General features: G+C 28.2%; 3 protein-coding genes across 6 annotated transcripts; 1 reads left to right on the top strand and 2 right to left on the bottom strand.

The window, feature by feature from the left end:
* Positions 1–9,344: 9,344 nt before the first annotated feature.
* LOC137806360 (serine/threonine-protein kinase 1) lies at positions 9,345–26,761 on the bottom strand. 4 transcript variants are annotated; one of them, XR_011080334.1, is made up of 19 exons: positions 25,911–26,761; positions 25,670–25,758; positions 25,461–25,568; positions 24,977–25,084; positions 24,695–24,785; positions 22,268–22,320; positions 21,267–21,329; positions 20,179–20,223; positions 19,216–19,251; positions 16,274–16,329; positions 15,342–15,423; positions 12,916–13,044; positions 12,411–12,552; positions 11,134–11,257; positions 10,723–10,936; positions 10,422–10,443; positions 10,243–10,332; positions 10,058–10,143; positions 9,345–9,829 (listed from the first exon to the last, which is right to left on the bottom strand). XR_011080334.1 is itself a non-coding variant. In XM_068606416.1 (18 exons), the coding sequence occupies exons 1-18, from the start codon at positions 26,683–26,685 to the stop codon at positions 9,730–9,732; spliced, it is 2,502 nt and encodes an 833-aa protein (XP_068462517.1). In that variant the 5' UTR covers positions 26,686–26,761; the 3' UTR covers positions 9,345–9,729. The 4 variants fall into 4 exon arrangements, 2 of the variants coding, with proteins under 2 accessions (XP_068462517.1, XP_068462516.1); XR_011080335.1 differs by having other exon boundaries at positions 10,058–10,146; positions 25,911–26,759; XM_068606416.1 differs by having other exon boundaries at positions 10,243–10,443.
* A 12,626-nt stretch (positions 26,762–39,387) lies between these two features.
* Positions 39,388–40,660, top strand: LOC137805772 (uncharacterized). Its single transcript, XM_068605697.1, has 2 exons — positions 39,388–39,565; positions 40,326–40,660. Exons 1-2 carry the CDS (start codon positions 39,431–39,433, stop codon positions 40,470–40,472), a joined length of 282 nt encoding a protein of 93 aa, XP_068461798.1. The 5' UTR covers positions 39,388–39,430; the 3' UTR covers positions 40,473–40,660.
* Positions 40,661–53,226: 12,566 nt separating this feature from the next.
* LOC137806361 (cytochrome P450 78A5) lies at positions 53,227–55,313 on the bottom strand. The gene is made up of 2 exons (XM_068606417.1): positions 54,273–55,313; positions 53,227–54,097 (listed from the first exon to the last, which is right to left on the bottom strand). The coding sequence occupies exons 1-2, from the start codon at positions 55,218–55,220 to the stop codon at positions 53,483–53,485; spliced, it is 1,563 nt and encodes a 520-aa protein (XP_068462518.1). The 5' UTR covers positions 55,221–55,313; the 3' UTR covers positions 53,227–53,482.
* Between the last annotated feature and the right edge of the window lie 16,776 nt (positions 55,314–72,089).

Here is a 72,089-nt window from a genome sequence, read left to right on the forward strand (position 1 = left end):
ACTCGCAATAAATGAGATTCTATTATTATCAAATGAATTGCGTATAATTGCGTAATTTGATAATTATTATTTCCTTAATAATTTTTGTATGAAGAATTCTATTTTATAGTCTCCAATCACCGCTCCACGAAAAAGAAGTGGGAGAACTTATTATTTTCATTTTCTGAGAAATCATCATTTGCATGCATCCATCACTGCATGTTGAAACAAAAAGTTTAAATCATGAGTACACACCAAATGAACTATAATAAAAAATAATAATAAGCATAAAGCTATTTTAAGACATAGGCACCCCTATAAAGGAAGAAAAAAAATCAAAATCACAAATTCAACTCCACTAAAAAATAATAGAATAATTTGAGAAAAATAATTTGAAACATGTATAATCGTTTTAGGAATGATACTAGTTTTGATTAAATATCACTTTTGAAGTTTGGTTTTAAAACATTTAAATATAAGTTCTTATTACCAATATATACTCACAAAATTTCAAAATCATGAATTACGACATAGTCATGTCTTATCGCAGATGCTAAGTGATGGAGGAGGGCCAAGCACAACCTCCCATGAAAGGCTAGACCCCAAGTCAAAAGCGTCTAGACCCAAGCCAAGCATCTAAGACCAAGCTAGGAGCGTCTAAGATCAAGCTAGGAGCGTCTAAAACCAAGCTAGGAACATCCAGGATAAGAAGACTTGAATCAAGCTATGTATGGGAGAATGACATATTGGTACATGTTCCGTGAAGGCCCATCGTATAGCCTAGTTTTAATTGGGGTGTAAATAACATAGCCATGTGGACAAATGTTTATTTTTCTGCACATTAGAATTAAGGAAGCATTAACCTTGATTAGCTAAAGGTTTCTAGAAGCCTTCACTAATCAAGTTCGGCCATGTGAAGGTTGGAGGACCATTGCTCCATATGGCCCATGTGCTTCACATTTACATTACATTTAGCTAGCATTTCATATTCTGTTAGCTTAACATTTACGACCTCCTTAGCCTATAAAAGGGGTTGGCCGAACCTCCCCATGTCCACACTCTTCATGCACCTTCAAGGTCACCACACCTCCTAGGAGGACCTTGTCCATCTCATACATAAGCTTCCGCACCATCTTCACCAAACATTCAAGAAGAGCTCATAGGAAATCCATCACTAAGTATTTGTCCTAAAAAAATTATTTAAAAATAAAATACTTTAATTGTCACAGTTTTGAGGAGTAATAAGAAAACATGATAAAATAAACACTTAATCAGTAGTCTACTCGCAATAAATGGATTCTATCATTATCAAATTAATTGCGTATAATTGCGTACAATAATTACGTATAATTTAATAATCATTATTTTCCTAATAATTTTTATATGAAGGATTCCATTTTATAGCTTCCAATCACCACGAAGAAAAAGTAAGACAACTTATTATTTTCATTTTCTGATCATCTGCATACGTCCACAACTGATGTTGATAACAAAATATTCTCACATACAAGTAGGATTGTAATTTGGCATGAACACAAATGTACGTATAAGAATTAATTCTTCTAAATAAGTGATAAAAAATGACAAAAATAGAAAGATAATAATATTGTCAAAATGTGAAATTAGTATAACAACTCTTAATCAACCATTGTTAGAGAATATAATAGTCTAGAAAACAAAGTTAAAAAAAAAACTAAGTCTGGATGCTTGTGTTTTATAAACTTAGTTGGCATGCATATGAATTAATAATGTGCTAATCAGTTTGATGTTAGAGGAAACATAAATCTAAACTAATTAATATGAATTGGTTTAATTTAGTTTGGATTCAAAACTTTTTCAACTAATCTAACCAAATTAATAATATATTAATGGATTCAGATCACTTAAAATTTAATTAAAAAATATCAATATGTTTTTTAAAAAATTTAATTGAAATTCACTAAATTAGCCTAAGGAACTTGTTTTATGTCAATGAGATTCTGTAAATAAACCAAAATCTTCAACAAAATTAAAAATAAAATAAAAATTAAATATATTTTAATCATTTTAATTTGGTTTAGATTTTCAAATTTTAAAACGGTAAACAAAAGCTTATCAGTTGGTTCGAGTTTGATTCGAACAGAAAAACAAAATCAAACCAATTTAATTAATTTTGTTTGTATCGTAGATCTATGAAAACCTCACATTAATATTCAAAATAAACTGCAAACGTTTAACTTGTTAAATGTAAACTTTTACTATTACTATGATCAATACCTAATAATATTAAAAGCATGGAATATATTATTTATACATGAATTTATTCTAAAGAGAATTTCTTAACTTTAACTTAAGTTCCTAAAATCTAAACAAAATACTTCACACTTTCTCGAACTTCAATAAATAAATAACTAAAAAATATAATTCTAATTTATTTTTTATTTTATTCAATTTTCTTTGTTACTTCCCACGCTTTCTTTTCCTTTATTACTTAAAAAATTATTTTAATAAAATTTACTTTGGCTAATTCTTCCTGCACCCGATCATTTTGAATTGACACCCAATCGCATATAGGAAAAGACTAAACTACCTTTAATGAATTTGAAAATACCTTAAGTGTGATCTGCACCCAATCCTATTATTCTTCTTCTTCGTTTATGCGTGAACCAGTAGCCACAGGTGCAACTATCACCGTCATCCACCTTCGTCTCCGTTCGTTTGCATCACTGTCAGTTACCTTCATCATCGTAGGCAAAGCAGCAGTCACCACGGTCAGGTTCGGAAGTTAGAGAAGGAACCATCGTTGAAGAAGTCAAGGTACACTCACATGGCTTCCGGATGTTTATATTCGTAATTGAGTTGTGTATTCTGGATATTTTTATCCGTAATTGATCATTGCCTTCCAGATATTTTTATCCATAGTTCATTATTGCCTTCCGGATATTTTGATCTGTAATTGATTAATGGCTTCTGGATATTTTTATCCATAATTGATTAATGGCTTCCGTAAGCCAATTTTCAGCTACGGACATGGGCGTCCAGAAGCAACAAACCATACTTCCGAATTTTGACATCCGTAATGCAAAAACCAGACTTTCGGATGCCGATATCCAGGACCAGCTCAGTTCGAACGAAACACCAAAAACGAGTTCAAATGTCTACTTACCTCATTAACTTGACAACCACACCTTACATTAAACGTCCGTGCACAACTCCGTTAAAGCCTCCTCTTTTGCAACTCAAAGCAAAGCTTCACCACAACAATGAACTTCCTCTGTACCTTACCATATACTATTTTTCAAAATGAAAAAAAGAAGGGCACAATGGGAATTTTAAAAATTATACGAATCATAATTGATTGGGGGCAGGAAGTAATTGTCATATACATTTCGCCCATAAGCCCAAGAGTTACACCATCTTCAATTCACGACGAAGTCCATTATCTTCTCCACACTCAGTTACTGATCTCATAAATGCCCAATTCCATTTCCTTTACTCAGTGTCACTCGCAAAATCCAAAAATACGAAACCTAATTTCTATCAGAGTTTTAAATATGAACAAAAAAAAAAACTAAAACTAAAACGGTTACTGCAAATCAGAAAGTTCCACCAATTGCACAATTTCAAATCTTTTTAATTTCTGAACTTTTAAAATACATTAATATTAGGAATTTCTCTTAAAAGTTATAGATTGCTTCAATTATTTTTCAATTGTATTAGAAAAATTATTATTATTTTATTTTACAATTTTAGAATATAAATATTTTATGTTTCTCGAATCTATACTCAAGAAAATTATATTTTAAAAAAACGTAAACTCTACATATATCATAAAAGGAAACTATATGTGTAAATGAATATCAAAATCTGTTGAAAGTTTAAACATATCTTATATTTAATGTAAACAATACTCTAGGTGGAGAATATAAAAATAAAAATTGCTTGAATATTTAATGGAATAAACATTTCGTTTCCTCTTTTATGATGTTTTAAAAAAATATGTTATATGTGAAGGGGATTCTTTAATTATGATCTCAATTTTTTTTCTATTTTATCTTATATTAATATTTAATTTTATTATTGTATTATGGGCATTGTCATTTTCTATTTTTTCTAAAACATATTAAAAATGTTTTGAATGTAGAAATTTTTTTTAATTTAATATTTTAAAATATATCTCCATTTCTTCAATTTCCATTTCTTCAATTTCCACTTACTGTTTTCTAACTTGAATTTCTGGGATTTTATTATTACCGTTTTTTTTCTTTTCGCTCTTTCTTACTTTATCTTTCTTCTTTCTCAAATCTCTTAAAAACGCAATAACATATTTTCATGTTTTCTGTGTCTCTCATTCTCTCTAGCTCTCTCATACATACAAAATACACATAAATCTATATTTCATTTAAATAAATATAAATATACATATAATAATAGTAAAAATAAAAAATGGAAATGCGGATGCATTCTTGTTTGTGTTCCCACTAGTATATATAATTACTTTCTCATTTATTTTTATATTAATATTTTATTTTATTGACGGTTTTCAAGATAAGGCTTTGAACTAAAAAAATTGCTTAATACTAATTTATTTTCAAAATCAGTTTCATACAGAAAGGGTGCGTTTAAATTATGAGACAGAAAAAAAATACGAAATAAATAATGAAAAAATATGAATAAAAGGGGAAATGAGTGATTCCTACTAAAATAAAATTAAAACGGTTACTGCAAATAAAAAATTATTATTATTTTATTTCAAGGAAACAATATAATATATGTAAATATATCAATAACACACTTGTATTTTCTCCATCTCTTCAGTCTTGTTTTGCAAATGCAAATTCCTGATTCACTATGAGTTTTGTTCATGTGATAATGGTATTTTTTTAAAATGTGTTAAAACTGTTGTTATTAGAATTATTGTTATTAGAATTATTAAAAAGTAAACAAATATTTTTTAAATTAAATGACTTATATGTCTTTAAGAATGTCTCTAAAGAGTGTCGGAGCCTCTAGACTACAACTCTTAAAATATAATACATATTTTTAAATTATAAAATTAGACAATATTTTTAAATTATAAAATTAGAAAATTATTCTATTGATTTATTCTTTTAAATTTCATACATATTGGTCGTATATACGTAAAAACACTTCTTTTAATTTAAAATTTATTCTGTTAAATTTCATATATGTGAATCATATATATGGTAGAAACACAACAAAAACATTGCCTCAAAACATTGGTGTCAACACAGTTTTGGGTTTTGGGACAGAGTGTGTTTGCTTGAATCAAAAAAATTCAAAGAGCAGATTCAGAAATTAAAGCAATTAAGAAAGAAATGAGATATTGCAGTGATAAAGGGCCTGAAAGATCACAGAAAAATCAAATTCAGACGAGTGACACTGCATAATTTGATTTCGCAAGTTTATGAAAAACGATTGATTGGACCGTAGGGTTATCAGATCCATTCAAGAAGCTGAACTTGCACTTTAAAATTCTTCAAATTTAAAAAAAAAAAACAAAGCGACCCTAAAAAAGAGAGAGCAATCGTGAACGATGCAGAGATCGAGATGAAACAATTTGGTGGTGTTTATAATTACATAAAACCGTAGGGTTTGTGTTTGCTTATGGGCCTACAGGCCCGTTCAGCCAAACTAAGGCAAATTCCTCCTACACCATAACAATTTCAACATGCACCCTCATTTAAAATGACGAAAATGCTCTTACAAAATGATGAAAATGAACTTAAATGAAATGGGTGTGAAAAAAGAAACTTCTGAAATCTTTGTCTGCATTTGTATTTCTGAAACACCTTTTTGAATTTAAAAAATGCTTTTCCAAAATACATTTTCAGATTTTTGTGTTCCAGATTTTCTTCTGTGGATTTTTTTTTTTTGCATTTTGAATTTTTTTTTCATAATGAAAATTGACTTTTGAATTCCATATTTTTAAATCCAAAATAGTGAGTAATTTTGAAAAGGCAAGTTCTTCCTGCATCATATCAATTTCAACCTGCACCCAACCATCTTTTAAATTTTCCAAAATTACTCTCTATTTTGGATTTGAAAATTCAAAAAATATAATTCAAAAGTCAAAATTTCTTTTCTAAAAAAATTTCAAAATGAAAAAAATACATTACAAAAAAAATAAAATCCAGAACACAAAATCTGTTATAGAAAAAAAAATTCAAAATTCAAAAATATATTCCAAAAATTTAAATCCAAAAATCTATTATGAAAAAGAAATTTCAGAAATATATTTTGATCTACAGCCTTTAAGGTCGAAAGTATTTTTGTCATTTTGAATGGCAAATAGAGTATAGGTTAGAATTACTATGGTGTAGGAAGAATTTGCCTTTTGAAAATTTTGAAAGATGTTCAGACTGTAAGCCCAATTATTATCTTAGTTGAGATTTGATTTCTGCAATATAAAATTGCATATTTCTAGCTTGTTTTACATATTCTAATCTAATAGTAAATATACATTATTTTAAAAAAATTATAATTGAAAAAAAATCATTTCGTATCCACCAATCCGTAATAGAAATTAGGTTTCTAGATTCAGCAATTTAGAAATCAACAATTTATGCAAACTTTGCTTCGAGAACACCCCTTTATCCGAAAAACAACATGATTCATTTCCAGATTAATAAATCCGTAGCATATTCTAAGATCCCGATTTTAAATAAAAGGTGAAGATCAACTTCAAAATTTAAAATATTGTGAAGTGTAAAAACAAAAATGTTGGGGTGCAGGAAGAAACTCCCATCAGGAAGTTATATTATGAATTCTAGCATTCATAATATAAAATTGTATTATGAATTCTATAATTTGAAAGGTTTTTCTAAATTTGACTCTAAATGTAGAATTTGGAAAAGAAAGTTCTATTATGAATTTTACGATTGGAAAGTCATTTTATGATTTTAGAAATTGATACTCATGTAGTGAAAAGCAAAGGTTGGATTACTCATGATCCTTTTAAGAAAGGAAAGGATGACAAAAGGAGATATAACAACCTTATATTTATTTATCTATTATGTTTGATTCCTTACTGTGATACATTATTCAAATCTTTCACTCTTTACATATTTCTCTATTTTATCTATAATATGATATGCAGAAAAATGTACTTTAATTCATCTTAATTAATAAATAAATAAATAATAAAATTATAATTCATTTAATTTTTTTTAATTCAAACTTTGAAAACAATTATTCCTACCTTCTACCTCAAATTTCAACAATTAGTTTTGGTATAAATCAAAGATTGCATGAATGAATAAGACAACATTTATTATCAATCCTAATTTATGGAGCTTATTTGAAGAAATTAATCTGGTTTATGAAAATAATTTATAACTTAGTCTTAAATTTATTTAAGAAGTCTTACACGTTTATAGATAAACTCTTATTTGATATAAATTTATAAAAATGCTTCTTAGAGTTACTCAAATACACCCTTATTAAGAACTATATGTAAACACATTTTTTTACTATTTGTTTCAAATGTACTAATAGTGATTAAAATTTATCACTTCGCATAGTGACTAATGATTAAAATATAAATACAACAGTACCTTAAGCACATTTTTTTATTAGGAGACTTTTTACTCTACTTATTTTCAATTTTCGGAGTAAGATATGAGACAATTCTTAGTTGTGCTATGTATGCATTGCTTACTTTTTCTTTAGTTATATTTATTCGTCAATTTGAATTTTTTATTTTCGAAAATGTTGTAGGAATTACAAACCATAAAAAATTATTAAAAACCTAGATTATTTAATATTATTTTAAAAAATTCACAGTAACAATTTATAGATAATTTTTCTCATCAAATATAATAAGGATAAAATACTTGAAAATAATTATAGATACCAAAATTGAATCAAATAATTTTCTTTTGTATTCGGTGATGAAAATAAAAAATTAATAATAAAATATTTTCTCCCACTAGATTTATTGTCATTATTTAAATTCGTTAAATCAAAATAAGATAAATGATGTACACAATTAGGAGTTTATGAATAGCCTCTTTATTATTTCACTTTTATTAAAACTGAACTTATAAAGAAACTTAGTAAAGAAGACTTCCCTCACATAAACTTAAATTTTGTAAATAAAAAAATTGTAATAATCATGTTGTGCCGGAAAATAATAATAAAAAATATTTTTAAGTTGTTAAAAAAATAAATCAAATTATTTACAAGTTGAATAAATACAAAATGCAGAAATTTTTCTTTATTTACTTTTATTTCCTTAAAATTTAAAATGCGCATACACGGAAAAAATTAAAGTAGGGGATAAATTTTCATTTTTCTTACCATTTTTTCGTTTTCTTAATCCATACAAGAACGTGATGTTTACCATCAAAATAGTGTACTAAATAAGATCATTCCAAAATTAATATATATAATTAATTATTGAAACTTTTCTTTACTTCCCAAATTTTTAAACTATAATTTTTACCCTTTCTCATTTTGTGACATCTCATTTTTATTGTAGTGGTACCTTACTATTTTGCTTTCAGCCTATTTAAACACTTGATTGGATGAGTTTTTTTTTAAAATTTACTTTTATGTTGTATATAAATTAATTTTAATTTATAAAGAAGTTAAATTTTATTTTCTTTTATTCTTAAAAAGTTTTTACTAAAAAACACACGCTATGTAAAATTCAAACAACCATGAGGAGATATATCCTTATAGCAATGTAAGTAACATTATGTAGTAGCTACTTCAGAAAACACAATTTTCAGAATATATATTTCAAAATTATATGATTTTCTTACATAATTTTGAATTACATATTTCGGATTATGCTCCATTCATTGTCTAAAAAATCCAAAACAATCACTCACCCAAGTTGTTCCATAAATAAACCTTTTAAATTCTTCCGGAATTGTATTTATTGCAGAACGTGTAATCCGATGATAAATAATAAATTACAAAAAGTATGTTTGAAACTAAATGAGAATTTTTTTAAAAAAAAAAATAGTAAAACACCTATCTGAAAACACATTGATTATTTCAAGCTTACCATTTTTACAAAAACCAGCTGAAATTGAGAAATCTCTACTGTCCTAAATAATTGTCTTCATAGTCCGACCTTCTGGTTTTTAGATTATATATGGTATACTAATAATTTGAGACCTGTGAATGTTTATTCCAAAAAAATCTTCAAAATTAAAAATGCTTGGTCCCAAATTCCACAACCCAGACCCTCACTTTCTGGGACTCTTGGGGTTTTTTTAACAACAAATCCCTATTCATCTGAAAAATAAAAGGTCCGCACATAAACTTGAACAGAGATCTCTCAATCCTGATTTATGAAACAAATATGTAACCACTGAATGAAACTAATTCATCCATCCATCCAAATTGAAATATGGTACACAAAATTCTTAAATTTCTTTAAAACTCCCACTAGTGACTACAACGTGCACAAATGCAACAATGTTAGTTGAAAGACATGCATACACTATTTACATACAAATATCTGGCAGCTTACAAAACCCTATTCTTCTAGGGTTTACTTAACAAAACTAAGAAAAAGGACGAAAAAGAAACCAGTAAAACTTTGGTGGTACTAGTTACACAATCATACACCTAAAAATATGTATAATAAATAAAAGGCATCTGGTGCTTATGTGCCATCGATTAGTATGAATATATATATTTATATCAATGATTACGACAAAAAGAAGAATGATTTTGTGATCTTTGAGGCCAATAAAAGTAGGGGACAAAAAAATCGCAAGATATGCTACCTACCTACAACCGAAGTATGGTTCGAAGTGTGTCTGAGAGATTTTGAATAGTCCGCTGCTCCTGGGTCGCTTGCAACTCTTGCAATGGCATATCCTCGTAACACCTAACAACAAGCAAAACAATTAGGTAAAAGAATAATCAACATAGGAGGAGCTGAAAGGAATCACTACATTAGATGTCACGAGCCCTAAAATAGTGTGCTTAATTGACACGCTCATAGGTGAAATCTGGTACAGTTCTCCTATTTACGCATTTGCACAAATAAATTAAAATAATTTTGTTCACGTAGAAATGGTAAAAGTTTTGCTGATCAAAAGTTTAAGAGACATACATCTTATGGTAAGCTAAAGCCTGTGCCAAATTCATAAGTGTAGAACTTGATGTCAACCTTTGGTAAATGCTTTGAGGAAGAGGCATCTGCTGCATCAATTGGCATACCAACATAAATGGCCATAACAAGTGTACTGCATGTATACATTACATACATGCACACATTTGCACAACACACAAAGTTACCTCATTTAGTCCTCTACGGCCCTTCTTGGACTGTCCATCACCACTGAAAAGCTCTTGCAATGCTTCCACTGTTCCGGTTCCACCAGTATCCTGTTGCAGACCACCAAGTACATTGTTTGACAAGAGAGCAATAGGTGATATATCTGTTGCCCTTAAGAATGGGATAGGCACAGTATTACCAGCAGCATAAATGGACCAAAGCTGCATTAGCACAGAAATTGAAGTAAAAAGGTAAGTCTGACACTGCAATCACACAAGACATTCATGAAGGACAGAATATACATAATTGATTGGACAATTAATTCAAGAAACGAAAAGGACTAGAAATCTGCCAAACAAAGGACACAGGAAAATATAATTCTAAAAAAGCTAGAGGCAACACCTCTAATAACTAAAAACATCAAATTTTGCTCAGACAGAGTGATATCCCTTACAGAATCCAGTTAGACATCAGATGTACAAATCAAATCACAAAAATACCTTATCTTGTAAAGCAAATGCTTTACGGCTGCCAGTTTCACTCCTGAATATATCACTACCCATTCCAGCTGGTGCTCGATAACTGCCTTTGATTTTGAGGTTCTGCTCAGTTGAATCACTAGCATAAGGTAAAGATGACTGAATAGTATTGGTAGTAGCACTAGATCCTCTAAAAGAGGTGGTGTTCATAAAATCAACTTTCTGATTCTCAATCCTAAAAGATTAACCACAAAGAAAGCAGACTACGTTAAGACAAGGGAAATGAAAAAAAGAGAGGGGACCAACTATAATATGAAAATGAAGAACACAAATTAGCAAAGCTAAGACTGTTTGAAAGTCAGTGCGAGAGAATAAAAGAAAAATGTTTTCATAAAAAATATAGGCAGTGAAGGTAAACAGACAGGTAAGTACCCAGAGTTAGCTAATCTGCTTCCCGTGCCACTGGGTACAGCAGAGTCGGAAACTGCGGAATCTGCATATTGTGTAGTCTTCTGATGTAACTCATCTGCATGGACTATAAAAGTGCCAAAGTTGCCTGGAAATAATCCACATAAATCATAATATTCACCCCTAAATAAAACAAAAACAAGAGCTTCCATTTCATCAAATTTTAAGAATTATATATTTTAGAAAAGAAATAAATTAGAACTCTAATCTTTCGTATGGATTAAAGGAAGAAAATGGTAGTCTAATTTAGAAAGATAAAATTGTGAACTTTTCTTTTTCTACAGTTTTCTTTCTTACCATACCGTACCTTTTCTTTTCATTTTGTCTTTTCAACCAAAGAGAAAATTCAAAACCATTCCCTATTTTCTATCCCAATCAAATATGCCAGGCAATATGAGGCATATGGATGAACAAGGATTAGGGAACTTGAGTACAGGGTTTACCCCAGTAAACCCCAACCCCATTGGTTTGCATATTATATCAACTGGAGTCTGTAACTCATGTGGTGTGGCATAACAAGAAAATTCTTTAAATTTACACACCACCCAGATTATTCAGTAACACTTCAGAAAAATTATAGTACTTGAACAATGAATAATACAATTATTAGAAAATAATAGGGCTTAATACAACCCAAAAGCTAGCTAAAAGGGAAGGGTAGTCCAAGCCTTATGAGTATTTTGCCTATATTATTTGTCAATGCAGGAAATCTTAACAATCAAAACCAAACAATTATAAACCATAGTAAGCACGAGTCACGACATCCAGGGAAACCGTATAAAATTGTTCAGTTGAAGAGGTACAAAAGTAAGATAAACATTCAGACACTGTTAAAGAAACAAATATTATATATAATAGTCGACTTCCAAGAGATTCTAATGCATACACATTATTGAAACCCATGATTTATGTTGCAGTTAATATTTCCTTGTATAGTTTTGATTATATAATTACGAGATTTAATTATACTCCATGATTGGGAGGATTAATAGGCTGACAGTATATTTTATATTTATTATATAGGATCATGGATCCAGAAGTGTAAGAATAGATTAAATCCATCATAAATTAGGATTTTCAGTTATTAAGTCTTTGTATTCTATTTAAGTGCATGCTCCTCTGAATAATATCAGAATGTTTTTTAGACACATACACATGCACCACAAACATTCTAACATTACGCGATAATCAAAATTGAGAAAAAAATTGTCAATCCAAAGAAAAATGCAAGAATCACAGACCTTCACTCATGTCTACATCTTCCACCTTATGTAGCTTCCTCATAGTGCCATGTGATGACAAATCAGCAGCTCCCTCAACACCAATGTTATGAGGTCTGGATGGAACAGTGTCTCCATATTCATCGTTTGGTTTTGAAACTAACTGGAGAAAAAACGACAACAAGAACATGTCAGCTATTTTAGAAAACATTCCATAACAAATTGTATCCCCAAAATCAGGTCAAAGAGATTTACTTGTGCTTTTTTCTCTGATAGAAAACCCACAAGTTATGGGATTTGCCTCTAGCTTCTTTATATATATATATATATATATATATATAACCCATGTATTATCAGAACAAGAATAACATTCCATATTCTTCAACATCTGAGACTAACATGGGCTACTTCAGATTAAGAACTTGTGTTTCACATAGAAATTACTTTCTTTATAGTTTTACAATGTAGAAGGTAGATGGAACAAGCTGCGTAGATGTGCATGAGAGGGAAGGAGTTTTTGCCATACCTGATCTTCTGATGCTGCTGGAGTAAGTGTTTGCACCTGCAAAGCCATTGAGGCCCTGATTTCCCTTGCCTTCTCTAATTTTGGTAACATAGCAGCAGATCCACTTTTCCACTTTTCAAAGAATTTGTGCTGCACAGCAATAGAAAAGAACTTTTATTTATACAAAATACAGCATTGAAAAAAAGTTTAAATATGCCATTACAAACTATATAGGAGCAAATCAAATTGATTTGGAAACAATGGAGGCATGTGTCTGGAATTTTCTAGTCACCTATTATAAGAACCAGCCAAAATAAAGCTCATGCTTGACCAGCCATCGCTCAAAGGATTTAGTAATTCTAGATAACCAGACTGCCTTAGAATTCATTATTATATGTTGTGTTATGCTGAATTTAGAAACACCTTATATAATCATTCACATTTAGATTATTATCATTTTCAAGTCATAACAAGAATCAAGTTTACCACTCTGATTTAATACGCGAAACTAAAAAACATATCATATTGAAAGAAAAAAATTGGGAAGAGAAAAAAAAAAGTTAAGAAAAATATCAGTAACTTTCATCTCAATTAGTGGGTCTTGATCAATCAGATGAGGATTATATGTATAATAAATTTACATATAACTCAAATCACAGGAACTTAAAAACTGCAGGTCTAACATGATACAAAACTCTAATTGTAGTAAGTTTGAGCATAACTAAATAGTAAATTTAATGACAAGGATAAATTAACATCTGTATTTGACAGTTGACAAGAGGTTGAGTCCTAGTGCAAAATTAGATTACAACCCCTGTATGGAGTCAAACACCTCTTCAAAGTCATCTTTCTAACCATTCTTGGGAGGACATTGCTCTTACAGCATGTTATCCGATTAATTGAATGCCACCATTTTTCCATAATGATCAGGTACCACACTTTATCCTTTCTCTCAATCTCCTCCATACGGACTTCCTCTACATAACATCACATCTGGTCGAGATCAACTTTCTCCTTGGTTGCTCAAATGCGTCTTAGTGGGATATCATCATTCTAAAAAAGGGTAATGATGTTTCTCTACTAATCTTCATAGGTATTGTGTCTGCTAATGTCCCCTTTTTTGAGTTCATTTCATACTATACACTTGTTCCTTCTAATGACAACATATGTCACTTTCCCTCCAATGTCAATCTTCCTTCATCTCCACCAGATGACTCTACCATAACTCATGATGTTTCTCCAACACCTCTTTAGGTATATTAACATCGTTCATGGATTGAAATTCCAATACGATACCCATCTTCAATAGATAACAATATGATGGTCATGTTTGATCCTTCCTCACCACTATATCTGGTCTCCTTTGATAACAATTGACCTATTATTATTTGAAGATGTACATGTTCTATTTGTAACCCTCCACATTATATAAACCTCAATTATCATTGGCTTTCCACCATACATTATACTTGTTTTTACTCAATCTTCTATTCCCATTCCTAAGTTTCCAGATGAAGCTTTATCTAACCCAAAGTGGCAACGAGCAATGATTGATGAAATGTGTCTTTCAAAGTAGTGGTACTTGGAAATTGGCTCCTCTTCTAGCTAGCAAATCAATTATTGGGTGCTTATGGTCTTACACACTTAGAAAGGACCTCTAACTTTGATTTCTATAATGCTTGGTTGGTTGCCAAAGGAAACAGAAATCTATGGTGAAGATTATACCGACACTTTATCTCCTATAGCCAAAATGACATCTATTGGACTTTTCTTTTGCCTTGCAACTATTCACCACTGGACTCTATTTTAGCCTGACTTAAAGATTGTATTTATTTCATGGTGATCTTTATGAAGAAGTCTACATGGAGCAACCTCCTCCTTTTTTGAAGAAAAGATGGGGGCTAATTCAAAATCCTTTTTGATCAAGCTTGTGAAAGTTTTCCAGAACAGTCTTCAAAACACTATTCAAACAACCTCAAGAGGCTAATGTTCAATTAGGTTAAAATGGAACCCCAAGACAAGAGGCTAACATTCAATCACAACAAAATAGACAAAATCTATCGAGAGAGTATAATTTTTAAAACAAGTGGGAAAGGTCGTGCAATTTAAGCATCTCCCAAGGGAAAAGAATAAAATTTGCTGTAGAAGTAAATATACATTCAAAGAAGACTTAATACTTTAAATTATATACCAAGCATAATATGCAGCCAAAAAAAAAATCAAATAATAAGCCTCTCCAATCTCAACTATCCATCTTGCCATTTGGAAATCTCTGTCTATCAAGATATTGTTAAATGTCTGAAAATATAGATTGATTTCTTCTCTTCTTTGTCTGTCTCTATTGCTATATTTTTTTCAACCATTTAACATATAAAGATAGCTTAAAAAACTTATGACTCCCAATAATAGTCATTAAACTTCACCCGAAACAATATCGTTAAGCATACCTTCAACATTTCAGATGCAGTAGGGCGGAGCCGAGGTTCTTTGGTTAGACACTTGGCAACAAAATCATGGAAATATAAAGACCTAGAGAGAAATTCAAATTCAAATCATTATCGCATAAAGATATCATTACTAATTAGAGACATTATCTCATACACCACCAGATCATGAAAATAGGATTTTAGAGTCACTCCTAGCTAGCAAATATAATCAGGGTAGTTTATGTTGCATTTTATATCATTAGACAAAGAAAGCACCAACCTAGCTTTATTGTTTCTGGGTTAAGAAAAGAAATCTCATTAAGATCAAGATAGGAAATCATAATGAATTTTTGGTACATGGAGTTGTGCCTCCTTAAAATGCACCAACCTTTGTAATCTTACACTTCAACACAACAATGTATTGCCATTTGAATGGATGTGCCATATTCATGAACTACAAAGTGGGAAGGAACAAAGAATGTACAGAATTTTATTTATGTGGGTTAATAGATGAGTTTCTAGCCTGTACATGACTTCATAGCATGTAGAATAGAAATACAACTAATAAGACATAGCACCTAGCTAAAAATACAATTAAAGATAGAAAGTAAAGCTTTCAATGAAGTATCAATGGCAGAAATTCAATTCAAGATAGAAAGTAATGCTTTCAAATTTACAAGTGGTTTCCATTCATCATCATCTCATTAACATTAAAGTATCAAAGGCAGAAATTGTATAGTAGAAGAATTGCAGCATGCAATTACACACTACTGGCTTTACAAAAATGCAAAATAAGCACAGCATAAAACATAATAAATAGCACATGGAAAAAGATAATTAGGATTATCTAAACTAGATTTCTTTCTAGATCATCAATAGGTGACTCTTCAAGCTCACTTATTAAAAAATTAGTAAAGGTACAGCTTGGGTAACAATAGACTATAGAAACAAACCATTTCTCTTTATCCTCAAGCATCGGAGCTGGTTCAATTGATATCATGAATAAAACCTACAATTATAAAAGAAAAAAAATACATTATTATAAATTGAACCCCCTCAAAGAAAAGAGAGGGTAAAAAGAGCATGCCCTTAGAAATGCCAAATAAAAAATACAATAACTAAATGTTTATTATTAATAAGGAAGGCGTTACATACTCATTCTAAAAAGTGTTACCCTAGTTTCAACAACTAGTTACTAAGCTTGTTTGGGTGATAGCAAGTTTTTCTTTATTGTTCTTTGTTGTAAATAAGGTATTATTAGGATAAAAATATCATAATATCTCCATTAGTAATTAGGAAAAAAATATCTTTAGAATCTTCACATTCATTCTATCAATTTTTAATTCCTTTTTCTAAGAGAATTTGATTGTTACAAATACAGGAAATTTAATTAGCATCATCGTTATTTATAATATTTATTCATCTAATTAATCAAATTGGAAGAAGAGCTCCCAATCTCGGGGGCTTGATATCCGCTAGTATCGTTGTCCTTGAAGACAGTGGTGGGGTAGAAAAGTGTGTTCCAAATAGGTGATCACAACACCGACCATCAAGTCACCAACAGAAACGCCACATGCCACGACAAGCATCAACATGTGTAGCCCACACATCTTGTTTTGACAACTCCTGTTGCCACCACAATAGAAAAGGTTGCAAAGATCCCATGAGCTCATCTCAATGGGATGGTGAGATCCTGTTCATCTCAAATTTGAGTTCACTTTTTTCGGTTTGTTGTTCACATCTTTTCCTCGATGGCTGAGCCGAAATTTACTCCTAGGAGTCCTTATGATCTTCCAAATGTGGTGGGTCCCTATTGATTTGATGGTCTCTAAAATGACCCTAATTTTGAGAGTTAGGATTATGACCTAGATCTGGCATTCTATGGTTCCTGAGATTAGTTGAAATTATAAGTTTTATTTCTCAGCTAAAGAAATTTAGGATGACTTAAATAAAACATTTTCTATAATAAAAGAATTTTGTTGCCGGTTATGACCTTGAGAGTAGGTGTCTAATACTAAAAAGGGTTCTTTCCTTATATCATAATACCACGAAATTTTGAATGGATTTTGGATTAGACTAGACCAATACCAATTTTGAAAATATGCAAAGGAGATGCTGCCACATGCTTAAGTCACTGAAAGACAAAATTTATATATTCCTAGATGATCTCCCAAAGAAAATATGTACTTGTTTTCTTTAAAGAAACATGTAAGCTAAGATGTAGAACCTCAGGAGTGTCTATTGAACAAAATCATAAAATTGGGAGTGAAGAGCTCTCTTATAGAAAAAAAACTCAATATCAAAGACAGTAGGAAAGCTTATTTAATTATTACACACGAGACCAGTCATTGCTCATTATGTAGTTAGTGTGGTAAGTCAATTTAGGCATGATCAAAGAGAAAGACACATGCAAGCAACTGACAAAATTCGTAAGTACTTGAAGTCAAGCCCAAGAAAAGGGTTATTCTTCATGAAAGGAGACACTTTGACTTCCGGATATATATTGATGCAGCCTATGTAGGTTCTTTTATTGACAAAAAATCTACATATGAGAATATGTTTCTTGGAGAAAGTATAGTGGCCTGGAGAAGCAAAAAAAAGAGGATAGAGTATCTTGTTCTAGCGCAGAACATAGGAATTCCACAAACCTTGTTCAAGGTGTGTATCAAGGACTCTGGATGAAATCATACTTGATGACCTTAAAATTAAGGTTACATCCCTGTGCAACTATAATGTGTAACAAGTCGGCCATGTGCATTTTCCATAATCCCAACCAACATGATAGCACCAAACATATTGAAATTGACAGGCACTTCATCAAAGATAATCTTGACAGAGGCTTAGTGGTTACAACATGTTCCTACAGGATTTTAGATGGCATACATTTCCAGTAAAGGCTTCCTCAGGGCAGATCACAGGATCTTGTAGGAAATTTAGAAATGATTGATATTCATTTACCAACTTGAGGGGAAGTGTTGTAAATAGCATATTATTATGATAAAAATATTCTCAATATCTTCATAGTAGGTACGAATAAATATCTTCATATCTATTTCAGCATATTTTTATTTCCTTCTTTTAAAGGTTTTGGTTAATTACAAACAGAAATTATGAGAAAGTAATTTGTGTGATTGATATCGATAAAATAATTCTTTATTTTTCAAGTCATTCAAAATCTATCTTAGTCAAGTTCTTTGGGGCTTTTATGTCACACTTATTGGACTCCTGTTAAGACAATCCATAAATATTTAATCTCATTCTTGAAATGTGTATTCCTTGATATGAGGGATGTGTTGAAGATCTCATACCGACCAGAATTAAGCCAGATTATAATATATAAATGGGGTGCAATCCTCCCCTTACAAGCTAGTTTTGTGAAGTTGAGTTAGGCACAAACTCAGTTACTACATGCAATTATGGCTGGTATAAATTATTTAGTTGCATTCTAATATTTAATATAGCAGCCTCCTTAACTATAGCATTTTAGAGTTCGTCGCTACATGCTGCTATACAAGGACTGTTCAGCCTTGTTCCGAATTCTAATATAAATAAAACCTAGATCCTCTTTCATGACTAATCAATATTCCACATAGTACCTCTCACCATACAGTTATCCAAAATTACAATATCTATGAACTCGCCTATTCAATTCCTCTTCAATTTATCTAAAATTAATCTTATGTTTCTCCTTCCTGATTCACCCATTCAAATATCCAAATTTATCCTAACTAACTCTTAGAAACATAACAGTAGATGAAATGACAAATAATCCAAACATTTTATGAACATCAACATAAATTACAAGTTGAATATTACTTAAGGAGGCAGGGGTAAAAGAGATCATACGTTATTAATAAAACAACAGTCAATACCAAATATGTATGAAGTTACTAACCCTCATTGGATGTACGTCAGATCTTGGAGGAACACCCTGAAAATTGTGGTGACAGACTTTAAGCATCACTAAGCATGACAATATTATTTTTCTAATGAAACATCAGGAGGAAAAATACCTAATATAATTTTTTTATCCAATTGCATTATCTGAAACTGTAAATAATAGCCCAGCCCACAAATAATAACCAACCCATGTAAAGATTGGAAATTTCTTCATAACGTAACTCCTATAAACTTCAACTTCATGGAAGAAAGGAAAAAAGAGGAGGTACCCAGAAGATTGTTTATCCAAAAGAGTGATTGGGCTTAAACTAATATAATTAGTTCCCCACACCACCTGTTGGCAAAGCCACCTTAATTAAAGTCACCCATCACCTGCCTTAGTCGTGACCTCTTTGGAGGTTGCCGTAATTGCAATCTCCAGGCGGTGGTTTAGTCTCACTCTAAAATCATCTAGTGATATGGAAAAAATAGAATATAGAAGTAGGATGCAACCAAAAAATCTAAGATGGTACAAAAAGCCTATCCTAGATCCATTGTTGGGCCACCTACATTTGCTATGTTCAAGGCTTAAAGTCCTGGACATGAAAGGGTCGGTCGGAAAGCCACCTTAATTGCAGTCAGCCCTAGCCCACCTTAGTTGCAGCCACTTTAGGGGTTGCCTAAAATGACAATCTCAAGGGTTGTGGTTTAGTATCATATCTACTAGTGATATGGCTAAAAATATTTAAGTGGAGTGATAACTTCCCCTTACAAGATAGTTTTGTGAGGTTGGGTCAAGATCAAACCCAGAAAATCTAAGACCACCTTATAGGCTTAAAATCACCTCAGAAAGTGTTAAATTGACAATACCTTACACAAGGTGGGAGCATAAAGAGTGAAAGAAAAAGGTAACCTACTTTGGATAAACTAACAATTTACTAGGAAAATGTAGAATTAAAAACACAAGCACTGGATATACCTCAGCCATTTCAATAGCAGACACGCCAAGAGCCCAGACATCTACCTGAAAATCATTTAAATAAATGTAACCAGATCAAAATACAGGTCAGTCCAATAATTTCATCATATATGAAACATTATCATTAGCAATATTCATTTCTCTAGACTCTGATTAACAATGCATTGTGGTAGAAATAAAAGCAAAATATTACTGATTCTAAAATAAAATAAAGGGTTTAAACCATGTACTAGATAAACCACGAAGTCAATTGTACTAAAAGTTTTGATGTTAAATTCTTGATCTTAATCCTCTCCATTAACTTTGTATTCATCTTGGGCGAATAAACAATTCGCATGCCTTGAAGCTTTTCTTTATGGTCATGAAACATTTATTGTTCGGTATGTTTACGAGACGCAAGGTTTGGTATCTCCTTCACTGAATTTTACTCAAGATTACTATGGCTAGTATTGTAATAGTGGTGGTGATAATCGTGACGGTTTCACTAATCACGGTGGCTCTAGTGGTCGAGTCACTAGTCGTGGTGGCGGTTCAGTAAGAGGTTGTGGTGCTAATAAATTTGTTATTTTTCAATGTTAAATCTGTCTTAAGTTTGGTTACACAGCAAATGTCTGTCATTTTAGATATAAGTCTTTATACTTCATCGAATCCAGTTACACAACAATATATTCCTTATTCTGCTACATCTTATAAAACCTCAAATACTTTTGGTTAATCCTAATACTAAGCCTCAAAACACTGCTCATCAGCCAAGAGTGTGGAACGTTAACAAAGTCAAATTCTCAAAAAACTGGAAATGCTTCTTGGATACCAGATTCTAGTGCAAGCTTTCGTGTGACTTTCACATTTTGAAGGAGGTCCATGAGGTAGCATTAAAGAAGAATCTTGAAACCCACCAGTGTCAAATTAACTTTTTTTGTCCAAATTTAAATATACATATTCAAATGTTGTTTTCTGGCAATACAGTACAACGACTTTTTCTCCTATGTCCTAACCTTAGAACTGTCTACAGAAGATGCAGTACAGTGAAATAAAAAAAATAATGGAACCAAGTAAACAAGGTTCACAATTTTGAGAAAACACAGTACCTTTCCATCATAGCGACTTTCCTGAATAACTTCTGGAGCCATCCAATGAGGAGTTCCAATGAACTATAAGCACATTAAATAGAAAATAAAAAATCTTATACGATAAAAAGAAAGAATAACATCTCCATTTAAGAAGCAGGAGGCCTTAATCTAAGTCAACTTCTTTTGAATATGAGTACATGTCATTTTCAAGAATTCTCAAAGGGCATGTATAAGGTAAACAACACCTCATTCAAGCCAAAATTTTTGGGCAAATACTTTGAATATAATTATAAGCTCATATCACTTTCAAGTACCTATAATGGGACAGAAACAACTGTGTGTGTAGCCATAACAAGTGGTAGAAACTAGGGCTGGGATTTGAATATGTCCCACAATAGTGTAACTTAATCCGAAACAAGTGCCCCAAAAATATCAGTAAAGAAATGATAAACCAAATCATTTCTTTAATTCAAAATATGTGTACTTGTATTCAAAGCCAATCCCACTAGAAGGATATCCCTGCAATGCATATAATACAACCATCTCCAACTCCGTTTAAGATGCAATTTGATAGAAAGAACATACTTAATAAGCAACTTAATGGCACCCAACTATTTAATATTGTTCCAAAACTGAAATGCTGTGATGTAAATCAAAATACTTTATTCACGACCCCCTGCTATTTATTAAAAGAATAATAATCTTGCATCTAGCTATAACTCAGACATGTAAGCATTTAAAACCATGTTCCTAGTTCCTAGTCCTCGCTTCATTCATCAGACTGAATAACATTCTGATAGTTGAAACTGCTTTTATTATGAATTGCTTGAAAGGAAATACTATCAGTCCACTTTATTTATATACATAACATGCAAATCATGAATCCCTAAATCATAGGGATTGAAATCAGTAACAATTAGCATTTCTATTCTATATGTGGAAACAAATAAAGTAATCAAGTAATAATAAGTAAAGAATACAAATCCTGATAAATAAAAATAAGTTAACACATCAACTACCGTGTTCCGCTTTGACATGGTCCTTGTAAGCTGCGCAGCAACACCAAAATCCCCTGCTCAATAAACCTAGAGTTAAAATATACTTGAGCGAAAACTTTAGAGATGATAAGGTAATTTGTATTTCCAGAAAACTGATTACAAAGAAAAAGGATTCAGCTATTTATAGCTGACTTAGAACCCTAGCTGATACGAACTTGAGCATTATAGGGTGCTTAAGTCTCACATTGAAAAGCATGGGATGATTGGTGGAATATTTAAGCACTTGGTTCTTCCCCCTTAGTAGCTAGCTTTTGAGTGAAAGCTAGCAAGAGATTAGCTCTAAGGAGCGAGTGATGGAAAGTTGCGTATTATGGGGTGTTTAAGTTCTACAAATGTTCAATGTAGTATTAAAGTGCTAGATTCCACCTAACTAGCTTTGGAGGGTGGGTTCCCCAAGTGCCTCAGAACTTATCACTAACTAACTCAGTATAACTATTAAAAGTATGATTGTCATTGTATAGTACAGTTTACATAAAGATATTTCTTGGGAGTTGGGAGTATGTACCTAGCCTAAAGGTTGAGTGTTATAGGGTATACCTTTCCCTTGTAATGTACTTCTCTCTCTCTTTATATATATATATATGTGTGTGTGTGTGTGTGTGTGTATATATATATGTATGTATGTGTGTGTGTGTGACTGAGTGTGTGGGTGTTGAGTTGGGAGAAAATAGTTTGTAATGTACTCCTCTCTCAATCCTAGTTTGGTCATATTTCAAAGAAAATATGCAATTTTAGAAGGAATAGGGATGATAAATGGTAAAAGCTTGTGAACACACCAATGGATCCAATCCAAGTGTCAAACTTGTACTTGACTAAGGAAGACCATATTTGGATCCCGGGAGATACTGAAGGTAATTAGTATGCTAAATTACCACATGTGACTCATCCAGACATCGTCTTTGCAATAAGCATAATTAGTCAATTTTTAGACTTTCCTTGTCAAGACCATTACAGAGACTCTTGGGGAAAAGGCCTCATTGTGAACATAAGGGAAATACTCAAACTATTGGGTATTCTAACATTGATTGGGTAGGGTCACCAAGCAATAGACACTCCACTTCAGGGTATTGTGTGCTTGTAGGAGTAATTTAGTATTGTGGCAAGATCAAGAGAAAAGCAAAATGTAGGGCAATGACATTAGTCACTTGTGAGCTCATATATCTAAAACAACTCCTCAAAGAGCTCAAATTTGAAAAGAGTTCCCAAATGCACCTTGTATATGACAACCAGGCAACATTACACATTGCCTCTAATCTTGCCTTTCATAAGAAGATCAAATATACTGAGATGGATTGTCATTTCATAAGAGAAAAAGTGGAGTCTAGAGACATCACTAGACTTGTCAACTCTAATGAACAATTGGCTGACATTTTTACCAAAGTCTCTAAGAGGATTGAGGATCGATTATATTTGCAGCAACCTAGGCACATATGACTTATATGATCTAACTTGAGAGGAAGTGTTATAATTATAGAAATAAGAAGTTGATCCTTTATTGCCTCTAATCCTGTCTTTTCACGAGAGGATCAAACATATTAAGATGGATTGTCATTTCATGAGAGAAAAACTGGAGTCTAGAGACATCACTATATTTATCAACTCTAATGAACAGTTGGCTAACATATTCACCAAAGTCTCTAAGAAGACCGAGGATCAATTATATTTGCAGCAACATGGGCACACACGACTTATATGATCCAACTTGAGGGGGAGTGCTATAATTATAAAAAAAAAAGGAGTTATATATGTATTATTAGGAACATTTTTATTTATTCCAAAAATCATATCTTTGGTATTAGAGGATATCAAATCTCCTCTATTTATTGTTTTGATTCCTTTTTCTCAATATAAATAAAGTACCCATGTTGTCTCAAAAGCACAAGGTTTCAACTCAATATTTCTCTCTTCCCTAGTGTTTAACAAGTGCCTTCGCTCAAAATACAAAAGTAATTCTAATTGTACACTTAGTGATGAATTGGAGAACATTCAATTGATAATTTTAACTGTATGAAGTATTAGTTAACTATGACCGTAAAGGGGACCCAACTACTTGATCACATTGATGTTGCAGAAATCATTATTTAGAATGGAAATTATCTACCCCAAACACTTTTTCATATCATTATAGCTTCTAGGTGGTAGCTTATAACAATTCAGAAGAGTAGTTGTTCTATTAGAACATCTCAATCACATAAACTAAAACACCATAGCGACTTGATAACTAGGCATACAAGGCGAAAATTATGACACAAATTTAATGAATGAATTTGACATTCATTTGAGAAGAGGGTAAGAATAAAATAATCAACTCCCCTAGTGCATACTACTATTATAGTTCTCAAGTGCAAAGAAACAATATGACAATCATCATATAACTTTTTTACTCACCTAGCTTGACATCCCCTTGCTCAGTTAATAAGATATTCCCACCTTTGATGTCTCTGTGGACTTTAAAAATTGAGTGCAGATAATCAAGACCCTACACATAATTAGGTAAACAATTAGGGGCTAAAGTAAACAAAAATAACATACAGACACAGCAGAAAACTTGGTTCAAACAAATCTATTGAAGTACTTTGCTCTCTCAATTCTATCAAAATAATAATACTTAAAATTGAAAATCTTGGTAGAAGTCAAACAATCAATGCTAACGAAGTCCATCAACTATACCTTCAGAGCTTCTCTACAGATATATGCTATTTGACCCTCATCCAATGATTCGTCAGTCACGCCCATTAAATCAGCAACACTACCACCACCACAGTATTCCATCACTATCTGCCAAAAACTTAATCAGAATTCAGAAATATTTTAACAGGCAAATTCAAACATAACTAGAATCAAGCAAATTTGTACAGAAGCATAGAGAAAGACAATAGATAAGAATTAGAAATTAAGAAGGGGGTCCTTGTGAAAGAACCAACCAAGAGCAAACAAAAGCCAAAAAGAACAATCTTGCCAATCTCTCTTCATTTTTGTCAAAGGCATTTGTCTAGAGTAAAAATTAGCCAATCACCACCATAACCCCAACGAAGCCCAAAAAAAAAAACGTCACCATTAAACCAAAGTCACAAGAATACTCTAAATATACAAAGATTTTCACAAAGGCAGTGCTATATGAATAACAAGCTAAGGTTATAAAATGAACTCTTACCCAAAGATACTCTTCTCCTTGATAGCTTCCAAGATAACGGACAACATTAGGATGATTACATTGTTGTAACATTTCAATCTCACCACGGATTTCCTCATAGCCCTCCTCCTTAATAACCATCCAAAAAGTCATCCAAATAGTTCAAACTTAGTCTAACTAATAAAAACACCATAACACAAGTATCTAGACATAAAGCAACCTAAACTCACCCCTTCGGATAGCGATATCACTTTGATAGCAACCATCTCCGAGGTTTTCAAATCCCTTGCCTTGTAAACAGCTCCATAGGACCCCTTCCCTGCATTCCATCATCCCCAACATAAACACCACAACAATTCGCAATGCGCAGTCAATCAGAACAGTATAACACAAATGGAAAAAATTAAAGGAATGAACTCAGCAAAGTAAGACATAAATGAAAATTAAGGGAATAAACTCGAGTGGCTCTACCAAGTTCATTGAGCAATTCGTATTTAATAGTAGGGTCCTCTCTGGTAATACTGTCAGGAATCGAACTCGTCGAAACCTTCGTCGTTATCGATTGATGCCTTCCCTCATCGTTCTGCGAAGATCCACTTCCCTTCCTCTGCTTTCCGAATCCAAAATCTCCCATCCCCTGCATGCTCGCCACTGCTCTCTCCATCGTCGAACCGACGCCACCGCTACCGCCGGAGGACCGTCGCACAACTGTTCCGCTTACTGACTCTCTCTCGCTAGACTTCACCGTCGAACGAACGACGAACGTTGAGAATCCGCCGCCGTCTTCCTCATCGCCGTCGTCGTCCTCTTCGCCGAATCTGTTCAGAGGACTCGCCTGAGACGAGCTCCGAGACTTCCACGTCGGCGAAGCCAAGCTGGAAGAAGGCCGATCGCGAGGCCGTCTATTGTCACTCTTTATGATCATGGTGCCGAAATCGCCAGCATCGTCATCATCGTCATCGTAGTCTAGCGGCGCTCCGCCGCCGAAGTCCTTGGGGAGGCGCTTCAGTAGCGGAGGGAGAGAAGAGTATTCGTCGTCGTCGTCATCGTCGTCGCGGCCGTTGTCTTTGTACACCATGGTCGCATAAGGATCGTCACGTGGCTGCGCACCACCGGATTTATGCCGGCGGTTAGTGTCTACGCCGTCGTCGTCATCGTCTTCGTCGTCGTGAACGACGAAGGTTGAGTATATGTCGGGTTTAGAATTGGATTTTCGCATTCCCGACCGGTAAGAGCTCCGATCCATTTTTCCACTCCGAGAAGGTAAAACAGAGTGAAAAAAGGAATCAATCCTTTTCACTCAACTTGCCACCAACGCTGACGGAGAATGCATATGATGTTTACTGGCCTTTGTTGGGCCTCCTCTGTTTGGGCTCTCTATTGCTTCATTTTTACTTACTGCAGCTCCATTACTTTTTTTATTCACCTCTATGGATTATGAAAAAACTTTAAATTTTTCCTCTTTTTATTTAGATGGGTTAATTCATAATATTTCTGAATTGTTTAGTCGAGTATAATATTACAAATCAATTAATTTAAAATTTTAAAAAATAGCTATTATACTTTAGATTATTTAATTTAGTAATCCAAAAAATAATTTTAGAGTGCATATTTTATAATTATTTTTTGCTGGGATAGTATAGATGGGTTTTTTTATTTCTCCAATAGCACACTCTAGCAAAATACATTTTCGAACATGGCAAATTCTTCCAATCCAAACTTTTTGAACCTGCATTTTTAAATTTTCAAAAATATCTTTTATTCTGGAAATAAAAATTAAAAATAATACATTTTGAAAAAGTGGATTAGAAAAAAATTATTGTCTACAAATAAAAATTTGAAATAAAATTAAAAAAAAAATCTATTTTGAAAAAAACAATTCTAAAACACAAAAAATACGTTCTGGACAAAAAATCAGAAAGCATATTTTAAAAAAAGGTGAGGCAGAATTTAGTTTTATCCATGCTTCCATTTTATTTATACCATATTCGTCATTTTACACTGAAATCGAATACATCTTCAAATTTGAAATGCTTCAGTAACTAAATGGCTTCGAACATAGGTCAGAATTCAGTCTCCCAATAGTCGAATTCTAACCTCTGATTGGTAGCATCTGTACCTAAAAATCAATAGGAATAGGAAATTGCTTTTTGGGAACCTAATTCTGATGTAGAAATTTTATTGTTTTTTTTTTAAAAAAATAAATAAAGAAATGGAGGTAAAATTTGGGGAAAATATAAAAAAATGATGAATTGAAAAGAAAAATTTGGAGAAAAAATTAATTTTTAAAAAGAATATTAATTATGTTTAGTAAATTTTTAGAATATAATTATTATATAAGTAAAAATAAAATAAATAAATATTTATGAATAGATATATTTTAAAATTTTAAAATAGTAAAATTTGTAAAAAAAATAAAAATAAAAAAAGAAAGTAATGGAAAGTGTGTGGTATAACTAAAAGTATTGGTTTATAAAAATTATATTAATTTTATAAAATAAGTCTATGTAATATATTAATTGTGAGAAATAAATATTTGAACGATAATTATTTTACTGGTACACATATTTTAAGCAAATTAAAATGTGTAAATAAATAAATTATGTTGAGGAGGAGGAGGAGGAAGAAAGAATTGTAAAAAATAATGGAAAGTGTGTATAATGAATACTGATGAATTGAAAAATAATTTTTGAAATAATGATGGAAAGGAAATAAAATTGTACAGTAATAAATTTTTGAAATTCTATCAATGTACTGTTTTTATAATTTATGTTTATAGTATTGATGTTTATGAATGTAAATAAATTTGACATTTGTGAAATAAGTAACTTGAAAATTGGGTTGTATTATTATTATAGAATTTATTTTATATATATTATTAATAATTTTATGTAATAGAATTTGGAAAGAAGTAAATTAGGAATAGAAAATAGTAGAGTGAATAAGAAAATAATTAGAAGTAGATAATAGCATAGTTATAAAGAGGAATTGAAATTTTTCATAAATAGTTGTAAAGAAAATACATGTAATTGGACGGAGAAAATATAAATAAAATTAAACGTATAAATATTTAGTTAAATATAGATCTTTGATGTTGTAATGATAGATGTAGATATTGTCTTCTAAGTCACAAAATAAATTCATGAGGGATTCTCCTACATAAATCTTTGGTTTTATAAAGAGTTCAATGTTGTTCCGTGATTGTTCACACTGGAGCTTGGATGTAGTAGTTGAGTTTTTTTCCAACAAGATCATTTGTGCAACATTAATGTTAGATTTGATTTCTATAAAATCATGCACAATTTTTTATTAACCAGTTTAAGCGGACGATGGTTTCAATGATTTCTTTGCGGTCTCTGTATTATAGTACTTGAGTTATGTTCTTAACAGTTGATGAAAAGACCAATTGTGTTGGATTATCATTGTTCTTGGGTTGTTACATATGTAGGTAAGACTGTAACCATTTGAATTTTCCATTATGGTGACTCTTTCAACAAGTCCTCTAAAGTAAAGTATTTCTTTCATGGAAATGATGAGGTTGTGCTTTGTGGAAGAGGTTAGAGTCAGTTAGCTTAAAAATGTCATAATTTGTTTTGTTGATCTTGTAAACATAACATACATTTCAATGATTGTATTAATAGAGAAATGAGACTTACAAGTTATCATTTGATACACATGGACATTTGTTGATATCTCAATAGCATGATACGTAAGTTGTCCCTGATCGTTTAGTGTCGGTTGGCGATAATACAAGTTATTTAATGGAGTGGTGTTTGGAATGTCCAAGGCAGCACAAAACTTTTCCTTGAGGAGACTGAAGGTGTAGTCATAGGGGATCCAAAATAATTTAGGAGATTGACACTAGAATTGGATACCTTCGTCGCATTTTATAATTTGTCATTTGCAAACTGAGCAGCGATATAAGAATTGAAATAATTCTCAGTGTTTGTGATGTCGAAGTGCTCCATTTGAAGATGAATTGGAAATTAAATGATGGTATGGAGAGAATGAATTTTATTTGGTTTTCTAAGGAGGAATTGGTATTGCTTTCTGGCATTAAGTTGATATATGGTTCCATTTATAAAGTGGAAATTCCCTTAAAGGTTGGTTCTACTTAGCACGCATTCCTAATTATGTTGACAAGTCAATGCGTGGCAGTGTGCTTTTGTATGTGATGAAATATGTCTTTGGCCACCCCAACCACCCAATGCATATTAGTGTAACATCCCATCCAAGGTCACTTCTATTTATCACGCATTCCCAATGATGTTGACAAGTCTTAGACACATGTTTATTTGTATGTGTATGTGATGACACATGTCCTAAATCACCTCACACATCCAGTGTTTGGTATTGTAATATCTCATCCAAGGTCACTTATGCTCCTCACGCATTCCCCTTGCATGGCAAGGTAACATCCCATCCCACCATCACTCGAGGTTAGTATGCGTTCCCACTGACATTGGCAAGTTCAGGCCTCATGGTAATGTACATGTGTATGTGATGACACGTGTTCTAAGCCACCTCAACTATCTATTGCATGACAGGGTAACCTCTCATCAAAGGTCACTCCAAGTCAGCATGTGCTCACATTGTCATTGACAAGTCATGCCTTATTGGTAGCGTGCATGTATGTGATGACACGTGTTATAAGTCACCCCAACCATCCATTGCATGTCAGCGTAACATTTCATCCCACCCTCTATGGTTGAAGTATAAATTAGTGCACTTAGATCATAAAAATAATGTAGCATTTGGAACTCACTAGTGAAAATGGTTCACTTTAAAGAATTGAATGTTTACGATTCAATTTTTTTTGTCTCTATTGAATATGAAGGTGGGATGTATACATTTTGTAGGTTCCCAAATGGTGTTACACTAAGTCATTTGAAAATGATTATGGGGAGTGAAGTAGTGTGCATTACTAGTTGAAAAGTTACTAATGTCCTTCACCGTAAACCATTTATTCCTTTAAGAGAAATTTAGGAAGTGGTTTTTTGTTGGGTTGACTAATGACATGTAGGATATGATTGGGTGGCATTCCCAATTTCCAGTCTCCAATATAGTCACTTTTTGTGAATTTGATGATGGTGGAGTATGAATATGTTAGATTATGGAGCTTGGTGTAGTAACAACAGAGGAATAAGTAACTAGTGATCAATTATTTCAAGGTATAATTACCTTTTTGGTCCCTACATTTGGGGTCAATATTCAATTTAATATACAATGATCATCTTCCAAGTCTATATAAGGGATAAAAGATGACAATAAAGAACAAACAACTACATTCTACATTGTTTTCAATCTTATAGTGATTTTATAGTGTTATTTTCTTTTGAGAGGTCTTAATTTTAGGGGAGGTTAAGACAATCTAACCAGGAGTAGTTTTTGTACTTGTGATAACCAAAAGTGATTTGTGTATTCGTTATAATAATGAGGTATTGGTGTACTCATAAGAACCATAAGTGGTTTGTATGCTCATTGTAATAAGGAGTGGTTGGTATACTCATTTTGTAATCATTTGTTTGTTTAGTGGAACCTCCTAAGTTGTCTACTTATAAGAGAATTGGACTTAGCCCGTGAGTTTATGTGAACCATTATAAAATTTGTTGTGTTGTTTGTTTTGCTTGTTCACTAGATGGTCAAACCTAGTTCTCTCTTGGAAGGGTTCAGTCTCTCTATTCAACCCCCTTCTAAAGTCATGATGACACATATTTTGTGTACAAATTTATAGCTTTATTATACACTAAAAGCACTTACTATATGCTTTATTTTCAATTTTTAACTCATTTACTTTTACTAGTAATAAAATGGGTTCAATACATATTTTCTTTTTTGTACTTTCAGCTCATCTGACGTTTGCTCATTATTTTGGCCATAACTTTTATGTAGATATTATTTTTCGTTGATTCATTGTATTGAATTCTATATTTTTTTAAGCTTCAAAATAGACATATGGTTTGCTTATGTTAGAGTTCTATGCTATTTTCTACGATTTTAAGAAGTTAGGTGAGATTTGTTGCATTTTTGTACAAAACCCATGCAAATTCAATTCTCCATGTTTTGGGCTGATAGACCTAATTAGAACTCACATTTTGGCTCGTGTTTACTCATATTTCAAAGCATATATATAGTCTAAATGTGGTATAAACTGGCAGATAAAAATCATTTGTTCAGTTTTACAATTTTAGGAATTGTTTCTTTATCTTCTTTGAGGACTATAACTCAAAGAGATAAATAAAGAAGACTAAAAAATTTCAAAAAAAGAGCTTGAAGAAGATTTGTGTGAAAAACATTAGCACATGAGTATTTAGCATGAAAAAAATAGTGATTAAAACAACAACAAAAATTATATGAACAAAAATTAAAAGTTATGTTACAATAATTATAGAAATTGACGGTAAGTTAAAATATAATTAAATTCCTTAATAATTGATTATAATACCACGTTAACATTGAGATTCCATCATAATTATTTTTATAACAGACAAGATGGTTTAAAAAAAAATATTTTACTTATTCTAATTAATTAAAAAAGAAATAACATATTTTGTGGTTTATAAAAAGGAATAACTTTGTTTATATTTATATTCATGTTTGTCCAAAATGGACCAAAACCGGTGATTCAACTTGATCCATCACCTATTTCAGTCGGGGCTTCTTCTTCCTGCACCCCACATTTTTCTTCCTGCACCCCCACAATTTTAAATATTCCAACATTAACCTTGACCAATAATTTAAAAAGGGGCTACCGAATATCGGGATCCAGTAATATATTCCGAATTCATGAATCCAGAATTGATTAAATTGTGTTTTCCAGATGAGGGGGTGTTTTGGAAGGTAAAAGATCATAAATTGTTGTTTTCCAGAGTGCTGAATCCGGAAGCCTAAACTGCATTACGGATTGGTGGATTCGAAATAATGTTTTTGACTTATAGATTCATGGATTCGAAATGTAATGATTTTGTTTCATTTTTTATTTATTTGTAGAAACATTGGACAGTAGTGATGAATTTGAACAAGAATTATATGATGGGGTTGATTTGTGGGATGATGATGATATTGAGAAGTCATTATCCATGTTCTTCATGTTTGTCATCTTCATTAACATGTCTTCTTCTAAGAGAGGTTGTGGGACATAGACGGTCACCTTGTGAACCTCCTCCCTTAGTCTTCATCATTATTGTTCAATTACACCATTCAAGTTAAACCAAATTACAAACTAATGAATAAGATGTTGAACTAATACAAACAAAAAACAGCAAATATAAAATTCTATTGAAACCAAAAGAGAGAAAAAAAACATTGTATCATTTCTACTAAACAAATATAAATAAACTATAAACAAAAAAAATATTAAAAGAAGAAAAAAAGAAGCTCATTGCAAATCATATTTGAAGATAGAAAAAATCTTTTGATGAAGTTTTATATGTTGAAGAAATGATGACCATAAAAACATAAATCCGGATCCACAAATTCGGAAGCTTCCTGGATCCACAAATTCAGAACCTTCCCGGGTCCACAAATTCGGAACCTTCCCGGATCCACAAATTCGGAATCTTCCCAGAACCACAAATCCAGGATTTTACCAGAAGCAAAAATTCAAGAATTTACCGTATTGTGTGATCCGAAATTCTATCGAATTTTATAATCTAGAATGGAAGAAATCACTTACGGAAACAAAAATCTATAAAAAAACACGGATGTGCAGACCCGAAAGCAAAGAAATTTACTTACCTTTGTCAAGAGCACTCTAAATCACCAACAAAAAATGTGAGATTGAAGGAGAAGGATTTGGAGGTGTCGCACTACTGCTAGAACATGAGAGCGTGCTGCTGGAACATGAAAGACACGGTTGCACAAGAGAGCATCCTTGCCTGCACCTCTTTAGGATTTTTTTAGATTAAGGATATTTTTGGAATTTTAAAAACTAATAAGGGTGATTTAGTCTTTTCTTAAGAGTGTGGGGGTGCAGGAAGAAAAATATGGAGATGCAAGAAGAAACTGCCTTGAGTCAGACTGAATTAAAGAAAATGTAAGGGCAATTTCTTCCCGCATCCTTACATTTTTCTTCTTGCACCCCCACAATTTTGTAAATTCCAAAATTGACCTTCACCTTTTATTTGAAATGGGGATTTGGAAGTGTGCTACGGATTCATCAATCCGGAAGTGAATCATATTTCTTTCTGGATGAGGGGGTTTTTTGGAAGCAAAATTTGCATAAATTGTTGATTTTCGGATTGTTGCATCCGGAAGCCTAATTTCTATTACAGATTGGTGGATCTGGAATGATTTTTTTCAGTTATGGATTTCTGAATCCATAATTCATATTTTGAGTTACAGATTGGCGGATCTGGAATGCATATTTTTTAACACTACCATTCATGTACTACCAGAAGCACTAATCCGAGAGGTTACCGGAAACACCAATCCGGGAGATTACCGGACGTGCCAATCCAAAATTTTACCAGAAGAGCCAACCCGAATTTTTACCGGATTTTATAATCCGGAATGAAAAAAAAAACTAAATGTACAATTTTTATATAGGGACAGTTTTTGTCTTTGCACAACATTGTGGGGGTGCAGGAAGAAACTGCCAAATATAAGTTTTAGTATGGATTAAAGACTGTTTTTTCATGCACGTCCATATATGTTCTTCTTTCACGTCCATAAATTTTTGGTATTTCAAAAATGTTTTTTTAATATTTTAGATTACGTAATTTGAAAGTTTTTTTCAAATTCGTAATTAGCTTTTGGATTATTTAATCTGGAAGTCTTTTTTCAGATGCATGATTAGTTTTCTGATTATATAATTCGAAAGTTTTTTCTAATATGAGATTAGCTTTTGGATTATGTAATTTTTTTTTCAAAATGTGTATCCGGAAGATACTCTCAAATCCAGACTTCCAAATTATATAATTTGAAATACCATTTTTTTAAATATATTCTGGATTACATAATCCATAAGTTATTTACAAATCTGATATTAACTTCCAGATTATGTAATCCAGAATATGGAGATGACACAAGAAGAATAAAAATATATTTTCATATTTCGTATGGGGGTGGTAAAAGAACATATGGAGGTGCATGAAGAAAGAGTCCAGATTAAAATCCAACTTGGTCCATTAAGAACTTGGCTCACCCAAACGTCCTAACACAACCCAACAACAACCAACACAATTAAAAAAGAGAGTGAGAATATAAAGAGCATGGGTTCTCATTTTCGTCAATAATTTGATGTCGGATAGTAATTTGTATATTTATGATTTTGAATTTAAAACAATTTCGGATTGTATTTTAAACTTATTGATAAGTAGACTGGTTTAGGTTAACCCATAAACATAAAAATGATAAATTATCTATTTTAACAGTTTTAGATAAATATCTTTGCCAAATTTTATAAATATATCATCATTTGTAATTCATAGTAAATATAATCAAGAGTAAATAAAAATCTCCAGATTAATTTTTTATTCCACATAATAGTCTGTTTTAATTTTTTATAACATTTATATTTATATAATACAACTTATAATATTTTTAAAAAAATTAAAAAACTTTTTAACTAAATTAAAACAAGAGATAAAAAATAAAATTTTGATAAAACAAATAGAAAAAAATTATTAATAACAATAGTCGATAGTTAAAGTCACTATTCTCAGCCTCTACTATACCTGATAAATAATAATTTATTTTAGTAATAAAAAACAACCTTTAGATAAAGAACAATATTTTCATATTGGTCTAAAAGCACAAAAAAGTCTTTAAAAATATTTACATATTACCTATTAACATTGAAAACAAAAATAAAATATATTTTTTATGTAAAAAAAAGTCTATTTCTTATAAATTTTAGCGACTTATAAATGAGATGATGATGATCCATCCCTTCCAAAAATTCAGAGAATCAAAGAAATGGAAATGGCAGTCTTACTAACCCATGATGAAAACAACACCCAATGGTAACTTTGTATAGTGCTGGAGAATTCTTTTGTTTCCTTTATATCTTCATATTCCCCTTAATAAAGAAGATAAAAAATGTGATGGATAATATTTGCGGCCATAGTTGCATGAAGGACTACCTATATAACCAGAAGGACAGAAGAAAAGAAAAAATTGTGCTGATATGAGTGCTGTGGTCACCACAAACACAACATATATCTCCTGTTCCACCCACCATACATTCCACATTGAGAATCTACCTTTATTATATCACACATGACAAAACGTAATATATATATATATATATATATATATATATATTAAGAATTAATGAGTTAAAAGTTAAACTATAAGAGTCAAAAACTTTAATTTAATCTTACAAAACCGTCTTATAAAGATTTGCACTTATTTATATATGAAATATGTTTATTTCTAGTCTATGTGAAATCTCCAATACCCCATCACGCTAAGACCTGTCAATTTGTATGTAAGACTATATATTTATGGTTAACTATATTTTCTTATATAATGTGAAATTCCCACAACAAATATCATGAAATGGAGCTCATAACTTAGGAGTTATGTTTTTGGGACTCAACATATAATTTTTATAGTCTAAGTTTTGATCTAGTTTATTTGAGTGCATTATTGAATAAATTTACATATAAAGTATAATTAAGTGAAAGTTATATCAAAATATTCGTAAAAAAGTAAACAAAAATTAAAACTATAAAATATTATTTATTTATTTTCTAGGTTCTTAAAGATAAAAAATCCAACATACACTATTTTTTTTTGACTAAATTAGATACTATTTTAAAGACTAACAAAATTATTTGTTTTTAAAATAGTTTCTCTTATTAATAAAATTTATAAACTAGTTTCTAAATTGGTATATAATTAGTTACCAATGTTTTATTTACCAACTTTAGAATCTAACAAGATTTCTAAATTGGTAGCTAAAACCAAAGGAAAACAAGATTTGGAGAATAATATAGATTGCAATTATATGGAACATTTGGAACCAAAGGAAAAAAATCTTCACACATGAGAGGACAAATGTAGAGGAGATTTTTAGAATAACATAGCTCAAAATGTGAGACTTGATAACAAATAAGTATCCAAAGACCAATTTTACATACTTTAATTGATATTTATGCACAAAAGTGTGTATAAAATTCATGCAAAAATAGACTTGAAAGTGGCTATGAAGACATAAATGACATTATAGAGGGGCGTAAGATAGAAGAAAGCTATGTACAACCTGCAATGTCATTCATGGGGGAGAGCTGAGGGGGTAGAGTATGTAGGGGTGTGAATACAATACGGAGATGGTAAGAATGTTTTACATAATGAAGCATAGTGTAGATGTAATTAGAAACTTAATAATTGTTAGATGGTACATGGAAGCTCTAAGGCATGTTAAGGTATAACCTAAATATCCTATTAGATGTATTGTTGTGTCGAAAAAACATGTTACGAAGTTGAGACAGATAACATGCGAGGTGTTGATTTATGTGGAAAGAGTTCATAGTAAGGTGGCATAAATAGGTTTCCAATGAATAAACAAGAAGAGATGAAATAGTTTTTGAGATAGGTAGAGAAAGATGTTAGAGGCAAAGATGTTAGCAAACTAAGGTTTATCATTAGAAATTCGGTGAGCATTGATATGCTTCAAAGAAATTTTGAAACTGCTAAATGAAAGGTATAAGGTTCCCTAACTTATGGAAGGACATTTGAAGCTATAGTTGGAACAACTAAAGCACCTCCCCAATGACCAAAGGGGGATATGAAAAAAAATCAAATTTTGTAAAGACACTACAATCTATAGGGAATTATGAGATTGAAAAACCATAGAGTGCATATTGTTATACATTTTTGTTATGCGTGTTATAATAGCCCAATAAAAAAAACATCGAAATGATAGGGTTCCAAAAGTTATAAAAGTGAGACTGTACAATTGAGGATGAGTTAAAAGGAACACATTCATAAATTTTAATTACCTATAACAACAAGATACATCTACTTTTGGATAACTCATCACATAAAGACTCCACAGTTAAGGACAAAAATTTCTTAGAAAATATGTGAATAAGGATAAAACATGTTGAAAAGTCTTTTTGTTGGTTCTTGGGATCATTCATTGATCCTTAAAGTGGATTGGCATCTCTAGAAGGGCTACCCACATAGGGTTTTGACTAGGGAAAGTTTTAACCAAGAAGAAGGTTGTGTGAAGGGTCATGGAGTGAAGCCATTGAGACATCTGATATGAGAAATGTTACAAATGGTATTAGAGTTGGTCTTCTCTTCCAATTAGATGTGGTTTAGGGATGAACCAGGAAAAAAATGGTGGACTTGTAATAACCCAAACACACCATAATGATAGGGATCTATAGGTTGTACATTTGTAAGACTATACAATTAAGGATAAGATAAAGGAATAAATTTGTACTAATTATACCAACAAGATGCATCAACTTTTTGGTAACTCATTACATAAGATTAAGATTAACTCCTTGAGTTGAGCACACTTAACAATGTACAAAAAAATATTTAGGGGAAGTGATTCATCAACAAACATACCTATTGGATATGATGGAAGAACTATAGTGTTGCCTATTGTACTAGTCTAAGACAACTATTTTGAAAGCAAACATGACCACAGGACAAAGATTGTTGTCTTTGAACTATGCCACGACATAATACTCCACGATTGGAAAATTGTGGTCAAACCATTGCCTAAAGTTTAGGCAACAATTTTTACACTTTGGACCACAATTTTATTGGTGTTGCCTAAAGTGATATTTATTGTAGTGCTACCATTACTAAAATTCCAAAATAAAATTGTTTTTAGAATCACAAAAAAATTATAATTGTGAGATATTGTAAAAATTGCCACACGTGTTCCTAATAAAAGAATTGACATGAGATATATATAACTCCACTTAGTAGACAATAGACAATAAATGAAAAATAAAAATATAAAATATCTATTAAACTCAACGAAATTGCATGCTTAATTTTGTGTTTCCTCACATTGATACTTTTATATATATATATATATATATATATATATATATATATATATATATATATATATATATATTACTAAAGACTAATAAATAATAGCCACACAAAAATAACTATCAATGACAATTTTGAATGAGGAAAAACTCATTGGCTATAGTTTATTATTTAATAAAAATAATAACTTATAAATAATAGTCACTAAAAAATGTATATATAAGAATAATATTGAAAATAGGATCAGTTAAAAGTAAGGGAAATTTTTAATTTATTTAATTAAGAAAATTTAAAATTCATATCAACTAAAAATAATGGAATGAGTCTTAATTTATAAGTTAATTTTGTGGAATTAAGTTAAACTAATAACTTGCTATTATAATATCATATTAGCCCACCTAACATTTATTAAAAATCTAAGTAATAATGATAAGACCATCAAAGTGTATACAAATTAAGGAAAAACCTCAACATAGAATGTTTATATTTATTAGACATAAGACAATTAAAAAGTATAAAAAATAGTAATCATCTATTAAACTTTTAGTGGCAATAGTAAAAGGTCAGGTAGTTATAAGCATTTAAAAACTAATATTAGTGGCCATTATAAATGTTTAAAACATGCCACAAGAAAGAAGGGAACAAAGTGGATATTTTCTTTAATTATTATTATTATTATTATTGTTATAGTGTGTATTTTTTTTTCTTCTAAAATATGTTGATTTTCCTTTTTTTATTTTTTAAGGAAAAAAATATAGTTATTTTTTTATTATAAAAAATTTAGTCAAGTCATGAACAATTATATCGGCAAGCTTGAGAATAAAAAGGCATCGTTGAGACCCACAAAGTTATAACAACCTAAGAATTTGCATACTCACACGTGTGAATCTATAATGAACAACTGTTTTTGACATTTTTGTTCTATAAATCCTTAGTAATGTTGGAAGTTATTTCTTTCTCTTCTCTTCCCATACTTTCAATTATTCCATAACGAGCATTGTTTGAAAGCTAGCCAAAAGAAAATGGCAAGCCCACCTCAGAATTCAGACCTTACATTCCCACCAGCAGATGTTGTTGGAGAACTTCATCCTGGGACAAACACACAAATTCAGGTTGATCCTACATCTTCTGAGGTGGAAGCCTTCAAGGAAAAGAAGGTACGTTTCATTTTCATATACAAGGGATCATATGTATATATGATCAACATACATCGATGGCCAAGTGGGTCAGCCGACCCCGCCAATCCACTAGTCCACCATCATTTAGATAGGATAGATCAATTTTTTGAACTCGTCAATTCGTATTGGTTCAGTCCGTCTAATCTATCAACATAAAAGGTCAAAGGTAGGGTGGGCTAGTCGGTCAGTCCATCCTTTTTTATTTTTGACACTTTTAAAAAGAAATTTCATATTTTTTTAAATTAAAATTGGTGGTGGTTAATGTTTTATATATAACTATATTTACATTGATTTCTATATACATAATTTGATTAATTAAAGTATTGTTGATATTTAATTTATTTTGTTAGCTACTAAACCTTCTTTTATTATAATATAAAAGTTTTATTTCAATTTCATTGTTCTTGCTTACATTCTTATTGTTCAAAAAGTGATATTACTACAATCAAATAAATAGATTTAAAACAAACAAAAAAATTACAAACAAAAAATCTGAAAAATGACGAATTAGTTCGTCAATCCATCCTATAACGATGAGAACTACTAATTTTAGTCCATATAATTTTAATAAGTTAGTGGATTCATCCTGTTTATAACAAATATAACAGATAAGATGAAAACGGATTAGACTAACCTAACATGCTTTGCTCTTGGAATATTATTTTTTTCTTCTTTCATTATTTTTAATTGTATCATGTACTGATTAGTGTTATGTATATACTTGATTGATTGGTTGAAGGAACAAGAGGAGGCCAAACAAGAGAAAAATGAAAGAGAAAGGAAGGATTCATTGCAAACAATCAAATCAGCCATTATAATTTCAGGCATAGTTGTGGCTTTGGCAGGAGCTGCATTTGCTATAACCAAGAAATTAAGAGAGAAATGACCCCACCTTCTCCAAGAGATATATAGAAGATTTAAAGAGATATTATCAGATTTTTAGGTTTTTTTTAGGTCTCCCATTCTTTTTTTATACGAATTAGTTCTTATCATTTTTCTGATTTTGGGTTCAAATAAGTCATAAGCACCCTAATACTATTCATAACATGATATCACATATGCTTTTCACAATGTCCTTCAGGATTCACATCTAAGTTCAAGTTATAAAACTTTACATTATCTTTTTTATTCTTTTCGAGATTTTTTGGTTTCATTACCAGTCGTTATGATTATCGATTATTGTAATTAGTTTTTTTTTATTGACAATAAATAAATTATTTAATTGAAATATTTGAGGATACTTCACTCTTTATATAAAAATTCGCATGCATAATGATAAGTGGACAAAATAAACCTCTAAGATATTCTTGATATCCCTCCAAATAATTATTGTTGGGTATTTGAGCAAATATAGTATTGAATAATTAAATTTTGTTGTCTTACACTTAAAAAAAATATTACATACAATAACATAAAAAAATGTCACATGGATGCAATATAAATATAAATACTTTTGACATGTAGTATAATTTTACCAAAATAATAATAAATATATTATTTTTAATTGTGGTGGTTGGGTTGAATAATGTATGTAAAAAGTAATTAATATTGCATTGAAAATGAGAACATGTATATTGTAGAATAAATTTCATACAAAAAATCATGTAATATAAATTAATTTTTTTAAAAAAAATAATTAGTTGCAATAGTAAATAAATTAAAAATATTTTAAAAATTTTAAAAAATTAATTTTTAAATTAGTTTTTATTATTATTAAATAATTTTTAAAATAATATCTAATTAGCTACCAATTCTATATTAAAAACTAAAAACAAAGTCGTTACGATTTTAAAATTTATAATCCCGTTAAATTGATAACTTCGGCTATGACATATCTTAATCATATCAATCTTTATTATATATGAATGATTTGTTGATTTGCAAACGCCTAATGAAGGAGACTTAGGAATTACTTTGAGTTATTTTAGTATAATTTTATTTTCTACAGAATATTAAATTATTTTTAGTTGTAGTCTTTGTAATATGTCTATTATTTTTAAAAATAATTTAGTAATATTGTAACTTTTTTTTGGCGTTAGTCTTATTATTACATAATTGTTTTTAAATGTAGAAGTGACTAAACAATAAAGAACTAACAAAAAGAAATCATTAAGGTTGACTAAAATAAAAAAGGGATAGGTTTATAAGAATCATATAAAGTGCTATCTCATTATGTGGACATTGAAGTAAAGTAATAGATAAACATAATTATAATAACACCAACAAAATCAATGTAATTAACTAATGTAAACAATTAAATATTATAGAAACTGTTTCTAAAAATAAAGAAACAATTAAAAACAAACTATTAAAAAAAGTAATTCTATATATCATTAAAAATAAACTTAATTAAGTTAAAATAAATCAGTATATTTATGTTTACTTCCAGCTATTTTCCTTTAGTTTCATTTTTAAAAATAGATAATAACGTAGTGCTTCTTTCCCCTCTTATAAATAAATAAGTTAGTCATAAACATTTAGTTAATAACATAATGCATAAAACATAAAGTAATAAATTCACTAGGGATCTCATGCATATTAATGCAACTTACATATATACAATATACATCAAAATGTACAAATACTAAAAACATAAACATTAATACATCAAAAATGTACAAGTACTAAAAACATAAACATTAATGTACGTCAAACTTAACTATACAATATCTTAGTATTCTCAAAATATATTCTTTCGATCATGACCATCCACCAAACAAAATGTGAAAATAGTTAAATACACAATAATGAAAGGTTGAATTGTATATTAAAAATATTTGCAAAAACAATATATGATATAACAGTCAAACAAAGTTTTTATCAAGATATTTTTGTAAATCTTGTTTGAAAAGAAACTCATTCTTTATATTACAAAGAGCTAAAAACATTCATTAGGTAGCAATTTGATTAGATATAATTTGAAAGAGCTAAAAACAAATACATATTTTTTATTTAGATTTTTATATCGATTTGTCTATAACTGAGATTATGTCCAGTTATTGATCAACAAGATCAAGTTCAACTATGAAAATTAAGATTCAAACTTAGTACTCTTTAGATCTCAACACTCTTAGCTAAACAACCGAGTATTGTTTAACACTTATTTCTCGCTAAGACATTAAGTATTTTTTTTGAACAACAACCCATTTTGATTAAAATACTTTATTACAAGAGAATTGATCAAAAGATCACAAGGTTGCTAAATAAAAGAAAGTTAACAGCCTGAGATAATATAAGTTTAAGTTCACTCTTTTAGGTTGTTAAAGAACACTACAATGTGTTCTATCAACAGTCTAGATTGCAAGCTTTTTTACTTGAGATTTTTTATCACTATAACATTCTTAGTTCATTAGTAGAAAGAGTATCTTTCTCTTCAAGGTATCTTTTATTTATAGAGGTCTTGAGTGATAGTGGTGGCAAATATTTTCTTGATAGTGTGATGTGGAAAACAGGTCAAAAAGAAGGGGGTTGAATTGGTCAAAATGAAGGGGTTGAATTGTGTTTTAAATAATTTTGAAAAGTTTTCGTAAAGTTTTATCATCAATGTGAATAGGCAAAGTTTATACTTGACATATACATTTTCAAACAATTTTCTAAAGAGCCTGATGAAGAGTCATTAGACACAACTTCGATCTTTACTGATGCACTGTCAAAAACGTTTTTCAAATATTATTTTTCTCAAAACTTCTCTCGTTATATTTGATTCATGTTAATAACATGTAATATAAAAATGAAAAGAGATAGAGATATTTACACAAGATATTTTTTTATATTGGTTGGTTTCATAAACCCAAACTACGTCGAGTTCTTAATCAACGCGATCAAGGTTTCACTAATATAGACTAACACAAGAAGATACGAAGTAGGTATTTTTCTCGTCAAGAAATGAAACTGCATATTCGAAATTGTTAAATTGAGAAAGAGTGAATTGCATTGGAAAAGTTAACAAAATCATTTCTAAAATCTTTTTTATACAATTACATCTCTATCTTTGTTACTATTCTTATTTTAAGTCCTTTTCATTATTATTTGTTCTCTTATTCTATTTTTTTTTGTTTTTTTGTCCTTTAAAATATTATCTTTATAATTTATTTTTTCTAATTAAATATTATATCATAAGTATATGTAGATACTATTCTTAGACATTTGTCCATTTATAATAATAATTTGATTCATTTGCCAAACAATATCACACCACCTATACAATTATAGAATCTCGAGTATATTATCTAAATCTCGTAGTCATAAATGATTTGTTTAAGGGATTGTCTAGTCTTGAAAATATATCAAAGAGAGGAAATTGGACCGTGAATCCTCTCATCATAAAGACATATTGATGAAGTTAATAATCACTTTTAATCATATTTTTAACATGTTATATGAGACTAAGGAGTTATCCTATTAAATATCTCAAGGGAACGAAGTTGGACATTTCCTAATCCATATATTGATTTAATTAAAATATAAGGCAACTTAAGTCTCAATAGTTTTTTTTTATCAGCAATAAAGATTTAATAACAGGAACCACTTAAGGGTGGTTCAACCCTTATACATACCTAAAAAAATGAGACAATTCTCTAGTCTCCCAATATTTAATAAATAGAGAGACAAACAGATTTACCACTAAAAAACCCGTACAATTTCAAAAACTAACCTGTACAAAATCAAAACTAACCTGTACAAAGCCAAACAGATTCAAAACCAAACCCAATACAATCTCTTTGCACCCACAACAAGGGGCAAAAAAAACAACAGAAGCTTAGAACAACAAAAGCTCACTTTATTGAAAACATACAAGCTCAGGATCAATGTACCAGTAAGTAAAACTAGCAGAAACAATTTTAGAAGTTACCCAAGACCAAGCCTTAATTGTGCCAAAGTGAACACTTCCGAAGGATCGATCACCCCTCCTTGGAATATATGTTTATTCCTGTGCTTCCATAATTCACTAATTACAGCAATCCAAACACAATTCCAGACTACATTAACCTGGACAGGAGCATTTAGCAAATTAAAATGCAAGAAGTGAGTTGTTGGGACAACATGGTCAACCGACGCAATCCCTAACCATGTATAACATTGATTCCAGACTAACCAGGCAATCCTGCAATAAAAAAACATGTGTTTTGTCGACTCCACAGCCATCCTGCAAAAACTACATAAATTGGTATCCACCAAAACTCCACGCCTCTCCAAGTTAGCTTTTGTGGCAATCAAATTAATCAACACCCTCCAAGCAATAATCTGTGCTGAGAGCAAAGCAGTAGTCTTCCAGAGAAAGACAAACACACTTTTTCCCTCCACATGACCTCTTAAAAGAGCATAGGACCTCTTAAGTCTCAATAGTAATTACTTAAAAATAGTCATGAAACACGACACGACTCTTAAATGTGTACAAAAAAACTCTCAAACATGACAAGTACTTGGTAACAAAATTCTGGATATTTTTATAAATATGAAAAGAGAACACATGACATGTAATAGGCAACACAATTATTTCATAAATCGATGTAGAGGAATGGATCAAAACAATTATCAATAACAAACCAAAAATAACATAAAAATCTGTTAAGTAGTGTTCTTAAAAGGCCATATTTTTCTGCAATTTTTCTCTTTTTTTATCTCTGTTTTTTCGGATCCTTAGTCCTTCGACTTCTCGACTCTTCAGTTGTTCGATTATTTGGTCGCAACAAGTGGTGAGGTACCTACAAAGATACTTTGACGCTCAATTTAGTCTGAGTACAATTTGCAAATGTTAGTTTATATTGATCATTACTTTTGTCTCTTGGGTGTCTCCCTATTTATACTTTTTCTTAGAACTTTGATGGTATGGATCTGTATGTTGAACCTAGAAGGGACCCAATTACATCTTAATGCTTTTTAGATAATTTGACATATTACTGGTTAATGGTGTTTTAAGATTCTAAACAAATTTTATAAGACGTGTTGACATCTCGAAGAGATGTCGGTAGAATGTCAACTACTTGGTAGTCCGGTAGTACAAATAGGTTTGCAACATATTACTAATAATGTTTATGCTGGTTGTAAGGACCATTTAAATGGTAGGTATCCATCAAAACGGAAATAAGCTTGCAAGACCATGTTTGCTTAAGCAATGTTGTTCTTGGAAAATATTCCCTCTTAAATCAATGCTCTCTTACTGGTCAAATTTCTCATTATTAATAAGAGAATTATGCAAAGAAATATTCTTGATAAAAGGGTTAATTTCACAGAGAAAACAGTAAAATATTTATGGCTATGGAATCAATAGATATGAGAATCAATACAAAAAAAACAATTAAGGATAGGAAGTTGCACTTGTGGGACAAATAAAAAATGTCCTGTTTGGATATACAAATCCTAAATGCATCTCCTTATGAAAAAAAGTTGGGAAGCTTTTGGAAGGCTCTCAGTCATGAGCAGAACATGTTCTTTTCTTTAAGAATGTGAATCCAAGAAAGAGAACTGAACCATTTGCAATATGTCCAAACAAAAATTGTTTATCATTCAGCTGGGTTCTTATTCTTCAATCATTTGAAAGTTGCACCAGTGAGGTGCCATTCTCATATCATTAAAGTTCTTAGATGAAGATTCTATTTCAAAGTTTCATAAATCTACATCCACTCTCTAGGAATCTTTTGTTTTCAATATTTTGATTAGCCTACAAGCACATTAAAAAGATAAGCTAGTTCACAAAGTATCAATTAAGACTAATTAGATATTTTTCAAAAGTGCATATCATATCTAATGAGATGACCAAATTGTTCTTGGCATGATGTAAAAATATTAAGGGAGTAAAGATTTGTCCCAATTCAGAAGAAAGAAAATCTTGGAACTCAGTAACGGTAGATGAAGATTCCAACATTTATCTTATCCAATGAGATTAAGAACCAAACTTTGACCCTTAGTTGCAGTCATCAACTTGATCAATCTTTTCGGATTAGATCAATTCTATTTCCATTTGCCATGAGAAGACTGAAATTGAAAAAAAAATCTACAAGTTGTGTTTGGTGAATTCCACAAAACTTGTGTTATTTTTTATTTTCTGGTGCACTATGATGCAAGTGGAGAGATCTTGATTTTTAAACAATGGCATATTATTTATTTATATTAATCCCAGGAATCAATCTTAATATTCTGCTTACTAGTTGCCTCAGTCAAATCTAGATTAGAGTTAAGCCGATATACATTTAATCAAACTACTATTTTCCCATGTTAAACCAACGTGTATAAGTGTGCAAAAGAAAAAAGAATTCTAGGTATTTAAAAAAAATATTTTAATTAGTAAAGTATTATTTTAATAATAAATAATTAAATAATAGTTGAGTATAGAAAAACAATTAAAAAAATTAAAATTATTATTATTATTTCAACCAAAGATTTCTAATTTAATTAAATATAAGAATTCGATATATATGTACAAAGAAGGAGATGTGACAGTTATTTACAAGAAAATATGAACTGTTATTTAATTTTTTTTTTCATAAATTTTCTAATTAAGGTCCTGTATAACTTTCACAATTGAACTTTAGTTGATTCTAGATTTAAATTATTGAAATTAGTCATTGATGAAAAACAAAATAGCATATGATATATTCAATTCTTAGCTCAGATAAAAATAACTACAGTTTCAAATGCCCTAAAAAAATAAAATTATATAGTTTCCTATTTATTATCTTAATCACTTTTGTATTACAATTGTTATTTTATTGGCAATTGCGATATTATGCAAAAAGACCTTCAATAGTTTAGATAACTATTTATGTACCCTTACTTTACTTCTAATAGGGTTATTATAAAGTCCTTAATTATTATTTATTTTCAGTATTTGTCTCAAATATAAAGTTTTTAATGATTTTAAATTGTAATAAAATTAAAATTGAACTCTTTAATATCTTCCTAAAAGACTCTAACAAAATAGTTTTAACTAATTAACTAAAAAAAAGTGGATTAAGTGTAGTCAAACATTGACAAGTGGGCTTGTCTTAAAGGCTACTAGTTGTCAAATTATCAACATCAACAAATTTAAAATGAAACAGAACTTGATACTAAATCTTTATCATTGAATTATTTAATGAAAAACAAAAACAAAAACATTTTTTGAGGATTTTAAGGGAGAAAATTCTTACTTTTAAGTGTAAAAGAATATCATATGGTGATACTTGGAAGATGTGTGGCAATGGTTAGTTCATTCAAATGGCATGCATGCATGCATACATATTTAAAACTAAGATGCAAATCAAAAACAAAAAAAGGAATAAAGGTAGATGGGTCATGGAGTATGTGATGGGTGTTTATCTATAACCAAAATTGTTGCATGAAAGTTGTATTGAATTTGGTTCTTTTTTAAGCAAAAAAGAAAAGTGGGTTTGTTGAAAGTGGACAAAGAACAAACCAAAGGATAAAAGTGTGGCCCTTCACTATCATCTACCTCATTCCTAAAGAGGGTAATTATAAGGAATCAATAAAAGAAATTTAGGAGAGAAACAAAAGTATGTTAAGTACAAACACACACAAATAAAGTTAGAGGTGAGTCACTTGACAAAACTTAAAATACATGTTTGTATAGGAATCTCATGAAATCCACTTTTCTAGCTTTATATACTCCTCAAATAATATACTCAAAATAAATATACAGATATTCTTTTTTATTGTATATGTACAAAAGTTAAATTCTCAATGCTTGTATGTATATATGTAAGAAAGTAAAATCAACATATTTTGAACTATCAATTTTATTAACAAATACACATTAAGAAATGTTTATATATTATTGAATAAATTTTACATTTTATGTGCTAGCATTTTTATTTTTCTTAATTAATAATTTTACAAATATCTTTTGAAATACTCAAATTTCTTAAGTAGAGTCTCATTCAAATTTTATAGAGAAGAAAAACATATTTAAGATAAAAATTTATTAAAAATGATAAACAAATTTATTCATAGAAAATAATTATTAATAAATATATAATAAATAATTTTCATATTTAAGATATTGATTAGTATTTTTCTTCTTGAACAATGTTCAATATTGTTCATACTATAAGTATTATGCTACGAGTACTTTAAGAAAATATTATTTTAACTTTTTAAATTAATGATTAATCTTTAAAAAGGTATAAAATTTTAATGGTTTGAACTATACTTATTAAATAAAAATAAAGTAACTACCAGTATATCAAAATTGTATAAAGGATTTCAAAAGACAGTGATAAATAATGAATGAGGGGGAAAATATGAAAAAATGCAATAATATAATATATTTATAATAATCTTCTATATTTTAAGCTACAAAAGTATTTCTTAATTTTTATATTAGTAGTTTGAGTATTTTACTTTCAAAGTTTTGTTCATTCAATTTATCTTAAATAAAAATTTAATTTTTTTAATTTTAAATTTTTTTAATTATAACTAATTCATACATTTAGAAAATAAACTAATATTATGATATATGTACAAAAGTTAAATTCTCAATGTTTAATTTATTTTAATATTATAAATCCTAAACCCTAAACTATAAATCTTAAACCCTAAACCCTACATCATAATCCTAAATCTTAAATCCTAAACTCTAAATCTTAAACCATAAACCTTAAATCCTAAATTCACAAAATTTCAATTACCAACAAATAAAAACCAGATAAACTACATATGAATCTGTACATCAAAAGATATTCAACACTAACACCTTCCAGAAGACTCATATTAAGTATGTACAACCAAAAATATCATCTGATCCAATCCTAAATATAAATTAACAAGCAAACTCAAGTGTTATGAATTATGGTCACTCCAATACAACACAAGTCGCATTTATACGTATGTCACGGTGTGCAAGAATATTTCCCTCAACTTCTCACTACTGATGTCTTAGTCTATGAGACTTAGACTATCAATAAGTAAGAGGATTTTTGTTCCAGCATATGTGTCTTTACTTGACACCACAACTCAAGCAATGATTCACATATCATCCTAGATTTGTGATCCAAATTCATACTATTCTAGTCATTCTTAGTAAGCATTATCATACAACATAACTCATTTAAAAAAATTAAATATACAAATTAATGTTCATTTTACATCTATAATAAACATTCACACGACTTTAACCAATTTGTCCTAGATGTAGTATTTTAACATAAAATTGATAAACACACAACAATTTCATTCATTCAACTACACAAATCTTATCTCAATTAAGATTCATCTCAAACTCAACCATTTAAAATATTTTGAAACAACACATAACCCTATGTAAAACTAAAAATATTGTCACATTACATTCACATCTATATCATCTACCCTAAGATTCTATAAAAAAAAAAAAACTTAAATAGTTTGCATTACTTGTAATTTCTTATTCTAAAGAAAGTTTCAACTCAAGTAAGAGAACTACTAGAAATTTAGAGAGATAAAATAAAGTATCCAAACATAGTCAAATTTCAATCTAAAACTTAACCAAGTTGAGAGAATTATTTCTCTCAACTAACTCCATTAAGATTGATGACAAATTCAAAAGAAAATAAAGAATCTTCGGACTAAACAGGAACTTACTCTGTTTGGAATTTGATCAGTTGAAGAGATGAAGCTTAGAGGAAATAATTTAGAGAGAAGACAAAGAGAGATTTTAGAGAGAGAGAAGAAGGATTGTGTTACACATTTATAGTTAAGTATAATGCTTATGGAAATCCCTGCAACATCATATGGTAGTCTGTATACACTTACAAAGTGATGAAACCATGAATTAACCAACATCACCATCTAGCCTTGTAGGAGAATGACCAGGAGTATGACACAGAACTCAAGGTTAGGCTAGACACATCAAATAGTTAGTGACTCAAGGCCTACTATTCTTCAGAGGAGCATCCAGAGTAGAGCGCAAAATTTAAGACCTGAGCACCAACTATTTTCCTTGTTTTGTATTTATCTAGAGCAAGGTTTTCTATCATAAATTGGGTTCACATTTTGGTCCCAAAGACTAGAGTAGCATAGGCTTCTAGAAACCATAGCTAGATGGCATACCTAAGTCACATTTCCCACATTAAGCACATGCTTAAATATGTAAAGTGTATTTCCTTTTAGATCCATGATTATAGGCACTAATTCATGGAGTTAAAATATGATCATTAGTAAAGCTAAAATATCCCTCATATTTCACAAACTCATCATTAATACTTGACCTTTAACATGATTCCATATTGAATATTTTTCATAACAATATCTAAAAAGAACATCACTCGTAAAGAGTCACACAATCAACATATATCATTGTATTTTTCACACATATTTTCTTACACATCATATACCACATTGTTAATTAATTAACATCTTTAAATTTATTTATTTACTTATGTAGATATAAACGTAACACTTCATTAACTTTAAAACATATCAATCTTATTATATAAATTCAATTAAGAAACAAAATTCTTCTTGCTTGAGAAAAATTCAATAAAATAAAAATAATTATTGATACAAATTTTAACTTACAAGAATATATCTTAAATAAAAATATTTAGCTTAAATAAAAATACATAAGACATTATTTATATTCTTATCTCATTTAAGTTTGAACCAAAAGAAAAAACATTATGTAACCATAGAAAAAGGTCAAAAAAAAAGTTATTCTATCATGTCTAACTTCTTTTAACACATTTACAATAGTATTTTACACTACACTGATACTTCAAAACTTTTATAACATTGGTCCAACTTGACTACCGCAAACTAAAAAATAACACAATATAACCATAATTCAAACACATAAAACATGCAAACATTAGTCATATTCATAAAATTCAAACCCATTTTAACTAAATCATCCAAATATGATTATTTCAAACATATTTTTCATCTTTGTAAAATATGTAAATTTTGGTTTTAACAACTGTAAAATATTTTTTTTAATTTGAAATCTCTCATTTTTATTAACAAATATTTTACAAATGATAAAAGTTTAATAAATATATAGTAGACATTATATTACAATGCCCATACATACAACTTTATAATAGATATTCAACTCTATTTTTTTTCAACAAAAAATAGTAATGAATATCATATAATATTAGGGATTAGAAAAACTATTTCCAATTTTATGAGGACTAAAAGAATATCTTTTAAAATCTATATTTTACAGAGACTACAATGATATTTAATTTTTTAAAATTTGATGTAATTAAATTATATTTTTTAAAATTCTCTATAAATGTTGTCCATCACTATCTAATCTCATCCTAATGTTCAGTAAGAAGGTAAACAAACTTGCAAAAAAGAATATAACCAAAGTAATTAAGTTGAAGCTCTAATACTTAAAAAAGAGAGTCTAATAGTTGAATGCTTTGGAAACGAAAAACGCATGTCAAATCCCCAGCCATAAAGGATGCATATAATTGGGTAAAAATCTGGCAAATCACTTTTTGATAGAATCGCACAACCCAAAAAACTCAATTCACATAATCGACTTTCAAAGAATAAACTATCTCACATGTCGGCCATTGTTGAGTTAAGTGCAGGTTGCACTCCAACCATAGTTGAACAACAATAATCATTACACTTCCTGCTTATTTCCAATATTTCAAAATTATAAAAAATTATATTTTTTTATAAATTATTAAAATATTAATATTAATGATTCAAAATTTTATGAATATCAAATAAATTTTTTTGTTCCATTTAACATTACAAACACAATCTTATACTGTTTGCAACAATATTTAAATTCAAACACAACCTCGCCTCTCATCTTCATTATTCAACTTTTCTTCATCTAATTGGATTATGTTAACTTAGTAATCACAAGTTTAACTGTCTCACCAATGAATTATTAGTCATATAATAGTATTAGACTCTTGCAAGGTTTATTTAATTATTTAACTTTAAATAAGTTTTATCCTATTATATGATTTTTAAGGAATTTTTGAAGTTGTATTTCAGTACAAAAATCCTATAAAAGACTTACTTTTCTAACTTTTTTTTATGCACTGAAAAACTATTTGAAACTAAACAAACACCTTTTGTTCTTTTATTTCGTTGTAAAGATCTCAAAAAATACTTGTACACCTTTTAACAGCATAAAAAATTTAATTTATTCACTTTTTTATTTTAATTAGTACTAAAAATATAAATTTAAAGCACTTTTTAACACATCAAGTTCACTATATTTTTTCATAATAACATACCATTCTTAAAATTTAAGACTCCGCCCACAGTTAAATGCAGTCTTAGTAAAATTGAATTTCGCAATTAATCCAAACCACCATTAAAACCTAGCTCCTTCTGACTTACCTCGGTATATCCAAAAACAAAACTGAACCGTCCAGAATATTTTTAAACTAATTTCTTTTATTTAATACCATTTTTGATAGAGTGAAACAATAAATGCAGTCTTAGTAAAATTGAATTTCACATTTAACCCAAACCATCATTAAAACCTAGCCACTTAAAACCTAGCTCTTTCTGACTTACATTGGTATATTCAAAAACAAAAACTGAACCGTTCGAAATATTTTTAAACTAATTTCTTTATTTAATACCATCTTTGATAGGGTGAAACAATAAAATTCAGAAACAGGAGCATCTACTTCAATTAAAATCAATAATTAGTACCATGAATTAAGAAGCTTGAGAGCAAACCATTAAAAAAACACACACAGAAAGCATTCATTGATAGAAACTTCTACAACAACACAAACTTAACAATCCTCCAAAACCTAGGATTAAACCCTAACACAACTTAGATAAAAAGAAGATAATTAAACTTCCAAGGATTAACAACCTCCAAAACCTAGCATTAAACCCTAACACAACATTAGATAAAAAGAGATAATTAAACTAAATCCTGTTTGGGTACTGCTAAACTGAAAACCACCCAAACCACGACAAACTTTCTAGTCAAACAACAACCCTAGACACAGCCTTGCAAGACAGTGGTTTCTTCATCTCCATGGAGAGTTTGAGACGCTCAGCCAAGTCCACAGTACCATCACTGTCATCAGAAGCAACCCAGTTAAAATTCTGAAGTAACTGAGCAAGCCAGAGATGAGCAGAGGCCAAGCCCAAGGCCTTCCCAGGACACACCCTTCTCCCAGAACCGAAGGGAGCCAACCTCAAATCAGTCCCCATTATGCTCACATCGTCCTCAACAAACCGCTCCGGTATGAACTTCTCCGGTTCAGCCCACACCCTCTCGTCGTGTGTGATAGCCCACATGTTCACCATCGCCGTCGTGCCCTTCGGGATGTGCTTGTCGCCCACCGTCACATCATGCACAGCCAAACGAGCCCAGGATAGTAAAGGGCCTGGTGGGTGCACCCTCAGAGCCTCCTTCACAATGCACTGAAGGTAACGCAGGTTAGGAATGTCTGCATCGGAAACCAGCCTAGAGGATCCGCACACACTGTCGATCTCGCTTTGTGCCTTTGCTTGTATCTCAGGGTGGAGAACCATCCGAGCCAGGATCCACTCCAGTAGAATGGCCACTGTGTCAGTTCCCCTGAAAATCATTTCCTGAGAGACACACAAGGTTAGAACACCATTGTTTAGTGACATGCAAACAAAAATCCAAACAAACCAAAGCTCTATTTCAAATGTTCACTAACATGCAAACTCAGAAAAAACAAATCCTTTAGAAAACCATTACTATGACGTGAGATAAAACAAAGAAGGATGATAAATCATTTACCCAAAGCACTGCAATCATATCTGCCTCACTGAGTTTGTTTTCATTCTCCAAATCCAGCAACACATCAACGAAATCAGACATCCCTTCATCTTTCACATACTCACCCTTCACCCTCTTTATTTTATGCTCCTCAATGATCTTACCAACAAAAGCATTAACCTTTTCAACCAAACTCCTACACCTCTTCCTCACACCCTGCAAATCCAACCACCCCAGCAACGGAAAATGGTCGCTCCAGTTAAACACACCCAAAAGCTCATACCCTTCATTCACCAACCCCTCAAGCTCAACCCCCTCACCCTCATAAAACCCATAAGACTTCCCAAAAACAGTCATCATTACATTGTTCAAGGCCCCGAAATGAAGCACCTTTTTAACCTCCACCTCTCTCTTTTCACTCATGAGCTTCTTGAGCTGTTCCACCATTTTCAGCCCCACCTCGCACCGGAACCCTTCGAATCCCGCTATCCTCTTCGGAGAAAAGAGGTGGAGGGCGGATATTTTTCTCAGGTTCCTCCAGTACTCTCCGTACGGTGCGAACCCCATGGCACGATAAAAAAGAAGCTCATAGGCAGATTCCTTCACTGGTCTATCAGCAAAACCAGCACTGCCTAGAATCTCCTTGGCAGTTTCCGGTTCGCTAGAAATAACGAACCGGGTCAGGCCGATGGAGAAAGCCATGAGCTTCTCGGCGCTGTAAGAGCGAGCCAGTTTGGCCAAGGCCCGGTGTGGAGTTAAACCGGTAAAGACTCCGAGTAAGGCCGTTACTGGCCCAGGGATATTGGGTTTGGCGGATGATTTGGACAGGGCCCAGGCTACGCCCCCAGGAACAAGAAAAAGCATGAAAAGGAAGGTAAAGAGACAAACACAGAAAACAGCATGAAGTGTGAGAATAGGAGCGTTAATAAATTCAGGAGAGAAAAAGACTGGGTGAAAATCCGGTGTCATTTTGCTAAATGAAAATGACAGAGAGAGAGAGAGAGAAAGAATGCAAAGCTACAAGAGAGATGAAGATGAAACTATGCTGAAAGGATGGTGTGTGAGATGGTTGGTTGGACACTGCTTATATAGAAAGTAGATCACTGGTGTGGTTACAAGATTCATTAACCATGGTTAAACAGAATAACCAAACCACAGAAAATGTATGGCAAATCATGTTATAGAAAATATATATATATACTAACTCAACTTTCATCTTTAAATTATTTTTAAAACATATACTAATTAATTTTATGTATAATAATTTGAAATTAGATTGCTTATATTTTTTCTCTCAACCAAAATAGAGAGATAAAAAAACAAGAGGTTTATGTATTAGTGTATTTATTAGTTATAATATATGTGAGATTCTTTGTATTTTATTTCAACAAATCTAAGTTAAACTATATATTTTCAAATGCAAACATGTGATTTTGATTATTTTACCGTTACTGCATGCTTGTTGTATTGACTTAAATTTTGAAATAAAATTTGAATGTAGAAAAATAATAATTATGAAAATTATATTTTAATTTACTTTTAATTTATAAAAAATATTATTCTAATAAATTATTATATATAATAATTTATGGTCATTATTTTTAATTTTTAAATAATGATTGAAATTAGTTTCGATTAAGTTAATGATTTAAGAAGAAAAAATCCTGTACTATTTTTGTCTGTTTAAATTATTACAAGATAGTCTGATAGAAAAAAAATCAAGAATTAGATAAAAAAAATATATTTTAAAAATCTATATGAAGTGCATAATTTAAAAAATATATATATAATAAAGAATAAATTTATAATTAAATATTTAAAAAATTATTAAAATAGTATAACTGAAGAACGTAATGAGACAGAAAGTTGTCAATTTATTTAGTCTTTTCTTTTTTTATTTGGTAATCATTTATTTTCTGAGAAATGTAAATTCAATTATTCACCTTTCTACTCTCATATGTGATTATTATATATTTAAATACAAGTAATTTTATTTTGAGTAATTAAAATTAAATAAATAAAACTAAAGTACTAAGAATATTTTTAAATTTTATTATTATATCCTCTTCTTATCATTTTAATACTAAATATTCAATTTACTTTACATCTTAAAATATTAAGTATAGGACATCTAGTGTATTTTTATTAAGATTTGAAAGAATTTATAAAATATAAGAGTTTATTTTTATGATAATAATACTACACACTATAAATAATAATTTCATTCAATTATTAATATATTCAATAATATTTAATTTTATTCAAACAATTTATATTAAGTGTATAATAATGAATGAATACAGTCACATTACATTATGTTCTTAATCATTTGTACACAAATTATTATATGAATTTAAATAATTGTATTTAGTTAGTTCTCAACCTAAATGTATTTCCTGTGTACACAATTAATGCACAATTTTGATTTATAAGAATTTAATTGTACATTTAATTAATTTTTTAAAATTAAATAACTTTAATTAAACATTAATATATTATTTAATTATCAAACCTTATCAATATGTTGTTAAATTTTTTATTAAATATTAATAATAATAATATATTAAGCTAATAATCAATTAATAATACTACTAATTCATTTAAAATTATATTAATAAAGAACTAACATTGATAAATTTTAAAAATCTAAAGAACCTGTAAAGAAATTATAAAAAACAACACTTTTACAATATTATTATTCACATTTAAGAAGGTATTATTTTATTTAAGATATTTTTTATTATTTTAGAGTATTTTCATATAATATTTTCCTTGTTAAATTTTATACTTATTACAAGTTGTTTCTTAACATCATTTTTCATATATTCATTATGGCATAGAATACTATATAATTAAAAGTATTAATTTTACTGTGTTACATATATATATTCGTGTCTAATCTTATAATTATTTTCTCCCACACATAAATGATTTAAATATATCTCATTAATACTTTGATAGTTCAGAAGTACAATTCTTTTAAGTAAATCTTATGTCAAATATATCTTTCAAAAATACATATTTCTTTATTTATATTTATAATTAAAAAAATGTTTGTTATATTATGACAATAAGTAATAATTTTTCTAACAAAGGCATGAATCATATATAATTTTTGTGTGGAAAAACTTACTTTTATTAAACATCTTAACATTAATTACCAAAAAAGTAGTGAGAGAGGTATTAAATATTTTATTACAGATTATTTAATATGTAAATGATATTAATAAAAAAATTGATTGGACTTTTTTTAATTGATGAATTAGGTTATTAGAGTAAATAAAAACAATATTTTTTGTAGTGTTGAATTATTTTAATAAAACAATTAATCTAAATTCTATTGAAAGATAATTATACAATTATATATTTTTTTAAGTATGTTAAAAGAAATTCTAAATTAATACATGAAGACAAAGAAAGTTAAGAATGTAAAAAAATAGTATAAAATTAAAATTAATATTCTTTAATTATAAATTACCTTTTTACATAATAAATATATAAATATTATATTAAAAAACAAGTTTCATAATGGTTAAAATCTCTTGACATTCTCAACAAATGATATGATATATTTGGAAGGTTATACAAATATTGTTGATATCAAGAAAATTAATATGTGTTGGCATGTGTGAATTGACTAAGATTGAGTTGCAATAATAATAATAATAATAATTTCACTCTCTTTATGTCTAGGGCATTATTTGTCGCCTCTTCATTTCTTATCAATAAATATGCATTTAAGATAATTTATTTCACTATCTTTTAATATTAAAACACAGAATACTAAGTAATATTCATACAAAAGAGACACATGTTCTTGTATTTTTTTGATAAAAACATAGTAACTAAAAAACATAAAGGTAAGACTTAATCATTTTGTTAAGTGAGATGAAGGTAATAAGATAATGTTAACCTAATTTGGATGACAATTAAAATCTCACCATAATATTTGTAGTTATTTTTTGTTTTTTATATTTTATACTAAAATAAATAAATACAATTTTAATCCGTCCATTTAAAAAATTTCAATTTTAAGTTTGTATTAGATGAATTTATCTATTAAAAGTAGAAGTTAAAATAAATTTAACCTTTTTCATATCTTAGAATAAACTCGTGTGTATAAGTTTTATGAAAAAACTATACACGAGTTAAGTTTAAGTTCTTTAAAATTCAATTTTTTAAAACTTTGAAGTAATTATAGAAAAATGATATTAAATAATGTTTTAGTAAATTTGTCTCTACTACTACCTGTTTATCTAATAAAAAAAAATATTTCTATTTTTGAAATAAGTAATTAATACTTACTTCTTAGTATGATGAACTTCTATTTTTAAATATACGATCTTAAAATTCAATCATTGTTTTATAAAAAAAAGGAAGAAGATCAAAAGTTGTATTAATTTAAAAATATTTTTTTTATGTTTTAAATTATTTTTTCAACCATAAGAAGAGGTTTTAACTTCAATATTAGTATGGCAATTACAAAAGAAACATTATTTAGAGTAGTGTTGATATTAGTGTTAACAAACTGATCCTATAAAAATGTATTTTATAAAAAAAAATAGTTGACAGATAACATATTTTTGTTTATTGAAAATGATTTTTTGTGAATCTTAATCATAAGCCTATAATATAAATAAATTTTTGTCATAGTTCCAAAACTTATATCACTCTAATTTGACGTGCATAAAAAAATTATTATAACTACATTTATATACTTATATACTCTACCAGCAAATAATTTTCATTTAATATAATTGCATACATGTACGATTGTGATTAGTTTCCGCAAATACATGTCTTTAAGAAATGATCCGAAAAAAAAGTCAATTAATTATGTATTTATATTTAAATAATTAATATTTACTTGTGTTTTTTCACACTCAGACAAATTGCAAATATTAAAGTTATCGGAAACGTTTGGCCACAAACATTGTAAGAATAAAAGCATGAAAATTTATATTCTATTTAAGTTTTAAGTGCACATATGTTTAATTGAATTTTTATATATTTTTGAATGTTTACTAAAAAAAATAACTCTAATATAGAAAGGTACAAAACTTATTCAAGAATATTTAGGATTTATATATTTATTTAAATAAGACAATAAATATTTAGGATTTGGATTTGTTTAGAATTTTATATATTTTATATATTTATTTAAATAGAACATTAAATAATTTAAATTTTATATTTATTTAGGATTTTTTAATATTTTAGGAATTTTATTTATTTTAGGTTTTTATTTAAATAAGACCTTAAATAATTTAGGATTTGTTTTTATTTGTTTATTTTGAAAACTTTAAAAAATTTATATTTTTATTTAAATAAGACATTAAATAATTTAAGATTTTGAATATTTTAAAAAATATATATATTTCAGATTTTTTATTTAAATATGACATTAAATATTTAAGATTTGTATTTATTTAAAAAAAAGTTATGAACTTTATATATTTTATATTTTTATTTAAATAATAAATTAAATAATTTAAGATCTGTGTTTATTTAAGATTTGAATATTTTTAAAAAATTATATTTTACACAGTAAAAAAATATTTTTAATTAAAAACAGTAATAATTCACACAAAAACTGATCAAATTAATTTTTCAACAATATTTAAATTCACAAATAAATTTATCAAATTAATTTTTCTTTGTGTTTGAATTGGATAGGGGATGTCTACAGATTTTGAGCGAGAAAAGAAAATTTGAAGTGATTTGAGATGAAAATGTTAAAAATGTGAGATTGTTTGGATTAGGATAATTTGAGTGAATTTACTAGAAAAATTTAGTGATAGTTGTGAGAGAATTTTTAACTTTTTAAAGAGGTTTAAAATATAAATTTATATATTTACTCTTATCTTAAAAACATCTTAAAAATGAAATATAAAATAGTTTTGTGTAGATTTGAGTTAATTAAAATTTTCTTAATTATTTTCAGAAAAATACAAGTTATTTATAACATTACAAATTTTCAGAAAAAAAAAATATTTTATGATTTTTATTATTATAGTTAATATTATTATTTAATAAAATTATTTTAACTATTATTAAAAAAATATATTATTGTTTATAACTTTATTATTATTATTATTTATATTTATTTTAATTACTATTATTATTTATAGTTTTATTAATTTTATATATATTATTACTATTTTTTAAATTCTAAATTCTAAATGATTTATATATTAGTATATTTAAAAACCAAATGTAAAAACTCTTACACGTCTACACTGCACACTTCTCATCCAAAACTGTTGATGTATAATAGGTTACCTTTAAAACATATTTTTAGGTTTCAAAGTTTTTTTTAAGATATTTTCTAACTCAATTAATATATAATAATATTTAAAATAAATTTAAGTCAATTAAATGTATTAAAGTAGTATATTAAGTTTTATTATTATTATATATATATATATATATATATATATATATATAAAAGTTGTAGAATAAAGAAAGATATTACTGCAGTAAGATATATTTAAAACTAAATTATATTAACATAAATATGATATCATAAAGAAAGTATTATTTATTAAATAAAAAAATTCTACTACTAATCATAATTATTTAAAAAATAACATTTAACAAACTAAAGGTATTACATCCATTAAAACAACATAATATTGTTTAACCTACATCCATTAAAACAACATAATATTGTTTAACCATAGAAAAAGTATTATTTATTTAATAAACAAATTCTACTACTAGTCATAATTATTTTAAAAAAAAAAAACTTATATATTTAACAAACTTATAAACATTATCGAAACAACATAATATCTGGTGATTTTTAACCGATACACATTATTCATGCAACCTATCATAGAGAAATTATTATTTATTAAATACAAATTTCTATTACTTGTCATACTTATTTAAAAAATAACATTTAACAAATTAAAGTATACATTTAATAAATATAAACATTACATGCATTGAAACTACATAATACTGTTTAACCTAAATTCATTATCCAAACGCATAAATGAAATTTCCTAAATTCAAATATTCCTTCAATTGGATGCCTTATTTTAAATCTTTTATTGTAATTTTTATTTTAATATAAAAGTTTTAAAAAATAATAATTAGTTTCACAAAAAATAATTTTTTATATTTTATAAGTTAATTTTATTTTAAAAAAATGATGTTAATAAAAGTTGACCGTTTGAATTTATAAACTTAGTTATCTTCTCCCATTATGATGACATGACAATGACAAGCAAAACAAAACTAAAAAGGAAAAAGCATGCAGCTTGCTAATGAACAGTGAAGAAGGATACACCACCAAGTGACAACCATGCATTGTGATAACACAGAAAACCTACATAATAATAACACTCAGAAAAGATACCAAACTTCAAACTAAACCCAGTCATCGATTTTATTATTATTTTATTTATTTCAATTAAGAAGAATATATTTTCTTCAAACTTAATTATACAATTACTTTTCGTTTATGTCATTATAGCATAAATAATTTTATTTTTCTATAACCAACTTAACTTATTTTATTTTTATTACTTTTCATCCTTTTAACATTTGATATTTAAATTTTATAATTAAAAAATAAAAATTACAAAAATTATTAAAAGTGATGAGTTAACTTTAAAAAAAAATACTAAATAAATGATTATAAAAAAAAATTAACAGACAGCTACTTTTTCGTAATAGTTTAATAGTTCAATCTTAGTTAAAAATAAATTACAAAGGTGTGAAACTTTCACACTACTTTTTTTGGATGCTAATATTGAATTTGAATTCAACCGAGTTTTTTTTATGAATTTTACTATACTTTTTCGTAATAGTTTAATAGTTTAATCTTAAATAAAAATAAATTACAAAGGTGTGAAACTTTCACACTACTTCCTTTAATTGGATGTTAATATTGAATTTGAATTCAACTGAGTTTTTTTATAAATTTCACTATATTTTTTAATTTTTTAAAAAACTTGTTTGGAAAGGAGCAATTATTTGATAGTGATGATAAAAAAGTGTCATGTAATTGTCAAATCACTTCATTATAATATAAAATAAAAAAAATCAAACACTAAAAACTTTGGTAACTAATAGACAATGAATTATTTTACTATTTACAAATGAAGGAATGTTATTATTGATACAATTAGATCAAGTTGAGGTATGGCATGATACAACGGTACTATGCACACAGTACAAACAGGTAAATGATTCGTGAAGCTGAGAGGCACAAAAGACATGATGATAACGACGTCGTTCATAAAATTGAGTTTGTGTTAATGGCAAATATAAAGTCCAAACTGTAACCTCTTTCATCGGTCTCTACCTAATACTAATGTATATGTTTATTATGTGGTCACTACTTTTCATCCACCACCTATGTATATGTGTTTATAAAGACATGATTCTTTGTATTTTATTTCAATAAATCTAAGTTAAACTCTATATATTGTGAAATACAACCTGTGATTTTGATTCATCTTACCGTTACTGCATGCATATTTGTTGTATTGACTTAAATTTTGAAATAAGATTTGAGTGTATAAAAATAATAATTGTGAAAATTATATTTTAATTTACTACTAATTCATAAAAAATATTATTCTGATAAATTATTATATATAATAATTTATGGTCATTATTTTTTATTTTTAAATAATTATTGAAATTAGTTTTGATTAAGTTAATGATACAAGAAGAAAGGATCCTGTATTATTTGTATTTGTTTAAATTATTACAAGATAGTCTGATAGAAAAAAAAATTAAAAATCTATACGAAGTGTATAATTTAAAAAATATACATAATAAAATATAAATTTATAATTAAATATTGTAAAAAAATATTAAAATAGTATAATTGAGGATTGTAATGAGACAAAAAGTTTTCAATTTATTTAGTTTTTTTTATTTGGTAATCATACTTATTTCCTGAGGAATGTAAATTCAATTATTCAGCTTTTTACTCTCACATGTGAAAATTATATATTTAAATACAAGTAATTTTATTTTGAGTAATTAAAATTAAATAAATATAACTAAAGTACTAAGAATATTTTTAATTTTATTATTATATCCTCTTATCATTTTAATACTAAATATTCAATTTACTTTACATCTTAAAATATTAAATATAGGACATTTAGTGTATTCTTATATTAAGATTTGAAAGAATTTATAAAATATAAGAGTTGATTTTTATAACAATAATTATCAATATGTGATTCATAATTACACAATATAAATAATAATTTCATTCAATTATTAATATATTCAATAATATTTAATTTTATTCAAATAATTTATATTAAGTGTATCAATAATGAATAATGAATGAATACAGTCACATTACATTATGTTCTTAATCATTTGTACACAAACTATTAGTTATATTTATACACATAATTAATCATGAGTTTAAATAACTGTATTTAGTTAGTTTTCAGCCAAAATGTATTTCCTGTGTACACAATGAGTGCACAATTTTAATTTATAAGAATTTAATTGTACATTTAGTTAATTTTTAAAACTAAATAACTTTAATTAAACATGAATATATTATTTAATTATCAAACCTTATCAATATGTTGTTAATTGTTTTTATTAAATATTAATAATAATAATAATAATAATAATATATTAAGGGAATAATCAATTAAGAATACTACTAATTCATTTAAAATCATATTAATAAAGAACTAACATTGATAAATTTTAAAAATCTAAAGAACCTGTAAATAATTTTTTTATAAAAAATAACACTTTTATAATATTATTATTATTTAAGAAGGTATTATTTTATTTAAGATATTTTTTATTATTTTAGAGTATTTTCAGGTAATATTTCACTTGTTAAATTTTAGCAATGATTAATATGTTAGAAATATACTATTTGAAGTTTTTCTAAGGCACGTAGGTTAATACTTATTATATGTTGTTTTTTAACATCATTTTTCATATATTTATTATGCCATAGAGTACTATATAATTAAAAGCATTAATTTTACTGTGTTACATATATTCGTGTTTAATCTTATTATTTTAATGAAAGGTTGATCGGAGTTTTGAATTTATAAACTTAGTTATCTCCGTCCATTATGATGACATGACCAGCACAAAAAAACTGAAAAGGAGAAAGCATGTATAAGACACAACTTGCTAATGAAATACACCGACAAGTGACAATCATGCATTTTATAACACAAGAAATCAACATAACACCGAACAAATTGAGGAGACTTCAAACCAAAACCCAACCATCGATTTTTGTTTCACACTATCACACTTCTTTCTTTTTATTTTTTTATTATTTTATTTATTTTTTCAAATAAGAAGAAATAATTCACAATGTATTCTTCAAACTTAATTATACAATTACTTTTCGTTTATGTCACATGCTCTTTAGTGCAAAAATGATTTTATTTTTCTATCAACCAACTTAACTTATTTTATTTTTATTAATTTTCATCATTTTTAATATTTGATATTTAAATTTTATAATTGAAAAAAAGTTACAAAAATTATCAAAAATATCAGTTAACTAACACTAAAAAATAATATATTTTACAAGAATATTATAATATTAGTAAATTTAACATGAAATTATTTATAAAAATGAATTAGGATATGATTGTTAACTCGACTACTTTTTAATAGTTTAATCTTAGTTAAAAATAAATTACAAAGGTGTGAAACTTTCACACTACTTTCTTTGGTGTTAATATTGAATTTGAATTCAACCGATTTTTTTAATGAATTTTACTATATTTTTTTTGTAATAGTTTAATAGTTTAATCTTAAATAAAAATAAATAGGTGTGAAACTTTCACACCACTTCCTTTGAATGTTAGTATTGAATTTGAATTCAATTGAGTTTTTTTATAAATTTCAGTAAATTTTTTTATTTTTTAAAAAACTTGTTTGGAAAGGAGCAAATATTTGATAGTGATGATAAAAAAAAGTGTTACATGTGACTTTCAAATCACTTCATTATAATATAAAATAAATAAATAAATAAAATTAAACATTAAAAACTTTGATACACTACAAAAAAAACTTTTATTAGAAAGTGCTAAAGGCGGACACTAATCACAAAAAGCCCACGCAAAGATGCAATTAACGTGGGTTTTGCCTTCACACAACTTTGAAGCTAATATCCTTGTAGCAAAAAAAATTGTCGGGTGCGTGGCGTCGCAATAAGTTGGCTTGCGTGGGCTTTGCCTACAAGTTGTCAACACAAAAAATTACAAATGTTAACTTAAGCGGGGGGCTTAGCATTGGACAGAAAGTGAGGGCTTAGGCTTAACTAGGGGAACAATAAAATTAGCGTGGGCTTAGCCTTGGATAAGGGGACAATAAAATTAAAAATAAAACGTGGACTTAGCCTTGGACAGTGGGACAATAAAATGTTAGGGCAAAACTTTGAGAATCACTGAAAATCAAAACACAATGTTAGGGCAAAATTGAGAGTAAAAATCAAAAATAAAATTACACATAACACTGAAAGAAAGGAATCGAAATGAAAACCTAGGGCAAAACCGCGAAGACTACGTTGGGACGCTGCTTATGAACGATTTTCCCTGGCACGCTGCTTCCCGAATGAGCTATTCTCTGGCACGCTGCTTCCGAAACTTCTGAAACGAACGCTGAAGCTGAATACTATGAAGTGTCTTCCCGAATGAACCTGCTGAAGCTGAAGGCTACACGTGCTACACGTGCTTAACAATGAATAACAACACTTTCTGAAAAAGGGGTTTAAAATTTTTCAAAATATTTAAAATCTTAATAATTAAAAATTTTCAAATAAATATAAATTAATTGTTTGCGTGGGCTACACCTTCAGAATTTAATTCTTTGTTTAAATTTAATTTAAAATATTTAGCGTGGGCTAAACCTTCAAACATTTAAATTTTTATTATTTTTATACTTTTAATAGTGGCTGTTTCACCCACGCAACTTTTTTTTTTAAAAGTTTACGTGGGTATAACCCACGCTTTCTCACATTTTATTTGAATTTTGTAAATAGCAAAGGCTTATTTGACACTATTTAGTGTCGACCTAAGACCTTTGCTTTTTTTTTCTTGCAGCTAAATAAACAATTTTTTGTAGTGATAACTGGCATCATGAGTTTTTACTATTTACAAGAGAATGAGTGTTATTATTGATATAGTTATATCAAGTTGAGGTGTGACATGATATAACGGTACTATGCATACAGTAAGAACAAGTAAATGATTCGTGAAGCTGAGGACATGATGATAACGACGTCACCCATAAAATTGAGTCTGTGTTAATGGCAAATATAGAGCCTAAATCGTGACCTCTTTCTTCGGTCTCTACCTAATACCTATGCTTATGTTTATTATGTGATCTCTACTTTCCACTCATCGCCTATGCATATGTAAGATTTTACCTTGTATGTTTTGCAAGGTGCATGATTATGTGTAACAATAAGTTCACATGTTGTTAAAATAAAAGCACACATTACACTCTTACTATTGTTGCGAGTAAGAAACAAATTTTGTTAACATTGTGAAACCTCAATAACTTAATCCTTGATCTAATAAAAACGTACTTTATCATTAAATAATAATTTGTGTGTTTATTAATTTTTTGAAAAAACATCAACGATAAGTCATTTTTAATGATTTTATGACCTTAATTATCTTTTATTACTATAATATTTAAGTATGTCATTTTTTTTTGTGTTATTTTTGTTTTTAGTTGGAGAAAGTATGAAATAATATTGAATTATTTTAAATAATTCAATTGTATATTTGTAGTTGTATAGATTATAATTATTAAGTGATTCTTACAAAAAAAATTACTTATATTTAATTATAATTGGTAAAGAAATTATATTTTCATTGTAACTTTTTTATATTTTAATATAAAAGATTTCAAAATAAATAATTTATGATAAGAGAATAAAAGGTTATTATAAAAAATAACTCTACTAAATCACTCTATGAATTGTTTAAACTTATTTTATTATTTTTTAGTTGGAGAAAGTATCAGTTATATAAATTATAATTATAAAGTGATTTTTAAAAATTCAGAAATTACTTATATTTAATTACAATATGTAGAGAAGTTATTCTTTCACTGTGTAACCTTTTATTTATTCTAATATAAAAGATTTAAAAAATAATAATATATAATAAAAGAATAGAAGGTAAATGTAAAAGATAACTCTACTAAATCACTCTATGAAATATTTAAAACTATTTTATTATTTTTCAGCTGGAGAAAGTATGAAATAATATTGAGTTTTCTCAAATCACTCAATTGTATATTTTAAACTGTATAAATTATAAATATTAAGTGATTCTTAAAAAATAAGATATTACTTATACTTAATTACAATTTGTAGATAAATTATTTTTTCACTGTAACATTTTTTTTATTCTAATATAAAAGATTTAAAAATAAATAATATATAATAAAATAATAGAAGGTTAATATGAAAAATAATTATACTAAATCACTTTGTTTAAACCTATTTGATTATTTGTCAGTTAGAGAAAGTATAAAATAATATTAAATTATTTCAAATGATTCAATTGTATATTTGTATATTGTATAAATTATAACTATTAAGTGATTCTTAAAAAATCAGAAATTACTTACATTTAATCACAATTTATAGAAAAGTTTTTGTTTTAATGTAACATTTTCTTTATTCTAATATAAAAGATTTAAAAGTAAATAATATGTAATAAAAGAATAGAAGGTTAATATGAAAAATAACTCTACTAAATCATTCTATAAATTGTTTAAACCTATTTTATTATTTTTTAATTGGATAAAGTATGAAATAATATTGAGTTATTTAAATGATTCAATTGTATATTTTCAGTTGTATAAATTATAATTATTAAGTGATTCTTAAAAAGTAAAAAATTAGTTATATTTAATTACAATTTGTAGTGAAGTTGTTTTTTCACTGTAACATTTTCTTTATTCTAATATAAAATATTTAAAAATAAATATTTTTTAATAAAAAAATAGAAGGTTAATATGAAAAATAACTCTACTAAATCACTTTATTAATTGTTTAAACCTATTTTATTATTTTTCAGTTGGAGAAAGTATAAAATAATATTAGGTTATTTCAAATGATTCAATTGTATATTTTCAGTTATATAAATTATAATTATTAAGTGATTTTTTTAAAAAAATCAGAAATTACTTATAAAAAAATAATTAGTTTCATAAAAAATAAGTTTTTAATTTTATAACTTAATTTTATTTAAAAATCGATGTTATTGAAAGGTTGAAAGAAGTTTGAATTTATGTATCTTCGTCCATGACATGACAAGAAAAAAAAAACTGAAAAAATAAAAGAGTTTGCTAATGAAAAGAGCGAAGAACGCGCAAGTGACAACCATGCATTATGATAACAGAAAATCAACATAAGAGAGATATTAGACTTCAAATCATATCTCACCCTCGCTTTTTGTTTCACTGTCACACTTCTGTCTTTTTATTATTTTATTTTATAATTGAAAAAAAAATAAAGTTATAAAATCATTAAGATCAGTTAATTTTATTAAAAAAATATTAACAAAAGAATAGAGTTAAAAGAATACTATAGTAATACCAACGTAAAATTATTTATAAGAGTTAACATAGGGATGTTAACTCATCTACTTTTTCTTATAATAGTTTAATCTTAGTTAAAAATAAATAACATAGGATTTGTTTGAATGTTAACATTTAATTTACTTTGACCGAGTTTTGAAAAAGAAAATCTTTGATAATGATAATAAAAAAAACTGTCAAGCATGTCACTATCAAGCACGTCACTGTCAAAACACCTCATTATAATATAAAATAAATAATTTTGAATGTTAAAGAGACTTCCTGAACTAGTATAGACAATGTGTTCTACTCTTTAAGAGTGAAGAAGTGATGTTATTATTGATACACTTATATCAACTTGAGGTATGATAATTAAAAACTTACAATGAGATAGATATCATATTGAGTTATTTAAAATGATTCAATTGTACATTTTTAATAATTTTATAATTAATTATTTTATTTTTATTGTAATATATATAATATTTTTATTTTTATTATAATATATGTATATATAATATTTTTATTTTATTATATAATTAATTATTTTATAGGTATAAAGAAATAATTGAGAATAATTTTAACTTTTTAATATATATTAGATAGGTTTTTTTTTTTTACATTGTGTAAGATGTCGTTTTGTTCTTCTTATTTTATTTTTTCTTTTTAAGTGAATCCAAGGTGAACATAAAAAATAACATGTGAAAAGATAAACATAAAAATAAACATATTGTAAAAAAAGCTTAAAAAGCTTGAAACATGCAAATGTGAAGGAAATTTATATGTAACAATTTCATCTCACTAGAGTATAAATAGAAAATTAATACATTTTAAAAATTTGTTACTTTTAAACAAGACTTAAATCCTTAAAGGTAGGTTTGTCAAGGAATATACAAGAAATTGAGTAAAATGTATTAAAAAAAAACCTACTTCTATTTAGTCCAATAATTAATATTATTTTAACTCTTTAATTCTTATGAATTCACATAAGTTTTTTTAAATCACTCAACATAGTTGTTGAGCAATTTAACCCTCTCTAGATTGTAATTTATTTATATAATATTTAATTTTTAAAGAGTCCTAGGCCAGTATCTTTTATATAATATTTTATTTTTTATGAGATCTTTTAGATTAAATTAAATATTTGTTATAAATGATATAAAATTAAATATTGATCAAAAGTATCTATAATGAGTGAAAGTGTACTCATTTAAATTAAAAAATAATAAAATTTTAAAAAGTTATGAATGACTTATATATTAATATATTTAAACCAAATGCTTAACCGATACGCACACTAGTCACCAGTGGTCCAAAATGTATACTAGGTTACCTTTAAAACATACTATTAGGTTTAAAGTTATGTGATTCAATTAATATATAATAATATTTTAAATAAATTTATGTCAATTAAATGCATTAAAGTAGTATATTAAGTTTAATTATATATATCATATAAAAGTTGCAGAATAAAGAAATATATTACTGCTGTAAGATATATCTGAAACTAAATTATATTAACATAAATATGATATTATAGAGAAAGTATTATTTATTAAATAAAAAATTCTATTACTAGTCATAATTATTTAAAAAATAAAATTTAACAAATTAAAGTATACATTTAATAAATATATAAGATTACATCCATTTGAAACCACATAATATTAACCTAAATTCATTATTCAAACGCATAAATGAAATTTTATAAATTAAAATATTCGTCCAATTGAATACCTTGTTTAAAATCTTTTATTGTAATTTTTATTTTAACATTAAAGGTTTATAAAAAATAATTAGTTTCATAAAAATAAGTTTTAATTTTATAACTTAATTTTATTTAAAAATTAATTTTATTGAAAGGTTGACTGAAATTTGAATTTATGAACTTAGGTATCTCCGTTCATTATGATCACATGACAAGAAAAAAAAAACAGCTTGCTAATGAAAACACTGAATAACCGACAAGTGTCAACCATACATTCTGATAACACAGAAAATCAATATAACACCGAGCAAAATGAGAACAAATAACAACAGACTTCAAACCAAACTCCAACCTCGATTTTTGTTTCATTGTCACACTTCTTTCTTTTTGTTATTTTTTTTATCGAGTAAGAAAAAATAATTCACAATGTATTTTCTCCAAACTTAATTATACAATTACTTTTCATTTATGTAATTGTAACAAAAGCACTTTTTTTAGTGCAAAAATAGTTTTATTTTTCTATCAACCAACTTAGCTTATTACTTTTCATCCTTTATATTTTTCTTCTTATTATTATATAATTGAAAAAAATAAAAGTTATAAAAATCATTAACTTTAAAAAGAATACTAAAGTAATAGCAACTTAAGATTATTTATAAGAGTGAATATAGGATTGTTAACTCATCTACTTTTTTTTTTATAATAGTTTAATCTTAGTTAAAAATAAATAACATAGGATTTGTTTGAATGTTAACATTTAATTTGAATTCAACCGAGTTTTGATAAGTTTTAGAAAATCTTTGATAATGATTATAAAAAAAAATTTGGCATGCACGTGACTCTGAAAGCACCTCATTATAATATAAAATAAATAAATTTGAATGTTAAAGAGATATCAGCCAAACAATGCATTTTACTGTTTAAAAGTGAAGAGGTGGTGTTATTATTGGTACAGTTATATCAACTTGAGGTATGACATTAAAAAATTAGACATAAATAATTTCGAACCTTTGCAAATGTAAAGAATGTTGTGAAATTCTAAAAGACAATGTAGATTTGTTGAAGTTTTGTAGGCTTGACTCTTAGACTCGATACTCGATTAGTAGATTTATAAAAATTTACTTACTTGACATAATTTTTTTTAATAATAAATAATTACATTTAGTTATGAATGAAAATTATATAACTTTAAAGTATGAATTTTTTTCTCATAGCAATATTTTCATTTTTATTTCCCAATCTAATATCCTTGTTTAATATTTTTTGTTTTTATTGTTCTATCTAACACTGATTCAAAAGTAAAAAGAAATTAATAAATTAAAAATAATTTAAAATTTAAAATTTAGAATTTTTTATTTTCAATATTTTTTATTTTTTTATTTTTTTTCTTCTCATTTTTTAAGCAAGTGTAGCATTTACATTAGTTTTTTTAGTGAATTTAAATATTTATAAAATTGAAATAGAAGAAAATTTGAAAATTTGAATTTTTGAAAATTAAAAATTAAATATATAAAAATTTTCAAATTAAAAGTGAGAAGAAAAAAAATGAAAAAAATAAA

The sequence above is a fragment of the Phaseolus vulgaris genome, chromosome 3, assembly GCF_000499845.2.
Source record: "Phaseolus vulgaris cultivar G19833 chromosome 3, P. vulgaris v2.0, whole genome shotgun sequence".
NCBI classification, from domain to species: domain Eukaryota; kingdom Viridiplantae; phylum Streptophyta; class Magnoliopsida; order Fabales; family Fabaceae; genus Phaseolus; species Phaseolus vulgaris.

Bases quoted from the DNA above. Each gene is read 5' to 3' on its own strand.
- LOC137806360 (XM_068606415.1), bottom strand. From the start codon at position 26,685: ATGGATCGGAGCTCTTACCGGTCGGGAATGCGAAAATCCAATTCTAAA. The intron at 25,569-25,669 runs GTGAGTTTAGGT...ATGGTTATTAAG, and splicing joins TGATATCGCTATCCGAAGGG to GAGGAGGGCTATGAGGAAAT. The intron at 25,085-25,460 runs GTAAGAGTTCAT...AGTTTTTGGCAG, and splicing joins AAGGAGAAGAGTATCTTTGG to ATAGTGATGGAATACTGTGG.
- LOC137805772 (XM_068605697.1), top strand. From the start codon at position 39,431: ATGGCAAGCCCACCTCAGAATTCAGACCTTACATTCCCACCAGCAGAT. The intron at 39,566-40,325 runs GTACGTTTCATT...GATTGGTTGAAG, and splicing joins AAGCCTTCAAGGAAAAGAAG to GAACAAGAGGAGGCCAAACA.
- LOC137806361 (XM_068606417.1), bottom strand. From the start codon at position 55,220: ATGACACCGGATTTTCACCCAGTCTTTTTCTCTCCTGAATTTATTAAC. The intron at 54,098-54,272 runs GTAAATGATTTA...TGTGTCTCTCAG, and splicing joins ATATGATTGCAGTGCTTTGG to GAAATGATTTTCAGGGGAAC.